At 41.4% G+C, this 71,609-nt stretch overlaps 5 protein-coding genes across 6 annotated transcripts; 3 read left to right on the top strand and 2 right to left on the bottom strand.

The window, feature by feature from the left end:
• The first annotated feature begins 3,423 nt into the window (after positions 1 to 3,423).
• On the top strand, positions 3,424 to 5,456 carry LOC103722923 (3-ketoacyl-CoA synthase 1). The gene has a single exon (XM_008813657.4). The coding sequence runs from the start codon at positions 3,631 to 3,633 to the stop codon at positions 5,206 to 5,208; it is 1,578 nt and encodes a 525-aa protein (XP_008811879.1). The 5' UTR covers positions 3,424 to 3,630; the 3' UTR covers positions 5,209 to 5,456.
• A 22,001-nt stretch (positions 5,457 to 27,457) lies between these two features.
• Positions 27,458 to 28,402, top strand: LOC120110018 (protein BRANCHLESS TRICHOME-like). The gene has a single exon (XM_039123979.1). The coding sequence runs from the start codon at positions 27,458 to 27,460 to the stop codon at positions 28,400 to 28,402; it is 945 nt and encodes a 314-aa protein (XP_038979907.1).
• Positions 28,403 to 42,678: 14,276 nt separating this feature from the next.
• On the top strand, positions 42,679 to 45,454 carry LOC120109938 (growth-regulating factor 7-like). Of its 2 annotated transcripts, none has more exons than XM_039123770.1 (4): positions 42,679 to 43,303; positions 43,511 to 43,693; positions 43,782 to 44,202; positions 44,300 to 45,454. In XM_039123770.1, exons 1-4 carry the CDS (start codon positions 43,024 to 43,026, stop codon positions 45,039 to 45,041), a joined length of 1,626 nt encoding a protein of 541 aa, XP_038979698.1. In that variant the 5' UTR covers positions 42,679 to 43,023; the 3' UTR covers positions 45,042 to 45,454. The 2 variants fall into 2 exon arrangements, with proteins under 2 accessions (XP_038979698.1, XP_038979699.1); XM_039123771.1 differs by having other exon boundaries at positions 42,686 to 43,303; positions 43,788 to 44,202.
• Positions 45,455 to 53,655: 8,201 nt separating this feature from the next.
• LOC120109937 (protein IQ-DOMAIN 1-like) lies at positions 53,656 to 56,096 on the bottom strand. Its single transcript, XM_039123769.1, has 5 exons — positions 55,742 to 56,096; positions 55,349 to 55,636; positions 54,980 to 55,240; positions 54,760 to 54,900; positions 53,656 to 54,654 (listed from the first exon to the last, which is right to left on the bottom strand). The coding sequence occupies exons 1-5, from the start codon at positions 55,862 to 55,864 to the stop codon at positions 53,878 to 53,880; spliced, it is 1,590 nt and encodes a 529-aa protein (XP_038979697.1). The 5' UTR covers positions 55,865 to 56,096; the 3' UTR covers positions 53,656 to 53,877.
• A 6,268-nt stretch (positions 56,097 to 62,364) lies between these two features.
• LOC120104490 (uncharacterized protein At5g39865-like) lies at positions 62,365 to 63,951 on the bottom strand. The gene has a single exon (XM_039115692.1). The coding sequence runs from the start codon at positions 63,439 to 63,441 to the stop codon at positions 62,470 to 62,472; it is 972 nt and encodes a 323-aa protein (XP_038971620.1). The 5' UTR covers positions 63,442 to 63,951; the 3' UTR covers positions 62,365 to 62,469.
• Positions 63,952 to 71,609: the final 7,658 nt, after the last annotated feature.

The following is a 71,609-nucleotide window of genomic DNA, read 5'->3' as shown; positions in this document are numbered from 1 at the left end:
CCTAGTAAACAAATGAAAGTTAAATATAACAATTGAGGCAAATTAAAATTAAATGAGTCTTTATTTGTGATACCTATTTGTCGTCACATTTCCGTAGTGCCTGCATGTATCCGTCCACGCCGCAACAAATCTTTCCTTGTATTTGCTCAGCCAAGTATCTGACACATACTGTAGTGCATCTGGATAGGTACCGAACTCTCTCTGCAGTGCACTCCAGCGATCATTATACTCGTTTTCCGTGGAGGACAGCACTAGTACATTCCAACTCATAATAAATTTATCCCATTTCTCCTTCAATTCGAAAAATTTTTTGCACTTGGCCAAAACATTCCTACTAATATGCCATCTACATAATAAATGTCTAGCAGTAGGAAATACTCTATGAATTGCATTCATCAAAGCCAAGTCTCTATCTGTAACAATCAACTCAGGCAAAACATCATCAGCTATGACACTGCGCAATCTCTCTAATGCCCAAGTATAGCTTTCTTCCCGCTCAGAATTTAAGTATATAAAAGCAATTGAAAATGTCATGTCAGTAGATGTCACCCCCACAATCTCTAAGAGCGGAAGACGATACCTCGTCTTGTACGTGCAATCCATTATCAACACACGGAGAAATGCACGGAACAAATCAATGCTGCCAGGGTGTGCCCAAAATAAGTCATGCACAACATCCGTATTAGTACAATTCCTATGCCACTCAATATATTTAGCCTCTGATAATTTACCTAATAGATGTTGCATTTCAGACCTCCCGGCTTTCTCTACAACCTTAAACCGTTGACGTACATTGTAGATAGTCTTGATAGTCGTAACATTGAGGGCATCTCTTTCCTTCAATGTGGATAATATGTCCTTTGGACGAACCAAACTCTTCGACATATCCACTAACAATTCCGTCTCCTGCTCAGATAATCTCCCTGCATATGAGTGCCCCTCCAGATTCTCTGCAGCGGGATGATTGTGCACTCCACATACGACCAGTAATATCCAATCATCCGCAGTATCCAATTTCTTTCCTCTTAATGCAAAAGGGCATCCACACTTCTTTGTCCCACAGGCAGTCTTTATTCGCTTTTCTTTTTTGGTTCGGTACGTCCCACCCCTCTCACAACCTAACGTAATTCTGGGTTTCTTAGAAATGGTACCTGCATCGGATGATTTGATTACAACAACAAAACCATTTCGCCTCCCAGCTTCACGACACCAATTACACAAGTCCTCTCTACTCTTGAAGATCTATACATTAAACAATTTATGTAAGTACACAGTTGTAAAAATAGCTCGCTAAACTAATACAAAATTGCACAATACATTATAATACCTCGTAAGTTGTAAATTCGCTTGTATAATCCAGTACAAATTCTGATCCAATTATACTCGATTCGGTTGTAGCATAGCCCTACATATAAAATAATTTATCACCAAGAATTAATGAATCAGAGGATCTGTTCGGCACAAAATTCAGCACGGCACGCGATTTGGCACCAGAAGCCTTCTGTTCGGCTGCACAGTGCCGAACAGAAGGCTTCTGTTCGGTTGCACAGAGCCGGACAGAACCCTTCTGTTCGGCTGCACAGTGCCGGACAGAAGCCTTCTGTTCGGCACTGTGCAGCCGAACAGAAGGCTTCTGTTCGGTTGAGGGTTGCCGAACAGAAGGCTTCTGTTCGGCACTGTTCAGCCGAACAGAAGCCTTTTGTTCGGCGATCCAGTGCCGAACGGAGCACGAACCGTGAAAAAAAAAAATTTCGAAACAAGGTGGAACACGTACCTTTGCGGCCGATTCTTCATCCCAAATCACTAGTTGCTTGTCCATGCTTCGAATGGGGCTTAAATCTCCTTCAAAGATCGCCTAAACGATGTAAATGGATCGAGGGGTTTAAGGGGGGTTTGAGGGGTGTTTTTTTTTTTTCTTTTCAAAACGAAACGGAGGAGGAGGAAGGGGGGGTGTACTGAGAAAATTTCAAGGGCAATATGGTAATTACACTAAAAGTTAGTTTGGGTATTTTTTTTTTGGTTTTTGGGGGTGTCCTTAGCAATAGGGGGGGTGTATATAGAACCCCCCTCTATTTTTCTGGAAAAGTTATGTATAAATTCCAATTATACCCTTAATAAAAATTAGGTTTTTAATGCCTCTTTAATGCTTCTTGAATGCTGAAGGGCTTTTTTGGAAAAAAAATAAAAATAGAGTGATTTCCGCCTCATGGGAAAGTAATTTTTTCATGTTTCTCATGGGAAACACTTTCCCATAAAATGTGAGAATCATATTCCAATGGAAATACAATTTTCCCATCTCTCTCCTTTTAAAACTTCAACCAAACAAAAGGCATCTCACTACTTTTCCGTTGACCACACTTTCCTCCTTTTCCCGCGAACCAAACGAGCCATAAATGTGGGAATCATATTTCCATGGGAATACAACTTTTCCGTCTCTCTCCTGTAAAAACTCCAACCAAATAAGAGGCATCTCATTACTTTTCCGTTGACCACACTTTCCCCCCTTCTTTTCCCGCGAACCAAACGAGCCCTTAGTGTTGTTTACGGTCTTCCCCATTCTCTCCTAATTGTTTTTTTTTTTTTGGCTGAAAGCGGAAGTCTTATACATAACGTGTACGGATATAGATAGTAAAATCAACAAACAATACATCATGGAGAGCAGTAGGCAACTCTGGCTTTTCCTCTCATAGGTGGTCCTCTAAGTGGTTAGCAATAAAAGAAGCTGCTCAATTTGCCGTCCCATTAATCTCTTTAAACACATGTTTTGCCTGAAGCACCAGTCCATCAGAAATCATGGTCCAGAAATCTCTCACCAGCAGATGGTGATTGGTTTCTCTTCAAAAAAGAAATCAAGAGTATTGATTGCTCCTTGTAATCTGGCTGAAGCATCACAATGACGCTAAAATTTTCTCCAAATGATATGTTTCTAGTGTTATCGAAGATGAAAAGATGCTAGGAGCAACCAACTTGCACTACACGCGTTATAAATTGAAAAAGTGGGAAGCAGCTGAGAGTTCCGATCGCCTTTAATAAGTTAGGAAGCGACTGGATACAACAACTAACACGTGTATCCTAACTTAAAATCATTCAATACCTACGGTTGGCTGATGGACATGGACCCAATGCATGCAGTCCGCGAGAGACGTAATTAAACCATCGCCCGAAAATTCAAGCAGCCAGAGTGGCTTTTTTTTGACCTTTGGGTGTTTCTCCAGGTGTCAACAGTTCAAGCTGATGACCCACCCATCAGCCCGAATTTAATTGCACCAACACCAACAGCAAACCATCAACCAAGAAGCGAGACAGAGAGACGGATACTTGTACGCATCTAAGACCGTTGGGATTTTAATTTCCTCTCTTTCCCGGTAGTTGAGCGCTCCCCCGCCCCCTTCGCAAAGTACTCTCATTAATAGGCGACCAGCCCCACCTATCCATCCATCCAGCCCTCTTGTAGCCCAGCTGCCTCTTGACCTCGCGGCCACGCCTTCTTTCCTCTCTCTTTGTCATTCATAAACGCACCCTGCAGCTTCGTTTTGAACAAACTAAGGCGTTTCGCTTCCTATAGATATATCCTCTGATGTTCTCCCCTTCTCAACTTCTCTATATTCGATACTCTCTCCATTGGCGAGGATGGAGGTGACTGAGCCTTCTGTGATGGACCGAGAACAGCTGACCGCCGAGATGGACTTCAATGACTCGTCGATCGTCATCAAAATCCGCCGCCGCCTTCCCGACTTCCTCCAGTCGGTGAAGCTCAAGTATGTGAAGCTCGGCATTCGCTACACCAACCCCTATGCCTTCCTCTCGGTTCCTCTCCTGGCCCTGGCGGCCACCTCCTTGCTCCGGCTCGACCGCATGCTGACCATGCCGGCGCAGCTCTCTGTCGACCTCGCGACCTGCCTCGTTTCATCTGCCGTCATGGCAGTCCTCCTCGCCGCCTACTACTTCCAGCGGCCGCGCCCTGTCTACCTCATCGACTTCGCGTGCTACAAGCCGGATGACAAGCACAAGATCTCCAAGGAGGGGTTCCTCGAGATGACGGAGAGCACGGGGAGCTTCACGGCGGAGTCCCTCGACTTCCAGACCAAGATCGCCAAGCGGTCCGGGCTCGGGGACGAGACGTACCTCCCGCCGGGCATTCAGGCGCGGCCCCCCAGGCTGTGCCTGGCCGAGGCCCGCCTCGAGGCGGAGGCCGTCATGTTCGGCTGCCTCGACGCACTCTTCAAGACAACCGGCATCGACCCGCGGCGCGACGTCCGAATTCTCATCGTGAACTGCAGCCTCTTCAACCCGACCCCATCACTAACGGCCATGATCGTCAACCACTACAGGATGAGGGAGGATATCAAGAGCTTCAACCTCGGCGGAATGGGGTGCAGCGCCGGACTGATATCTATCGACCTAGCGAAAGACCTGCTGCAGGCCAACCCGGATTCGTACGCCATCGTGGTGAGCACGGAGAATATTACACTGAACTGGTACTTCGGCAACGACCGGTCGATGCTGCTGTCCAACTGTATCTTCCGCATGGGTGGCGCGGCGGTGCTGCTCTCGAACCGGAGAAGCGACGCGGGGCAGGCCAAGTACCGGCTGGTGCACACGGTGCGGACGCACAAGGGGGCCAACGACGGGTGCTATGGCTGCGTGTACCAGCGTGAGGACGGGAACGGGGCGGTCGGGGTGTCGCTGGCGAGGGAGCTGATGGCGGTGGCCGGCGACGCGTTGAAGACGAACATCACGACGCTGGGGCCCTTGGTGCTGCCGCTGTCGGAGCAGCTCAAGTTTCTGACGACGCTGGTGGCGCGGAGAGTGTTTCGGCTCAGGGGGGTCCGGCCATACATCCCAGACTTCCGGCGAGCGTTCGAGCATTTCTGCGTGCATGCCGGGGGAAGGGCGGTGCTTGAGGAGGTGCAGAAGAACTTGGGACTGGGGGAGCGGGACATGGAGCCGTCGAGGAGCGTGCTGCACCGGTTCGGGAACACGAGCAGCAGCTCCCTATGGTACGAGCTCGCGTACGCGGAGGCCAAGGGGAGGGTGGCGAGCGGCGACAGGGTGTGGCAGATTGGGTTCGGGTCAGGGTTCAAGTGCAACAGCGCGGTTTGGCTGGCGATCCGGGACGTGCCGCCGGTGGGAAGCGCCGTCGGCGGCCGCCGTGGAGGCGGGTGCAACCCTTGGGCCGACTGCATTGATGGCTACCCGGTTAAATGACACGATGGCTGCGACCTACCATCTACTGCTGTAATGTTGGGAAAGGCAAGAACATAAGTTAATTGCCTTTTACTTGTTTATTTTTTATTTTCCTTTTTTCAGCTTTCACATAATAGCTGTGCTAGGCTGTAAACGTGTGGCTCATTCAATACGATGTTTAGTGAAAGGAAGCTTGAAGTTATAATATAGATGAGATTGTTTGATTTATGGCATGTTTAATGAAATTAAAGCAAGCTTGAAGTTAGCTAGAGATGGCATTGCTCTACTCATATTATTGCTTGTTAGTTCCAATTCCATCCAGAGCTAACCAGAGTGAAAGGAATAAGGAACTCAGAAGACTCGTTTGGCCCGCAAAAAAAGAAGGAGAAAAGTATGGTCAACAAAAAATTAAAAAAATTATTTTTTGTTTGGTTGGAGTTTTTTCTTTTAAAAAAAGATAAAAAAATAGCATTTCCGTTGGAATAAGATTTCCATATTTTATAAAAAAAAAACTTATGAGGAACATGAAAAAGCTACTTTCCCACGTTGGGAATTGAGGTCTTTTTTTTTTAAAAGTACTTTTTTTTTTGATAGCAGCAGTACGCCCCCGAGAGTTGTGGCAGTCAGAGCTTTATTGCATGCTTCAGAGTTCACCACTGCTGCTGAGATTTCACCGTCTGGCCTGGCCAGGGACATCTGGGCCCCCCTCCTGCTCTTGTAGTGCCCGGGTTTGTGTGCGTATCTTGGGTGCCCTCACCCCCTAGCTTCCTGAAGGTGAATTTTGATGGAAGTGTGGCGGACGATGAGAGATGTGGAGGTGCAGCTTTTGTCATCAGAGATCATGAGTCCAGACTAGTGGCGGCACGAGGTCAGCGGATCTTCGATACCTCGGTGGTGTGTGTTGAGCTCAGAGCGGCCTGGGAGGGGATCTTCTTTGCCTATCGGACCTTGGGTGTAGATCGGCTTATTCTTGAGGGTGACTCAGCTACGGTGATCGACTGGATCTAGGGCCGGGGGCGTGCGGGGAAGGGTAGGCCATTGCTTCTCGATATTTGCAGACTGCTGTAGGTGTGTGTTGCCCATCAGGCCACACATACCTACAGAGAAGCGAATGTAGCAGCTGATTGGGTTGCCTCCTATGCAACCCACCACTCTGGTGATTTTGTGTGGTTGGGGGGTGATAGATTGCCGGTTTCTTTTTCTACCTTGTTGTTTTCTGATTTTCTTGATCGTGTCGACACCCGTAGGGTGTAAACTGCCGTTGTACCAAAAAAAAAAAGTACTCTTAAGCCATCAAAATCTATAGGTAAAATCTTTCTCTTAGGTAAAATCTTTCTCTTTATCAAGAGCATAATAGGTATTTCATATAAGTTTTCTAGAAAAGTAGATGCTCAACCAAATATAAGCCATTTTAGAATGTGCTATTATTTCATGATAAACTAAATATGCCAAAACTATTTTTTCAGGCTTCATATTTTTAGGAATCATCTTCACAGAAAAAACATTCCAATGAAAAAAAATTCTTCTGGTGAACCAAAAAAGTCTAGAAAATTTATTTCAAAATTTACCCAAGCTTGATGTGGCTCCCTATGAATGGTTTAGATATAGGTTCATATACAAGTTTAGAGCCATGCCGGTTTAAAGACAAGTTTGATAGCAACACACTAGAAGGTATATATGGGTGTAACCTTTTTATTGGTGTGTAACTAAATAGTATGCTATGCTGCTTGCATCCAATAGCCCATATATGTGGTGCTTGTTGAAAGGGCGCCGATGGTGATCACATTCATATTTTGTTCAAGGTTGCTACAAAACTTCACCTTTTTAGTACCAACTTTTTTGTGATCTAGATTCATTACTAATGTTGTGTTTTTTGTGATGACTGTTCAAAGTTGTTCCTTTCTTGTGACAAGAATTCTTATTGCCACAAAATATCAAGTAATAGCGGCAACTGCACATATAGTCACAAAAAGACCACCACTAATATCTCATTCTTGTTAGTGGGTAAAAGAATTTTGGTGTTGATGTGCATCGAAACTGACCACAGTTCATACAAAGAGCCGTCCAACCAAAGGTTGCCATAAAGCCAGCATACCACTAGTTAGGCCAATCACTTGGCACGCCCAAAAATGCGCTGCTAGATTCGAATTTTAAAAGCCCCTTAAAGCTAGCGACACTATAGCTAAGATCTTAGGCGATCTTCGAAAACACACCAACCTAACAGGCGGAGCGCGATGCTCGTAAGAAATGCCTGTGCTCGATATTCGGAACATGCAAAGGCCTGCCAATCTTGGGCGATCCACATGCCCATATTTCATGGCGACAGGCTCTCGCCTTTGCTTATACAACCAACTCTTCGGAGGACTTTCCAAGTAATTGCTTGTGTACCTTGATAGGCTACTAAGAACCTCCTCCTATTTTTTGAGTATTGATCTGACTTAGGTATCGGAGGGTCCCCCACCAGATACACCCCGATAAGATCGAGGACTTTCTTGTTTTTGCTATTTTAAGTCGGAGTATGGTTGCAGACCAGCATCCTAGCAGCTGCTGCTCACATCAAGTCTCAACCCAGTATGATCTAAGCAGCCGATCGTCGAGTCTTGTAGCACCAACCCCTCACTCGCTCAATGCCTAGGATAGGATGATTTTCAACAGTAATAGATTGGCGCTAGAAGAAGGGCTTATCCTACTACAGGAGGTCTCATTCACCAATCATCATGAAATCTTGAAGGGCACAACTAGTACTCTCCAATGCCCAAAGAAACACACCAGAGGAATCCTATGGCTCTTTACAGAGCCCATGGATGGCAAGCACCACCTTAGAGTGGGGGGAAAGCACTGCCTGATCAGCCTGCTCGCCATCGAAGCTCTAGCAAGGGTCTGCACAGTCACCACGCTTAGCCGCAGAGTCTGGCAAAAAAGGGCCAACCCTGATCCTCTGACTCCCCATCCTGGGAGGAGTCAACATCCATCCATTCTTCTTCTCACCGACTTGAGTGGACTTTTAGGAGGGAAGCCAACCTCGATCATAAACTCGAGGAGATATACCGACACCTCGAAGATCTGAGGCAACACTAGGCCGATCAAGGAAGGGATGTGGAGTTCACCACTGAACCCCCATTCTCGCCAAAAATAATAGAGAATCTCATTCCTCCCCGCCTTAAAATGCCGCAGCTAGATGTACGATGGCACTACAGACCCACTAGACCACCTAGAGAGCTTCAAGGCTCTCATGATGCTCCATGGGGCCACTAATGCGGTACTATGCAGTGCCTTCCTGGCCACCCTTTGCAACATGGCTCGATTTTGGTATATCAGGCTGTAATTGGGCTCAGTCCATTTGTTTATGGAACTACTTCAGCGGCTTTAATGTGCCACTATGAAAGTACATAACCTAAACTATTCGGTTGTGATGTCCACCATGAGGAGCGGACTAAAGACCTCTCGGTTCTTTTTCTCTTAAGAAGAGATTCCTGAGGGATTATGCTGAGCTCCTTGGCAGGGCGATCAAGTTCATCAAAGTCGAAGAGGCCATGACGATGCAGCGAGAGTCGGCTAGGGGTAGGCTCGGCACAAAGGGAAGTAATAAGCGGACCCACGATGATTTAGTAACCCCCACCAAGAAGCTGAGGAGAAATGATGAAGGTCTTTAGCAGGCAAAAACCTTCTTGGAAGGTTCGAGAGATACACACCTCTAAGTGCCTCATGGTGGTAGATTCTCATGGAGATTCACAACCATAATTATGTGAAGTGGTCTTGAAAAATGAAGGTGGCTGCTTGCAAGGACATGACACAATACTGCCAGTTCCACCGCGACTGCAGACATGACACTGAGGACTACTTTTAGCTGAAAAATGAGATCGAGGCCCTGATTCAAGGGGTTACCTCAGTGCCTACATCCGAGGCCTGTGTGACGAAGCTGAACCCGGTCGGGAGTAGCCCCCTCCTGAGGCACAGGTTGACAATCGACCAACAGCTAGAGTCATCAACAATGTAGCCGGAGGAATAGCTGTTGGCAGAACCAGTTCATTTACTTGAAGTGCCTACGCACTAGCCGCCCATATAGAAAGCTTGTTGTCAAAGAGACCGAGGACAAATGAGGTCATCTTCTTCTCAAATTTTGATGTGAAAGGGGTACAAACCTTCCATGATGATGCCGTTGTAGTTTCTCTTACTGTTGCAAATTATAATATAAAAAAATTTACTTCATAATGGAAGCTTGACGGATATCTTATTTTATGAGATTTTTTCTTGAATGAACTTGCGAGTTGATAGGCTCAGAAAGATCAGCTCCCCTCTGATCATTTTCTCTAGAGATCTGATCCTAGTGGAAGGCGTCATCACCCTTTCTATTACAACAGAGCAGACCCCATTAACAAACCACCATTATGCTAGATTTTTTGGTCGTCAAGGTCCCATCAGCTTATAATGCTATCGTAGAGCGGCTAGGCTTGAATGCTTTGTGCGTCGTGGTTTCCACCTAATACCCGCTGATGAAGTTTTCAACTACAAATGGCGTGGGAGAAATCCAAGGTGAGCAAGCGCTTTCTCAACAATGCTATATAGCTATGCTCAAGGGAAAGAAGCCGAGGAAGATTCTGCCCATCGAAAGCTTCGGCACCCGCGATGACCAGAGCCAACAACATGGAGAACCAGCCGAGGAATTGAGTTAAGCGATCCAGATCAGAGCTCGTCTTGATGACGCTGTTAGAACCCAACTCATGGAATTCCTTCGCAAATGCTGATGTCTTCACCTAGTCATCCTCTGACATGCTAGGCATAGACCCGGGGGTCATCATCTACAAGTTAAGTGTAGATCCTACCTACCAGCCTTTCTGGCAAAAGAAGAGGAGTTTTGCCTTGAAAAGGCAAAAGGCAATCGAAGAGGAGGTGGAGAAGCTTCTCTAAGCATGTTTCATCCGAGAGGTGGACTACCCTGACTAGTTGACCAAAGTCGTGTTGGTCAAGAAGCTGAACAAAAAGTGGTAGATGTGCATGAACTTCATCAATCTTAATAAAGCTTGCCCGAAGGAGAGATTTCTCCTATCGACAATCGATCAATTAGTCGACTCCACCTCAGGCCACCAGCTTCTTAGTTTTATGGATGCCTTCTCGGGTTACAATCAAATTCAGAAGGCACCAAAAGATGAGGAAAAAATCTCGTTCATCACTAATAAAGGGCTTTATTGCTATAAAGTCATGACCTTTGGATTGAAGACCACCGGAGCCACTTACTAGCATCTGGTCAACAACATGTTCAAGGAGCAGATCGATCATAACATGGTAGTTTATGTTGATGACATCCTAGTGAAGAGCCAATAAGTCGAGCACCGTGTTGCTAATCTAGATGAAACCTTCCGGACCCTAAGGAGATACCACATGAAGCTTAACCTGAGTAAGTGTGTGTTTGGGATTTCTTCTAGAAAATTTTTTGGGTTCATGGTGACTCAGCACAGGATAGAAGCAAATTCTGAGAAGATCCGAGCTGTATTGTAGATGGCACCCTCAAAGAACAAGAGAGCGGTGCAATGCCTTGCCGAGCGCGTAGCGGTTTTAAGTAGGTTTGTTGCAAGGTTTACTAAGAAGAGCCGGTCTTTCTTCTAAGTTCTGAGGCAACCATAGGGTTTCTGTTGGATAGAGGAGCGCCAAGTTGCATTCGGGCAATTGCGAGGCTATTTTAGTGCCCCGTTGCTCGTCTCAGTGCGAGGTTATCTTAGTGCCAAGTTCATGGATGCTTCACGTCGGTGGATCCTTTAACATAAATAAAAGTGAGCCTGGGCTGATCTTAATGAGCCTGGAGGGAGTTGTAGTTGGGCATGTGCTACACTTTAGCTTTAAGGCCTCAAATGATGAGACAGAGTATGAGGCCCTCCCGATCGGATTGAAACTCGCTAACGCAGTTAAGGTGGGTTGCTATAAATTTTTTTTTCTTTGATGATGATGATGATGGTGGCTGAACCTTTCTCCTTTTCTTTCTTGGTAATGGCAATGGAGGCTAGGGCTTCACGTGGATGGAAGGGAGAAGAAAGGTGGATTGACGATAATCTTGATTTGGGCTCAATTGGATTAGACCAAGTCAAAGGAATTGGTGCCAATTGAAGGGTGGCGGATGAATTTGGATTTGGCCTTTGGATTTAATTTGGTTCTTGATCTGAATTGAATGAGGACATGGTCGATTAGGATGAGTCCCAATAAGATTAGGACTCTATGGAATTGGTCAATGTGGTGGTAATTGGGTGGGTTAATTATGAAAAATTGAGAATGAGTCTCACCTTCGCATAAATCTCAAGGGGTTGGCGTGAAGAAGGGAAGGAGTCACACCCTCTCAACTTCAGCCTATCTTGGCGTCTCACCAAGGAAGAGTTTTAGAGCGTCACACCCCAAGGAAAGGCGTCTCACCTCTCTCAAGCTTCATATGATTTCTGAAAATTAACTCTCTAATTCATTGCTTTATTCTTCATACCTCCTCTATTTATAGAGTAAGATGTTAGAGTAAACATAGACTCTTATCAATGCAGAATTTAAAACGAAACAAATCCTACCAAAATAAGAACTCCTAATTTTCTTAGACTCTTCCAAGCATTCACCAATTCAACGACAAGACTCCTACTTTTATTGGACCCTTTTATGCCACATGGACTAGAGTCCAAGTCGGCTAGACCTCCTTCCCACACGCCATGGAATACAAATAAAAGACTCCAAACTCATAAGGACTTCTCCAACACGCCACATCATAAAATAGACTAGACTCAAACCAATCTAGGACTCCTAGGACAACTCAACTTTGACCAAGTCAAAGTCTCCACATCATGTTTTAATCTTCACGCCATCTAATTGTCACTTGGCACTCAATTACATAAACCCAATCATTAAACACAAATTAGCAAATTACAAACTCAAATTAAGGACCCAATGTAACTAGGTACTGAAAATATTTGATCCATTATATTTCGGGCACACCCAAACGACGATCCAAATACGACGCACATTTAGGATGACTCGGGCTCCTGCTCCTCCATCAATTCTCTCCGGCTAGGGATGCAAATGAGACGGGTCAGGTCAGGTCTTGAGTGACCTCGACCCGACCCACTTTTTTGTTCGGGTCTTAATTTGGACTCAGACCCGACCCGATTGAAGATCTGGTCCGATCAGGTCGGGTCCACGGCGATAATTTTTGACCCAACGGGTCATTCAGGTTGGGTTGGGTCCATATACAAAGTGTGAGCTTGACCAACTCAAGTGTCACTTAGTTACTATATTAGAAGTGTCTAAAGCAGACAAACCCCATTGAAAAAGTTATTGACCATTATAAAAATTATAATGGCTATTATTTATCACAAAAAAGTAGCTTTCCAGAATTTTAATATTAAAATAGTTATTAAAATAAAAGCTATTATAATGATGTTAACTTAAAAAATAATAGGCTATAATGAAAAAAAATGGTCCTACTTTTTCTTCACTTCTCAGACTAAATTATATTACTTTTCGAAACATACACAACTTTTGGAAAGAATTTTTAAATAAAAAATTAATTTAATAATATTAGTAGCCATATATTATGCCATTATATCTTTTTGATATTATTTATTTTAATAATACAATTGAGAGTGTTTTAAGCAGTCATTACAATGGTTATAACATTATTATTTAAATACATGTGCAGGGCATACGTCCTGATAGCGGAATCTGTACAATGACGGGAATGTAAGGCCCGGCTACTGCAGTGCCGACTATAGGGTATAGGCCGTGTTAAACGAGAAGCAGGAACGTTGTACTTGTCCATGATGGCATGTTGCCAAGTGATGCTAAGCGGCCCAACAAACTTCTTAATTATTGCCGACGCTGCATGCGCACCAGCGCAACAAGCCGTTCATTTACATAAACACGTGTTACCATAAATATTTGATAATTAAAGCTCATAAAATGAGCGGTTGTAATTAGATGCGTGAATGGCTATACATTCTTCTTCTTCTTTCTTTTTCTTCTTCTTGCACTCTGTAACAACGCAGGACCTCATCCAAAATGACTAGCCGAAAGGTATTATTTGGCTTTCTTAATCCTGTATAAATACCCAAGATCTACCTAACAAATAACCAATGTGGGACTAAACACACGCCCACATGGATCCTCACGTACTGTTCCGTTCAAGCCCTAACGTTCTCGTTAGGCTAAAAGTTCAAATCTATTCACAAACACCATGATCGGCCCATGATCAGCCTCAATGAATCCGTGCTGTAGTGTTCTCTAGTCCACATAAGTTATAAGCATGATCCACTATGATACTATTTGTAACAACTCAAGACTTCACCTAAAATGGCTAGCCGGAAGATATTATTTGGCTTCCTTGATTTTGTATAAATACCCAAGATCTATCATACAAATAATCAATGTAGGACTAAACATATGTTCGTACGGGTCCTCGCATAGCCAGATTGTTTACAAAACTAAGAAAATGATTGGCTTCAGCTCATAATTGTTAGGTTTATTTCTTCCTCCTCTTATTTCCAAATGTCCGTACACCTGGCAGCTCATCACTTCTCCTTGACAAAACTAAGAAAATGATTAGCTTTCGCTAATTGTTACTTTTTCTTCTTCTTCACCTGGCCAGCCAGATTGATGACAAAACTAAGAAAATGATTGGCTTTAGCTCATTATAATTCTTCTTCTGCTAATTGTTACTTCTTTCCCAATGTCCTTACACCTGGCTTGCCAGATTGATGACAAAACTAAGAAAATGATTGGCTTTAGCTCATAATTCCCAAGCCAGCCAGATTAATGACAAAACTAAGAAAATGATTGGTTCTAGCTCATAATTCTTCTTTCTTTATTTATTTAAGAAGGAAATAGCCCAGTATATGTATTCTAGACAAATTTGAGCTTCTTCTTATCCCCAATAGGTTTTTTTGGGCTTTTTTTTTTCAAATCTTTTTCTTTGAGGATGATAGTGATAGAGATTGATGGGTGATCACCTACCTAGTTTTTAATATATATGTCGCAGTTTGGAACAATGTCCTTACACCTGACCAGCCAGATTGATGACAAAACTAAGAAAATGGTTGGCTTTAGCTCATAATTGTTAAATCTGATCCCTTTGTAGGGCTGTCAAACAAAAACAGTTAGAATGATACTTAGAAAACCTAGATTTCTATTTATTTTTTTATTTTTTTTAAAGTAGGGAATAGCCCAGTATATCTATTCTAGACAAATTTGAGCTCATCCTACACCTAAGAATAAATAAGAAAATCTTGTAATTACTATTTTGAGCTCCTAATGGATATGCTTTACTACAATAATATAGTGGAAGCCTCTTATTATTCCATGAGCCATAAGTTATATGAGTGGAATTTTGTGCATGCCCCTAACAAGCCTCTTGCATGCCCTTAATTTTTCACTAATTTCTAATACTTAACTATTTAGGCCCAAGTGCATGCTTCTGCTCTCACATCCTCATAATCTCACTATTTTTAGCCAGTTAAAGCCTTCAGAAGTCTTAACTTTGACTAGCTTTGATTTCTAGTCAAACGAAATCAAACTTGATCCATATTTGTTACTCACTGTCATATACATCTATTCCATCCTCTTAAAATTTTGGCTCAATTAGATGTGTCTTCTCTATCCATTTGGCACCTTAAAATTGGCTAGATGATAAGTTTTCTTGCATTTGGGGGCAATCTCAAATCTCGTGCTAGAGATATAGTGCAGCTGAAGCTGTAAATTTGTTTATTTCTATGAAAAACTCCATTTTATCTAAAACTAGTTTATTCCATGTCACATGCACTTGGTTTATCCTAAAGAAGAGGACACTTAATCTCTGTCTATAAAATTAAGTTTGGAAAGGTGGCTCTAGCCACAAAAGACCTCCTATTGGAATTTTTACTATTGTAAGCTTTAGCCTTTAAATAGTAGAAGATGGACATTTCTCTTCGAGAGAAGAGGTATCCACTGTCTTGAGTCCAAAATCAACAATAGAATATCCAAATCAAAGATCCATATTAGTGATCATGACATATTCCGACTAAAATATATTAAGAAACTAATAATTATATATTTTGATAGTCTCTAATTTATACAACAAGTGTAGAAAAAAATAGTTAAAAATAATATAAAACCATGTTTTGCTATGATCTAAGAATTGAAATTTATCAATTATCAAGTTATATATGTTGCAGCATGTGGAGATTAAGATCAATAGGTAGACTTTCAATTTAAATATTTTTATTTATTTATTTTAGCATATTAGCACAATGGAAATGACTTATTTTTGCACCTATATGATGTGTAAATTAGAGATCACTACCATGATAAGTGATATTTAATTTCTAAGTATTCTATTTGTAAAGATCATGATCACTGAAGAGAATATTTTATTTAGATATGGCATTATTCACTTTGATCGACTCAAGAAAAGTAGATATCCTCATCTCTCCATTAAAACAAAATAGGATCCGTACCTAAAAAACAATCATGGTCTCTATCAAAATATAAGATCAGGAGCTACCCGCACTTTTTGTGTCTTTCTTAATGCCCTTGAGTCACTCATGAATGACCCAAAGTTGTCGCTTTGGATGTTCCTTTTTTTTTTTTTGCTTTGGTGTGGATGTTCTTCTCCCGACAAAAGTCATGGCTCTGGCTGTGGACACGTCTCTTCTCGACGCATAGTGATGCCACTTGGACGGCTGACTAATAGGCCATCACGGACAAATAGATAGGATAATATTAACCATCTCCCAAACTTATCAGAATACCATCTGACTTGCAGAACCTGGCCTGCTGCTGCTTCCTTTTATCATTCTTAGCAGAAATTTTTATGTTTTTGGGTGGGGGCCGGGAAGGGTTGGTTGGAGATACCATAGGAATATAACTAAACTTGTGCTAGTGATTGCTTTCATATTATAGTTTTATATTTTCTTCTTAAATCATGAACAAGAATGAGAATGATGTATCCAGAGGATCAGATTCCAGCAATTGATTTCATAGAAGTTCATAGGTTCGGAATCCAGGTTCTACTTTCTTGGGAAGGTAAAAAAACTGTTGGTAGTTGCATGTAATTTAAAAATCAACACTAACATGGATACTATGTTGCGCATCAGAGTGAAATCCTCTTGCAGAGAGTAATAACACAAGAAGATGGGAACCAACCTTCTATGAATTCTTTGCATGGAAGAGTATTTCAAACTTCAGAAAAACAGTAGTAACGCAAGAAGATGGGAACCAACTTTCTGTGAATTTTTTGCATGGAAGAGTATTCAAACTTCAGAAAAACAATAAAATAACCAGTGATTTACCAGAACGTTAGTCTGCTAAAAGATTTGCAGAACCCCATGGGCATTCTTATATGTACTGTACGAGTTGCGAGTCAGCAATGAGAAAAGGAATTTTCTGTCTTTAATTTTTCCTGTCCGTGGAGATAGTTGCACGCGAGAAAGATCAGTATTATCTAATTTCATTTAAAAAGTTCAGTTCTTATGCGAAAGCTTATAGCCAAATAAAATCCTGCTACTATATAAATTCAATTCTTTGAGAAGATTATTCAGTTGGAGCATGCTATTTTGCACCATCATATCCAGAGAGAAGTAATTTGCACATAGATGCCTTCACATTAGCTCCCTTAGATATACAGTGCAAATTGAAAGTATGCAGTAGCAAAGATGACTAAAAGAGGGAATGATATCATTAGTAACTTCGGATGACTACATTACTGCAGACTGATTTACATGAACCAGTTACAGTTAGGTAGCAAATTATTGCCTTTAAGCAAACCCAGACCCCATCATCATGCTCCTGAAAACACCAATTCTAACAGAAGTACCAAATAAGCACACTAAGCATTATTCCTTCCTGATAAAAGAACTAGCTAGTAGTGGAAACTGAGGGAGATCCTTGCTGGAGTTTCCCATCGCCGTTTTGTGACTTGCCGGTTCGCCATGCTTTGAGCCAGAAGCCCCACTGGACACGGCCAGAATTTGCAGTCATGCACCTATGAGACAAGCTGGTTGCCAAAACATGGACAAAACTGGTGGATTTGGAGAGGAGACGGAGGCAAGGCCTCCCCTCCCTCCAAGGTCCATGCTCTTATTCAAGACCCATGCAGAGATTCCTGCCAGAGAATTTCCATTGCTTAATGAAGGCAAAAAGGAGTAATTTATGGAGATAGGTGTTCTGCAAGAGGAAAGAAGTGGAGAAATTTGAATCTGAAGTTCTGAACTTAGCCTTTTTATAGCTGTAAAGCGGGAAGTAGAGAATAAACCCATGAATAAACTAAGCTACGTCCCTGAGCATGCCCTTACTTTTCAAGTGGATTGTTTTAATTGCTCTGATGCAAAGGAGTGCAAAATCTCACCTTCTATTCTAAGGAATTGGCATCTCTAGCCCTCACCTACAACTCTACTATTCATCTTTCTGTTTTTTTAATGAAAAGAATTTCTCTGCCATTGATCTACATGTGAGCTTTATGCCTAACACGGTTCATGCATTATTGCATCACACCAATCATGGAAGAGGTGAGGTGAGCCTTTCCTTTGGCATCACCAAAATAGTCATTCAGGTAGTTTTCAAATCAACAATGGAAATTTTAGTTGATTCTGCAACAAAATAATTCTACAGAAAACAGAAGAACCTCATTCTCTAGGAGCACTACTTTTGAATATTGGATTGTGTCTACTTTTTGGTCTAACAGTGCATCCACTAACTCCTGCTTATCTTGAACTTCTGCTGGCTAGAAAACTCTAGTAGTCTCCCACTTTGTCCTCATTTCCTGACCCCACTTAATCAGGCCTAATCCATGTTTCAAGAGCTCTCATCTCTATAGATTCTTGGCTGCATTATTTTAAAAAAAGGCAAAGTTGAGACCAGATGGCATATCCTTGGAGGCACTACTAGAGATCTTGAGCTTGGACCTTCCAGTGCAAAATGATATATCTGTGATATCTATTGTTGGTGGAGGGGGCTTTACTTGGTGCAAACTGAGTCCAAGAAGCGGACCCAGGATGCCAAAAAACCTACTGTTTTTCTCAACAGAGATGACTTCCAATGTGGGGAGTGCACGGTTTCCACCATCAATCATCAAAAGTGTGCTGATACGTGGATACCTCCTTAAAGATGGAGAGTAGGATTTATCACCAGAGAATGGCATCCAACTCCTCTCCTCCTCTCCTTGCGCTTACGAATACTTTGTAGGTGGCAGTGGCCTCCTCCTCAGACATGCACCCAATCATAGCAATACGCACAATCCACCTGTCGGCTCCCCTTTCGTTTGACGCAAGCAAACAACTAGCCACCACCACTCTATGCACAACGAAGGAATCTGTCAGCCTTTTTCTGCAGTTCACCCATCGAAATATTATCTGATGTTCTTGAATGAATTACAACAACATATGGTGTTAGAACTTTAGGACATTAATTCCTAAGAGATTACTGTTTATCTTTTTCTCATTGTTAGTCTAAACGCTAGCCTCTTCTTTCCTTGAGATATAGTTTAGAGGGCAGTAAGTGCAATTCATTGTTAGTAAGCAAGATTTGAACTATTGGTATATGAAATGAACTGGTTGAGTATATATACCAATATGAGGTACAGTACCTATTTCAATACCATTTGTTTCATATAGAGAGCATATAGAGTCTTGGTATCCTACTGGTATGGTACGGCTTGCAAAGTGATATATTTTGGTATAACGGATCATTATAGTAATTTTCATGAAAATTGTGGTTATGTTATATATGCCCAATGCTTTACAAGAATGATAAAAAAGAGAGGTGGCAAGGAAAATAACAATAAGATACATGACTATACTGATCGAATATTTTTGAAAAAAATATAAATATTAATTCTCACTCTATATATTTCTTTTTACGCATACAATCTTGTGTATAAGCCAGGAAGGAAAATCCATGTGGCCTTGACGCATACCCTGTCCCTCCAACTTAAAAATATAGGTAATGACTGCTTTATCTCTCATCATCTTTTTCACAAGATGCCTTAGTTTCTTTATCACATACTAAAAAGAAAATGTAAATTAATTATAATAGGAAAGATAATTGCTGTAATAACCACTAGAAGGTGTTACTTGGATTTTTTGACCTTATATAAATGTCTAAGATCTACTTAGCCGATGTGGGACTAAATATATGCTAGCATGGATCTTCACACACTCTCTTCGTTTAAATCTTGAAATCCTTTCTAGGCTAAGGCTAAGGGTCTAAATTCATTCACAAATATTAGAGATTTAATCACAAATATTATGATATCCATCATGAACGTCTCCAAAAGTGCTCGTATCCCCTAACCTACATGGGAATGGGCTAAGCTCATATATATATATATATATATATATATAAGGACTTGTACGAGCATGTGTTTAGTCTCATATCAACTATAAACTAGGTATATCATGGATATTTGTACAGGGCTAAGAAATTCAAATAATATCTTCCAGCTAACCTTTTCGAATGAAACTCGGAGTTGTTGCAAATAGAATTAGCGTGGACCTGGCCAATGACCTATGTGGACTAGAGAACACTACATCAGAAGCCCATTTGGGTTAACCATAGGTTGATCATAATATTTGTAATTAAATTTACAGTACTTATGATTGGATTTGAATGAATGTGGATCCTTAGCTTGGCGAGGATATCATAATTTAAACTTGGGGAGTGAGGACCTATGCAGGCATATATTAAGTCCCACATCAGTTTATATACTAGGTAGATCTTAAGTGCTTATACATAACCAAAGAACTTAAATAATACATTTCAGATTGCCATTTTGGATGAGATTTTAAATTATTACAAATACATATATGAGGACCTGTGCGGATGTGTGATTAATAATCCCACATTGCCTATATGCTGGGTAGATATTAGATATTTATACAAAGACAAAGAACCTAGGTAACATCTTTCAGTTAATCTTTTAAGATTAGGTCCTATGTTGCTACAATTAATTAGACTAATCATTATCTTATGGTTATATTATATTATTATTTTTCTTTCCCAAAGCATGATCAAAGTCAAAAGTATGCTATATTCTCTCATTCCTTTTTTCCAAATACGGGGGAGCTGATATTCTTCAAAACTAGTATATCTGACATAACCTCTTTCATGTTTTGAGATCCTGAAAGTTCCTCATTCATACATTAAAAATGGTAGTCAAGGTTCAAGATTTGTGAATGATCACCAAGATTTTCCTGGATGAAAGCTCTAATATCTCTTCCAACGCAGAACTAATTGCATCTTTCATCATGGATACATGTCAAAGAAGAATGATTTATGTGTGAATAATTTTCCGCATTTTTTTTAAAATTGGTAAATGAATATGAAGTTACTGCTTCTAAAACATAGAAAAGTTTTTGGTGGTATCCCCACCGTTCCTTAATAAAATAGAAAAAAGGAGTGACATGCTTGCAATAAATGAACAGGGATTTGGACTCATAATCAAGCAAGGAACAAGACCTTCAAAAATTCACCAACCTAACAACTTATAAAAATGGATCAGTCATCAACTGACAAATATTTGGTCACCAAAATTTAAACATAAAGTTTTCTGCCCAGAAACTTTCCAAAATTTCTGTATGTTTTCAGGTTAGGAGATATATAACAGAGTACTACTACTAACAATCCCAAAGTGCGGCCACAGCCTTCGGCTGGTGCTTATGTCTGCATCATATCTCTGTTGTTCCACTGTCAATGGATGCAAAGATTTCCATTAAACATGTACGCCAAGAGCCTGTAGGTGACAAGAACCTCATGGCTGTGCCACTAGCACATCTACCACTACCATTAATGACAGCCATCGGTGATTTTTTTTTTTTTTTTGCTTCCCCTGTCCTGCCTTATCCAGCTCAAATATCTTCTGCAAGCACTTTGGCATCCCAAGAACGCCACATTGGGCAAACTGAGACCTAAGGCACAACATTAATTGTGGCAGGGAATTTACCAAACAGGAAGCATAAGTGACACATTTGAACAGGGACGCAGCTTTGAAGTCATGCGCAGGATTCATTCTTTAGGTACCATACTTTTGGAGGTTTTCTGTTTTCTTTTTATATATCTTTATATGATAAAGGTGTTCATATTCACATCAGTCAAAGAAATATGAAGCTGGAAATCCCAAGAAGGTGAAACGCATCAATTTGTTCTGTAAGATGTAAAAGAAATTAAAAAAATGCTGTTCAATTTATTATGAAATACTTTCTCCTTTTATAAAATTATTATTATTATTATTATTATTACTGAAAACGGGTTATCATACACTACGTGTATGAATACATCCAATAAAGCCAAAAAAAACTAGCTCACGGAGTGCCAATGGCATCTACGCCTCCTCCACCCAAAGAATGTACCCTGAATGATGAGCCGCAAAGGCAGCCACCCAATCGGCCGCCCCATTGGCTTCTCTGAATACATGTTTGGCCTCGACGGCCACCCCAACCCCATACATCATCCCAATGTCCCGAACCAAGGGGTGATCTGTGCCCACACCCCTCAGCCCTTCTTGGATCCACCGGATGACTGTGGCCGAGCCATCCTCCAGGACAACCGAGCCAGCCCGCAATACCTGTCTCGCATATCGAAGACCGGCCCAAGTAGCTCGTAGCTCTGCCTCAGGGACCGAAATTATTATTTTGACTGTAGAAAGAAGTGCAGCTTTTTTTCACAAAGAGGAGGAGAGCAAATAAGGAATTGTTTGTGCATGCTCCCAAGTTGACATCCAGCATAAGACCACTACAATGCCGGACATGCCTTAGTATTTTGAGTGTTGCCACTTGCAAACCGTCCGGGAAACTATCACAGCGGACAGAGAGCTGTTTGGGAGGCTGGCCATGGAACTAAAAGAAAATTGATTTCCTGAAATCGTCTTTTTTTTTTTTTAAGTAGTAAAAACGGCATTTCATATAGCTCTTATGTGCGTATAGCTTGCCAAGTCAAAAAAAAATAAAATGATACAAGAAAGAAGAAAGCTCATCGGCACAAGTCTGGATAACTTCTTCGAAGTGCTGAGCAACATAGGAGGCAATCCAGTCTACTGCTCTATTCGCCTTTCGATACACATATGCTGCTTGAAAAAATAACATCCCCCTGACCAGTTTGCGAGTCTCGCGAATCGGTGGGTGGCCATTCCCATATCGATCCACTCTCCGTATCCAATCGATTACTATAGATGAATCCTTCTCGAGGAGTATCCTATCTGCACCAAGTACCCTCCTCGCATAGGAGAGATCCTTCTATGCTGCTCGAAGCTCCGCCTTAATGATAGTCGAGCTAGGAGTACGCCGACTGCCCGCCGCCATCAGTCTGCCACGATGATCTTTGATCACAAATTTCACTCCAAAATCGCTTTTAATTCCAAGGTAGGTTCATTGGTGGAAGGCGGTCTGGTGGGAGTGGGGAGTTGCTCATCCACTCTCGACAGCGTCTGCAGTGCTTGAGCAATAAATGGCCATAAGGGAGGAACTTCTTGGGTGCATAGAAGCCCAACAAGCCCCACTCTCAATATCTCTTCCTCCATAGCAGCATCTTCATGTTCATACATTACTAGATTTGGGTCCGTGAGTTCCTCCATTCTTCCCCTTCGGAAAGGCTTCCACACCTACCCGCGAACAATAGAATGAAGGGAAAGAAACTTTCCATGAAATCACGCAGTTAGCAGCTTAAATAATTAAGAGGAGTATTTATAGCAAAATCTTTTGAATCGGAATTATGTGAAAGTAGTTCTACAGGCCCTTCAATGTAGAATATTTATGAAATGTACGTGAGTGTGTGTGTGTGTGTGTGTGTGTGTGTGTTTTCTCATGTTTGTTGCCACCAAAATTTGGTCGGATGATGGTGAAGAACTGGAGAGCACCAATCAACTTGGTTACACGGAAAGAAGGGCAAAGGAGGTTGCCGGATCTGACCTAAGAGTAAGATAGAATAATCTCATGATGAGTACATGGTATCCTGACCTTCCTTTTATAGATGGGGAGTCCTTGTCCTATTGAAGTTAAGACTCTTTAGAATTTTGAAACAAGTGAAAAGCTATCTCTTGGCTTTTTTTATCTAGTTTAGCTTAGAAATATAAGTCCAATTGAAACAGATCTTTGCTATACTATGTGTCAACTTGTGATAGGCTGCTTTTGGCCACATCACATGCCTCTCACTTCCATGCCGAGCCATTCCTTTAGCTCGGGTTAAGAAAGTAGACAGGTACACCGATAGGTCAAGTATGATCTGCCTTATTCCGCTTATTTTTCAAGTCGTAGCTCACATGTTTAGGTTATGATAACTTTAGGTAGTAACCGTAAATTTTTAGCGGGTTGTTTTGGGTGAATTTATTTGAAATGCAGAAAGGCTGGTAGTTTGTATGATGAGACATGTGGTATCTTATCAGGTCGGGAATGTGATTAGCCATCTAGATCTTTGGTTGATCTTAGCCATTGAGATCTTCTTGTTTTGGGAGCTATTGGGCTTAGCTTTTTGTATTGAGAGTCGTTGAGGTCACCTTTTCGACGTGAGAGCCGCTGAGGTCGGTTCTTTAACCAAAAAGTCGTTGAGGTCGGCTCTTTGACCCTTGCCCCTCGGTCTAGCCTTTGGAAGTCTAAAGCTGGGAGGCTAGGTCGGCATTCTGCAAGCTATTATTGCTTGAGGTCAGCTTGTAAAGGTCGCAATCTCTGCTCGTCCTTTAGATGTCGTGACATCTTGAAGTTTGGTATATTAGGTTTTTCTTCTTTAGGTCGCCTTTAAGAGCTATTGTTGTGCAAGGTCGACCTATCTTTGACTTTGCTCTCTAGGTCGGCCAGAGCTATAATCGAGTGAGGTTGGTTTCCAACAGTTGATATCAGGCCGGTCTCTAGAAGCTGTTGTTAGCTTACTTTCTCCTTTGCCCTCTCAGTTGGCCGAAGACGTCTTCATGCCTGGAGAGATCCTGATCTTTTCTTTATATGAGAATTCAATCAATAGGAAGAACTAAATCTTCTTTAATACTTACAATTGAGTAAAGAACTTGTCTAAGTTTTGAAGTTGTATCGCTAAGGTCACGGTCCTCTATGGTCGACTTGGGAGATGTTATGGCCTAAAGATCAATTGTTAGACCCTTGCCCCCATTTTCTCAATCTTAGGTGGATGGGTCCTCCTTTAGTCATCATTGCCTGAGGTCATCTTTAGGAGCATTATGTTGGCCTCGAAGAGCCATTATTAGCTTGGTCTCAGAGAGCCGTTAAGAGAACGATCTTTAGAAGCCATTATTAGTCAATCTCAAGGGGCCATTGGGAGGTCGATCTTCAGGAGCCGTTATAGGTTGATCTTAAGGGGCTATTAGGAGGTCAGTGTCCAAGAGCCACAATAGATTGGTCTCAAGAAGACATTAGGAAGTCAATCTCTAAGAGCCATTATAGGTCAGTTTCAAGGAGGCGTGGTTAGTCTCCATGAGCTGTTATAGGTCGATCTTAAGGAGCCGTTAAAGGTTGGTCTTAAGGAGTTGTTAAGAGGTAAGTCTCTACATACCATTATAAGTTGGTCTCAAGGAGCTATTAGAGGTCGGTCTTTATGAGCCATTAAAAGTCGGTCCCAAGGAGTTGTTAGGAGGTCGGTCTTCATGAGTCATTTATAGATCAGTCTCAAGAAGTCATTAGAGATGGGTCTTCCGGAGTCCTTAGAGGTCGATCTCAAGGAGTTATTAAGAGGTTGGTCTCCAAGAACCATTACTGAGCCTTGATGGATCTAGGGCTTTGCTACTCGGCTAAAGCTGCCTTCATGCTTGGATAGATCTAGTTCTCAAATTCTAGAGAAGTCGTAAGCTGTGAAAGCTAGATCTCATGCATTTGAAATCATCCACAAGTGGTTAGTTTAATAAATATTCAATTCAAATGAGGTACATGTGTGCATACCTATTTGCAGCTTATAAGTTATACTATGGTTTGATCCAATTGCCATCATCTTGTTGTCCCCATTTGGTTTCCAAACTTGAGTCATTAAGCTTGGAAAAATTGGTTGTTTTGTATGCCAATAGAGCTAGTTGATCTCTGGATCCATTGAAAGCGATAAAAATAGACAAAGGGGCATCAAATTTATTCATAGTTGCCGGTATGCGATGATGAATTGGAAAAATAGAAGGAAAAAAGCAATTATAGAGGCAGGATCAGGGCAAATGAAGAACAAAAATGAAAAGAAGACACTTGAAAATGTAGAGAATCGACCTGAATCGGTTCAAAAATAATGTGTGAACTGAGTGGTCAAAAGAATCAAACTAGTTCGGACGGGTCTGGTCAATGCAATCAAGCCATACCAGTCAACTCCAGATGCTGACATGGCTTGCTGACAAGGTTCTAGCACTGAGGTGGATCACCGATGTGGCGGGCTAATGTGGCAACCGACTGAGTGTGATAGCTTATCTCTGCTGATGTGACATTTTATATGGTACTCGTAGCTAGCCAGGCGTGATGACTCTATTGATGTGGCGGATGACATGGTAGGTTACATGGCTTGATGACGTGACAAGCTATCTTAACCCAAATGGATCGGGTTTGTGTCTGCAGGTTTGATTGGGTTCGGTTGAAACCCGAATCCATGGCAGCTTCATTAAGGCAGATTGGATCTAGATCTACGAGGCGGACTTTCTTTTGAATCCGCTTAAGGTGAGTCCACTCTGCTCTCCTTCTCCATCCTTGTGAGTGTTTGGATTCAAGTCCTAGCCGTGGCGATGGTGGCGACGCTGGTGATGATAGCCTCCAGGCGATGGAGATGGGTCTTGTCGGAACAAAAACCCCACGGAAGAGACGTCGCAGTGGTCGAGCGTGGCACAGATGGCGTCGGCCTTGGCCTCCTTCGTGGAGCATGGCACGGGAATCTGCATGAGACTGATCAGTTTTTTTCTGCCTGAAGTTATCCCGGGATAAACGGGATAAACTCAATTTATCCTTGTCCAGGTGGTCCCTTAGCCTTTTTATCTTTGTTCTCCCTCGTGAGCAAATAAAAGCAACTTAAACACAAGGATAAATAAAAAAAGCAAATAGATAGCTTGAAGATTCCTGCATGTGATAGTCCCTGTGATGGCAACATCTTTCCTAACATCGGTTCCTTATCCTTAGCCTGCAATTCCCTGATTGGACTCATCCAATTCCACGCCCCGGCTGCCGACCAGTTGACCTGGTGCACTTGGCAAGCCTCCTAGTGGACTTCAGATCTTGACCCGCTTTGTGGGACTAGTCCGTGAATCTTTGTTAGAATCAGACATTTAGACATGCCTTAAAGTAGGTATAAACCTGGTTTATTTTCACATTGGTTCAAGCTACAGCTTAATTTATAGCTCAGCCGATGAAGATGGGTTCATGCGAAGAAAGAAGACTATCCTTCTTTGGCATGAAAGATACAACTCCCATCCTCCTAAGAAATGCTGTTGTGTTTCTTAAAAAATCCTACTTGCCATATTCTATGGGCTCCAGAACATTCATTTTTAGGGCCGCAAGGGTCCAGTGCCAGCTGCCAACTTAGATCTGACCTGAATCGTATCTTAGATCTATTCCCACAAGCACATTTATCCATTCTAAAATTCTACTACTTTTTTGTGCTAAACGTTGAATCACATGAATTTGTTAAAGGAAAACCAAGGTGGTAGCATTATGATGTTACCACTTACCCCTAGGCTCGCATGCATGGAGCTGCAAAATATAAAGGGAATATTAAAGAGTCAGCCACCCAGAAATGCGTGATATATTGTAAGCATATCAAATGTACATGATATGATTCATTTGGATTGACAGCATGATGCCGTAGTAGTCCCAATTGCAAGTAACCCTTTCCTAAAAGAAAAAGAAAGAAAGTGCACGTAATCCCCATCCAAAATAAAAAAATATTTCGATCATGTGCAAGGCTATAAAAGATCATATCGAGACTGTGAAGGCTTCAAGGTAGCACGTACTCGATAACCACAATAACCTATAAATCAACACAAGCTCCAAAGAGCTATGCCTTGGATAACATATGACCCAGCCTGCAGCCAGCTTCGCCATGACCGGCAGCCAGAGATTAAAGGTCAATATCTCTAAAAGAGATGCAGCCATGCTTAGAAATAAAGAAAGCAATGACAGCCATGATGATATGAAAGGGTGGAAGGTGCATGTGATGGCCCTTCCCCTCCCTTTTGCCACCAACCCACCTTATTGTTGGGTGGAATGACCTTGCTCTTTTCCTCCTTGCTCCAAAAGAAGTGATCTAAAAAAAATAATAATCTCAAAGCCGAAAAGAAGCGAAGCAATCATCCCCCAGGGGAAAAGAAGCTAAGCAAACAGTTGCGGAGAAGATGGAAGGATCCTTAATAAACCTCAGAAATTCTCCGGTCGCCGGACCCATCATCAGCACCTTACCAACCTGGAAGCTTTACGACAATCCACACTACGCCGAGTGCTGCAATGATTCCACTCTCCACCTCCACTCCTCCAGCTGCATCTCTCCTTATCTTCGACTGATCCTGGCCTCCGAACTCGATCTCGCCGCTTTGCTCAGGCCAATGGACTGCGACCGGACTCCTTCCGAGCTCGAACTCGCGCAAGCTCAGATTGAGGAGCTGAAGGCTGAGCTGGAGTTCGAGCGGCGGATGCGGCGGAAGGTGGAGTCGCTCAACAAGGCGATGGCGAGAGAGCTGACGGAGGAGAGGAAGGCAAGGGAGGCGGCGCATGGCCTGTGCAGGAGGCTCGAGGGGGAGCTTGCGAGGAAGAAGGAGGAGGTGGACCGGGTGCTGAGGGATATCGACGAGGAGAGGAGGATGCTGAGGATTGCCGAGGTGTGGCGGGAGGAGAGGGTGCAGATGAAGCTCTCAGAGGCCAGGTTGCTGATGGAGGAGAAGCTTCAGGAGATGGCAGCGATCCAGGGCAAGAGAGAGATGCCAAAGAAAGGGGATCAGGAGGAAGGTGAGTTAAAGCTTAATACTGTTCCATCAATCCAGAGAGGTCCATGTGAGAATGCTGAGAGCTTCAGTGAGAACAATGGTGGCACGGTGGGATCAACTGGACGAGCCAGCCAGCCAAGTCAGCAGCGTAGGGAACCGGAGAATCCTCACATCAAGAGAGGGATCAAGGGGTTTGTGGAGTTCCCTAGGGTTGTTCGGGTTCATGGCTCTTCTAAGGAGGGGAGGGTGCACTTGGGGTCTAATCTAGAGTGTCAAAGGGCTCAGCTGCGGATCCTTCTGAGGCACAGGAATCCGGTGGGTTTGGGCCTCTTGGGAAATTCAGAGAATCTGGTTATGTGACCGACCTCGTTAATTCTATGGAGTGTTGCTTTGGTTGCCTTCTTTTTTTTTCTTTTTTCCTTGTTTTCTTTTTTGCCTTCTTTTTGCTCCCAATCACGCATAAAGACTGTACACCTTGTATCAGACACTATTCATTTGCAATGTAGTTTGTTTTTATTATTTCTTGCTTGGGATTTTCTCGCTATGATTCGTTAATTGTTCCATTAATTATTCCATATTATAGTTTACAAAAGTTGAGCAAGTTCACTGCACCTGCACCTAGTTGCTGCACGGGGATGAACGTGATTACTTAAAAAAAAAAAAAAGGGACTCTTGAGGCAATTAATATTTCTTGTTAATTAATAATATATATATGTCGTTATTTTTATTCATGGGCCTTTTAAATATAGTGGATAAGTTCTAACTAAAAGGAGTATTAGACTGTGGTGAGAACTCTAATCAAAGAAATGTTAAAATTACAGCTGCAATTACTGTCTTGTATCATGATATTTATTTTTGTAATGAACGTATAGCTACAAGGCTTGTCATTGGGTAATTGTGTTCATGTGGAGGCATTATGGAGTAACATGTAATTTTGTTTTTATCTTATCAGTGAAAGAATTCTGATTTGGAAACCCTCTTTCCTTGATATCTAAATGACTTGTGTTGGTTAATATTTATACTGAGTTCAGTTACCTATATATCGAGTTTATCTTTACATTCATTAATTACAACAGAAAATATTAAAATTTTAACTTTCTCCAAATAACAAAATCAACCAGCCACTTGTTTATCCTGATCTTTAACGCCCTCTCCTTAAGCTTTTTGGCAGCGAGAGGATGGTTTGCTTGCTTCTCAACAACCTGAATCTAGTTGGTAGAAGACCCTTTGTCATGACATCTGCAATCTGAGCATCATTAGAGATGAATGGAACACACCGATCCCTTCTTCACCAATTAGTGAACAAAATAGACATAAACCTCGACATGTTAATTTCGACTGTGAAATCCAAAATTTGCAGTGAGATACATGGCACCAATTTTATCACAGAATAAGAGAGGATAAAGAATGCATGAAATTACCAAATCACAGACGATATCCAAAGCCATTGTGGTTCAGCAACAATGGAAGCAACCATAGGATACTCCACCTCTGTGCCATATTCCCACCGAACGAAGATATACATGTGCCCACATAGATTGTTGAGCCTAAAAGCATAGAGATGCTTTCTCTTCTCAAAAGACATGCGAAAGGATGCTTTGCAAACGGACTCTGGAGAAGACTTCCGTAAATAAAGAGATACGTTTTCATAAAAAAGATGCATCTGATCTAATGGTGATCCCAAGGGACATAACCCTTGATGAATGGATGGATTATGTGAAGAGATACAAGCTTTTTTTTTTTTTTTTGCGCTAAAACGGAAGTATCATACCAAGCTTGTACGGATACAGCTAAAAAAGTCAAAAAACAATATATTTCGGAGAGCAATAGGCAACTCCACCTCGCCCACCCAAAGGTGTACACCCGAGTGATGGGCAACAAAAGAAGCCACCTAGTCAGTGGCCCCATTGGCCTCCCGAAAGACATGCTTGGCTTGAATAACCAGCCTATCTCGGGTCATAGCCTGAATAGAAGAGATACATTCAACGAAAAGATATTTAAGCATTTAAGCAAAAAAAAAAAGAAGATACTTAAGCATCTAATCATACTCACCCTTTGACATCTATAACTAGAAAAGAAACTGTACTTTCCATCCATCAGAACAACATCTCCTTTCATCTGAATAATACCAAAAATAGAGAAAAAAATTGAGAGTACTAAGTGAATGAACTCTAGTACACCCATTAAATATTTGAGAAGAAGATTGTGTCCACATATAAGAGGATTGAGAAAGATTGCTTCAATTAATTTTGTTGATTTTCAACACATCTGAATTTGGCTAGTTCCAGTTCGACCCTGATTCTTCTTCGTTAGAGTCCACTTCAAGGAGAACATGAAGCAGTTCCTAGTATTTTGGAAGTAGAACGCTATCAACTATTTGCACTTAGGCAGAATAAATTCTACTCTAAAGTAAGTGCCTTTTGTAGCGTACCTCAAACTGAATAACATCAAAACTTAATTTATTTATTCAGTATGTATAGAAAGACATTAATTAAATATTAAAGATAAAACAAAAAAGTCATATAAAAGAGATTTATAATGTTTTAGTAGATAGATTTTCCAACAATTTTAGAGTAGAATTCTGTTTTTTTTACTACTTTGCTTATGTCATCCTTAGATGATTATACCTCTGCAAATTTAGAAAAATTCTCTGGACAAAAATTTAGCTGCTGGCAATGCCAGATGTGCTATTGGCTGGCCTTTTCAGGATTATATTTAGTTATTGAAAACTTTAATCTTAATAAGAGCACCATCACCTCTATCACTGGAGATTCAACAACTGCTACTACCACCCACACATAATCAGATATAAAAAAGAATTTATTTTGTTATGGTAGAATTTTATCTGCTCTTTCTGATATACTTTATGATATAAATTGTACTACTTCCACTGCACATGAGTTACGGGTTGCACAAGAACAAAAATATGGTAGAGAAGATGAAGGTTTAGAAAAATACATTGTAGGAGAGTTAATATACTATAAAATGATAGATGAAAAATTAGTTGTGCAACAAACTCATGAACTGAAAGCTTTGGTTCATGATATGACTCAAAAAGGAATTAATCTTGATTAGAAATTTCTAGGTTGAAGTTGCTGACAAACTACCCCTTAAGTGAAAATCTTTTGCCTTTTCATTAAAACATAAAAGAGATTTGTTGGCTATGAGTGATTTAATTGTTCGCTTCAAAAAGAAGAAAAGTATAGAGAAAAGGATAAATTGTCCAATGATTTTCAATATAAGGTAAATTTGGTAGAGAGAAACAAAAATAAGATATTTATAAAGGATAAATATAATCAATTTAAGCCTCAAACAAAAATAAATAAAATAAAAATACAAATAAAATATGTTATGTTTGTGGTAAGAGGGACATTCTTTTGTTACCAAAAAAAAAGAAGAAGGAAGACATTCTTTAAGTCTAACTACTTAATTGGACATTGTTTTGACATAGTTAGACTAAGTACCAATCTAATGATTTATGTTCACAACCAGATGGAATGTTTCATCAAAGTCAATATCCGCGTATTGTTGGTACCCTTTGGCCACCAAGAGAACTTTGAAACCATTCAAAACTTCCATCAGATTTCTACTTCACTTTACAAACCCATTTACATCCAACTATCTTGCCATGGAAAGGTGGAGAAGGACAACATTTGAATTTTAATACGATGTCATGCACCTTGATAGATGGCTACACATCCTATTGGGTTTAGCTTATAAGATGCAAGGCCTATATAAATTAATTAATTTACAAAAAAATATACATCAAAGCAAGGAGTAGAGAATGATAAATCATCTAAAAGTTTCAATTAAATAAATTTTCCTCCAAAATCATACAATAAATTTTTGATATAAATTTACTCGTCGAGGGACAACTAGCTAAACCATAATCCTTCGATGCTCAGCCCGTAATCCTGTTTGAGCTACTCATCAATATCCGGTAAAAATATAAGGCAAAGGCAAGTGAGCTAACAACCCAGTAAATAATAACTGCACTTCTGGTTGGATCAAGCATATATATTTATAAAAATGTTCAAACAAGTGCCATATATCATGATTAAGTGTAATAGAAACTAACATGGTAAAATTTCAGAAAAAAAATCCACAATCAATATGCAAATATTTGACAACTTAAAAATTCACCTTTCAAAGTACTATCATAAAAATTAATTTTAAATGCTTGCTTTGAAAAAAAATTAAACCCTCTTTTTATTAAATTTTCAAAGCAATTACAACTTTTTTTCTCTTCCAATCTTAGTGACCATGGCCGCGATCAATCCCATGACAAACCTGAAAGAGACTAGCTCTTGAGTACAAAACATGCTATCGATCAGCATGTGCCAACGATCAATCTCAATTGGCTAGGCTCAAAAGGAATTAACTCTAATTCACACAACCACAATTAGTCCCATAACAAGGCCAAAGAGATTAGCTCCTAACAATATGATATACCTATGATTAGCATATGTTATCAATCAATCTCAGCTGGCTAGGCTTGAAAGGTATTAGCTCTAATAGCAAGAAGCCCTGTCCACCTAGATCTAAAAGAAACTAGTTTTTGAATGTATGCCCAATAATTAGTATAGTTGGCTAGACCTGGATCATAATAAGATTAGAAAGTAATCATTTAATCCATTTCAATACTAGTTTAATCAGACATACAGTGACCATAATTCTTTTAATGCTCATGATTATGCTCAAGTAAAATACTTCATGCTTGATCCACAATTTTAAAATTTATTTTTTAATATAGAGCATGCATAATATTTAATTTAAATATAAATATAAGTATGCATAAATAATTTTCATAAATTTTAGTTCCAAATATTTTGGTTATATTTCAAAAAGCAAGCATGAAACCAAGTAATATAAATTTAAAATCAGACTATTCGGGGTGCTAATCCCGGATATACTTCTCCTTACCACTTTTTATCTCCATCTCCCATTAGAATTCTGCTCACGTATCTTTACAAAGAGAATCTTATCTCTTTCTCTTATCCCTCTTTTGGATTACCGAATATTTGCAGAGTCTTGCATGCCTGCGCAGTTTTGTGAAGGCTGTACACTAAATAATGGCATTTTGCTCTTCCTCCACGTTGATGGTGGCAGGTGACAGTGAAGAAGCTTAGATATAAGATATACAATACCTAACAGTTTGGTACCGGTATGGAGTTTAGAGGCTTATGTACTGGACGTACCGATACAGTAATAGAATGGCTCGATACTGAGATGGCGTATCTTTCTTAAATTCTTTCTAATTCTTGAACTTAGAATCTAATCGATTTTGATTGGCCAAATAGCAATAGTGATTGGAATTTGTTTCTTGTAAAATGTCCCTTGTTCTCCTATTATTAAACTGCAACATAACATGATGATTCTAGAAGATGTAAGAACTATGATAACATGATAATATCTATCAAACAACAGATGCATCACTAAATTATGATTTAGCTAAATGAATACGAACCCTCTCATCCTTATGCCCTATACCAGGCCTGCAGAAGTATCCCTTGTCTGGGGCACAAATATTAACAAATTGGCGAACTTTGACATGATTTATTACTGAAGGTATGTCTGAAAGGTGGTTTTGTGTGCATTTTGAAAGCACAAGTTATGTTAAAATCGAACTGTCGAGGCTCTGTACGTACAACCATAAAACTTATGATTTATGTAATTATTTGTGCAATTGGAGCAAGACACCCTGAAACAGATCGCAAGACCATCTTACAATGACTGTAGCTTTTTAAGTGCTAGATATGAGCTATTGACACCAAGAAAATAAATTATTTAAGCTGAGATGTGTGATACTTTCCCCCTGTAATGTGGAATTTGTAGTTTAATTTATGCATGTGTATTTAGATGGTGAAGCATAGTCAGTGTCTATGCCAGCTTCATTAGGCTTTGGAGTTTTCCAAATTGTTGAATTATTGTGTGATTATATGTAAACACGCCTTCTAGGAGAGTCCGCCCCCATCTTCAGGTATGTAGAAAATAATGACTGTTTGCTGGATTTAGTTATCTATATATTAGGCTTACAATTTTAAAAAAGATTTGTAATATGTGCAAAAAAGTACAAGACTGAAAAGGAGTTCTGAATCTTTGTGAACCAATGCCCATGAATTATGCTTGAAGCTATGTTGCCTGGCTGAAATTTTGATTTATTTCAAGCTTATTTTCAGTTATACCTTCTGGTGGCATAATATCCATGGCCAGAAACCAGTATGGACCATTATTTGGCTAAAATTTTCTTTCTTCTGAGCAAGTTTTGTAACAACCCAGGACCTCACCCAAAATGGCTAGCCGGAAGGTATTGTTTGGGTTCCTTGATCCTGTATAAGTACCCAAGATCTACCCAGCGAATAACCGATGTGGGACTAAACACACGTCCGCACGGATCCTCACATACTCCCCCCGTTCAAGCCCTGACGTCCTCGTCAGGCTAAGGGTTCATATCTATTCAAATCAAATCACAAACACCACGATTGACCCGTGGTCAGCCCCAATGGATCTGTGCTGCAGTGTTCCCTAGTCCACATAGGTTATGGGCTGGATCCGCTCTGATACCATTTGCAACAACTCAGGATCTCACCCAAAATAGCTAGCCGGAAGGTATTGTTTGAGTTCCTTGATCCTGTATAAGTACGCAAGATCTATCCAGCGAATAACCGATGTGGGACTAAACATACGCCCGCACGGATCCTCACAAGTTTGGCTAATGAATTCTTTCCAAGACAACCAGACACTCCCTTGAGAAATTTAATCACCTTCTAGATAAGATTGCAGGTTTTCTGAGCTCAAATTTCTAAAGCTCTTGTGCATGAAGTGTCCTACTATCTTTCATAGATTTCTACTGTCGTGTGAAGCATTTGTCTCTCTCACTCATGTCCCTTGGTATAATAAACTTTGACAATAAAATCAAATTTATGTCTATGACAGAGTAAAACTTTTGTTATTATATATGATTCATTCATCAAATCTTGTTGTGGTTTAGGTAGTCTCTTAGTCATCTTTTAAATTATTTTGCATTGTTACTTCACAGCAATTAGCATTATATTCATGCACAACAAACAAATATAAATTTGTGAACATTCAGATGTGGTAAAGAATTAAGGGCTCGTTTGGTTCGCAGGTGTTGGGGATGGGGGGACACCTTTAGTCCCATACTGTTTGTGTGACGAAGAGTGTTGTGCCTTAAATGGGAAAGCTTCCCTCTTTCTCTTTAGAGGGTCCTTTTGTGGGACAAAACCGTGAGGAGGGCTCCGGGTACGTGCGCCATTCAACGCCGCGTCTCTCGACCCCCAAAGCGGACAATACCTCTGGAAAGAAAAACGGACAATACCTCTGGAGAGAAACGCAGCTACTTTTAGTCCACAACAGTTGGTGCGGTGAGCTTGGACCTCCCCTTGCACCCTGTAAAACCGCGAGGTGGAATCACAGCACTCTCCGTCAGGGGGGGCTGTGTTGGGGATGGAGGGGACACCTTTAGTTCCATACTGCTTGTGTGACGAAGAGTACTGTGCCTTAAATGGGGAGGGTTCCCCTCTTTCTCTTTAGAGGGCCCTTTTGTGGGACAAAATCGTGAGGAGGGCTCCGAGTACGTGCGCCGTTCAACGCCGCGTCTCTCGACCCCCAAAGCGGACAATACATCTGGAGAGAAACACAGCTACTTTTAGTCCACAACAGCGAGAAAAGAAGGGAGGAAAGTGCGGTCAACGGAAAAGTAATGAGATGCCTCTTATTTGATTGGAGTTTTCAAAGGAGAGAGATGAGAAAGTTGTATTCCCATGGGAATATGATTCCCACATTTGATGGAAAAGTTTTTCCAATGAGAAACATAGAAAAGTTACTTTCCCATAAGACGGAAATCACTTCATTTTTATTTTTTCCCAAAAAGGCCCTTCAGCATTAAAGAGGCATTAAAGACCTAATTTTTATTAAGGGTATAATAGGAATTACACATAACTTTTTTAGAAAAATGGATGGTCAACCAAACAGAAGCACTCTGAAAATCTGTCACTTTCTCATGGTTAACCAAATATGCCAAAAGTACTTTCCCAGGCATTTTCTTCCTGGGAATCTATTTTCCAGGAATCATATTCCCAAGAGGGAAAATGCTTCCCGCGAACCAAACGAGCCCTAAGTTCAATGTGGCAGATGAGATTTAGCTTGTGCTGCTATTACTTGGTTGTAACTCATTGATCTCCAACATTTATTGTCACTTTCCCTGGGTGTTGGCTGTTTTACTGACAATGAGGCATCAGCTTCAAAATCCTTTTCGTAACCAAGATTGGTTTATATTTTTATAGATCACTTCCTGAGTTAGATTTGGTATAGATTTTTATTTGGTTTTTACGTAACTTAGAGATGGCAGATTCACCAGTCCAATTCGTAAACTTAAATAAACCTTTACCTTAGAATGTGTCTATGCGTTATCCATGAAAGCTTTCAAGGGTACCAAATACAGAATTAAGATTACTCATTGGGCCAAGGTGAAATAATATATTTACTCTAAGCTAAGACTTTGTTTCGATTGGGTTTATGGAAAGGGTCCAAGCATCACAGGTGGTAAAATTGTCCCAAAGATGCCCTAGTTCTGTTTTTAATTTGTTTTTCTTTCACATATTTACCTTTTTTTATATCATTTACAATTTCTATTAGGGCCTTTTTGGATACCTGAATAATAAAAAAAAAATCCATTGATCAAACACCTCAAATGCTGAAGTTAAGACGATGAGAATGGAGGGAAGAACATAGTTTTGATGCAATTGCCGAAGCTCTCAGATCTATCCTGAAAATATAGGACATTAGATTCCTATTGGAAGGTGATTTTCCTTATCCCATTCTTTTTTGAGATTTTATGATTAAATTCTTCTCAACCCACCATTAAAATCTTCTATTCTCTGCCAGCCATATGGGGAAGTAACATATATTTCTTTTACCTGATTCCACATGTGGCTGTTCATAATGTGCTGAATCCATGTAACATTTTATTGACATGCAATTTACTTCTCTCTGTTGTTAATAAGCGATGCCTGTAGGTGTTCTAAACCTTAATATGTTTCTAGGGTATAGCATAGTGTTGCTCAGCAACATTAATGACTGGGAAATAGTATGTAACTTTGGAACTTCAGCATTTTATTTTGGTAGATCAGATGCAATGTGATATGAGCTCCATAGCGGTACGTTTTGCATAGTAATTTAAAGGCCAAATTCATGTTCCATTTACTACTTGTATCTGTTTACATAAACAGGTAGATGGATGTAAAATGCTTCAGTTTACTGCTTCTGTTAAGAAGAAAAACAAACAAACTCCTATATATCCCACCAGCTATTAACCCCCTGAGTGCTACACCCGCATCTTAAAAAAAATTCAAATCGAGAATCATTGTTGAGAAATCAGGTGCAGTCCACGAGGAAACTCGAGATCTCGACGACTGTGTCCTCAAAGATCTAACATGCATAAAAAAAACCATTTGGGGATTATTAGGGCATCATGCAAATATACCACTAGATGGAAAATCAACATAGCCGAGAGGCAGTTACCTGAGATCTACGGGGCGACGATAGTATCGTCGATAGAGGAGGACAGTCAGTCGGAGTTTCGAAGAACATCGCGGACTGGCGGTGGCTACGGGCAGGAAGGAGGAGCAGGAGGATGAGGAGAAACTTGCGAAGGAGGAGAATGAGGATGGTAGAGAGGCGATGGTGGGTCAGCCAATGGTGGAGAGGCTCTCTGGAGGAGCAGCTTGGCTAGCAATTCTGTGGAACAAAAGAGGTTGATGGTGGGTCGGATAGAGATTTAGAGGGATATACGGCTTCCGGCGATGCTTATAAGCATCGTCTTGTTATTGGCTTCCAGCGATGCTTATTCGTGTCATATTATCTCTCCAATCCACCGCGAACATTGGTAAAGTATCTCTGATGCTTATATACGTCAGCTAATTCTTGGCCTCTGACAATGCTTGCCAAAAAGCACCGATAAAACCTTGTAATCTATTTCCGACGCTTTTAAGCATCGTATATACCGACGTTACTAAAAAGCATTGGCAAATTTTAGCATAGTAACCATATTATCGATGCTTCTTTCTAGCATCGACAAATTACAGTCGGAATTTTCCATTTTTTCTGTAGTGGTTGATCGTCCGACTACAAGACCATGCTTTATCATCAGAGTGACCATAACAACCACAATCAATTGCATGAAATTATAGAATGGTAGTATATTTTAACATTGCTTGCCTAGACTCCTTGGTCATACAATGCCAGCTTGACCCAAGTGATCTCTAAGGCATCGCTCTAGGGCTTTTGTGGCCGTGTCACATGGTCGACCCAAGTGACACATACAGGGCGTTATAGAAGTGGTATTAGAGCATGGATTTAAAATCACTGGGAACTATGGGGTTTGACAAATTTTGGAAATTAATTAGCAAACTCATATTATTTCGGTGGGATTTTATCAAAGTTGCGTAGCGAATGTATGGTAGGTTAGGTCATTTTGAATCTGATCAAAAATATTAATTTTAAGGGTTTTACAATGGAAGACTTGATTTGATTTCCTATTTAAGGAGATTTGATTTGAGTATCCTTAAAGCCTTAAGTATGTTAATTTCGAGAACGAAATTATTTTAAGAGAGGGAGAATGTAATGGCCCGTAGGAGTGGGCTTGTGGGTCGGCCCAAAGAGGCCGGGCCCAACTCAACACGTGCGCGGCACGTCAGGGAAACAGGTAGGAATCCTCCCGTTGGGAGTCTTCTTCCTCTCCGAGCACGATCGCATTTCTGACTAGGGTTTCAGGGCGATCCAAACATCGAAATTCAGGAAATTTTGCTTATTAAGACCACCCATCCTCCTCCTTTGAGATCTATCGAAGAATAGGCTAGATTTCATTGTCGATCCCAAGCACTTCCCTAGTTTTTTCCTTCGAATTTTGCCAGAAAGAGTCACCGAATCATGGCAAGATTGAGGTACACGAGCCACCGGATTATATGAAATAGAGCAGTCCCTATTTTACCTTCTTCTTGCGACCGTGTCATGTGGTCGTCCCAAGTGACAGGTTTGGAGCGTGACAACCCTCTATAGGCGGGTCGAACGAAAGCCTGTGCTGCGGGCGCAGGTATCACATATACATGCTCATTTGACTTGCACTCCAATAATACCAAAGTCTTGGACAAAAGTTGCATAGCTGGATTGTAACTTTCTTAATTAGTGCTCTATCCTATAAGAATTTAACAAAAATATTATATATTGGCCATCTAACTCTTTTCTGCTAGATTTTCCATGTTACCCTAGAAGTGCACTAGCTTTTGCGGAGGGATGAGACCTAGCTGGCAAATAGCTAGCTTTGTCGCATGAAGTGGTCCTTGCATGGAGTGGCCCGCGGTTATGGAAGAGCAATGGAGACCGAACAAAGGCCACATGCAAGTTGATGTGACCCATGCCCATACCTATCTTGACATAGGAAAAATAGCACCATAAAGGATAGTGTCCTCGAATATTTTATTCCATCACAACCATTAATTGTACCAATTCTTCATCTATCTTAGCCCATTGAACCCACTTTCAGTGCCATCCAAATCCATCGAATTGGGATCCTCTTCCATCCTGATTTGGATTACAGAGAGCATATTACCACGGCTATCTGTGGTTCGATATGAATATACGATCCATCGGCATGCTGCTAATGTGCTACGGTGAATTGTCAATCATAGATGGCCATGATTAAAAGATAGGGCCTCTCCTGATGTAATCGAAATCAGGGAGCATCCGAATCGAACCCTATCCGACCGACAGTGTCGGCAGTGCAATAAAGGGGCGGTCCAGATTGGCCCACTGGATTTACCTCCTTACTTTGTGTAGATAATATCATCGTTTCATGCTGTTTCCTTGGTGGTGGTAGCTCCCTTCCACAAATCCACCAGCTAATTTGGCCATGTTCTATCGTCCTCTCAGATTCCCTTTTTTTGGCCAAGTGGAGACACCTTTGGCTCCCCCATCCAGTGGTTGCGATGCCAATTGCCATCCCCGTGACGGGAGTCAAGTCATTCAAGTGGACGGACGCATGCACGCCATCTGTGGATGAAGGTGACAAGCATCACACAGCATATATATATAGAAACGTTATGGTCAATTGGTTATGCATCTCTTTTTTTCACTTTAATTTTTCTGAGAGTCCTACCTGAGAATATAAGTATAATAATAAAAACATGAAGGGACATATCTTACCGGTGAAAAAAAAAAAAAAATAGGCCCAATATATATATATATATATATATATATATATATATATATATATTAAAAATGGCAATTCATGTAGCTTTAACTTGAATACATCCTACCAAATTAAAAAAAAAAAGCAAAAAATACAGAGATTGGAGAATATTTTAGTTCATTAAATTTTACTTTATGATTCCAACTAAACCAAAGACCATACTTTTTTTTTTTTTTGTTTTTTATGCAAACCAAACAGTCCTAAATGATGGAGTTGGCCATTAGTTTTCTAGGCTGAAGTAGTTGGAGCCTTAGAATCAACTTCATCAAAAAAGCAGATTGCATGGAATTTAAACAGCCTTAGCTAGATGCTTGTATTCTCATGCAAGTATGGCCAATTTAGCATGCTAGGTTAACTATGAAGAAATAGCTAAAAATTAAAAACAATATATATAGATGCATGTGCCAAAATCTTGCTTCCACCATGATTATGTGAACCGTTTGAGCATCAATTCATATAAAATAAATAATTCTGCAAATAAATTACTTTCAAAATAGTAGAAGGAGAGGAACACTGATTTTTAAATTTTTTGAATCATCATTATTTAAAAATTTGTGCATTACAACATTCTTACAAGACGTTGCTTACTAATTAACTGAGCTCCTATTCGATTATTCATGTCTACAGAATGGCCAACAGTGGATTGGATGACATTCTTTGCGGCTCAGTATTTTAATAATTTTATCTAAAATAATCAATTTTTATTTTTTTATTTATTTTTTTAATTTTATGGACTGCATTCATATATCCAAGATTTATATATTAAGGATTGATTTATTGTTATGGCAGAAAGGGAAAAGCAGGTTTGACCATCATTTTCAGGAAAATATTTTATAACATGCTAATACTATTGTGAGGGGGAAAAAAAAAACTCTCTATTTCGCATTAAAAATATCAGGCTGAAGAACAATGCTTAAAAAGAAGGAATAATAATAATAATAATAATAAAACCCTTCCCCAGGGCTAACCATAGTTAACGACGGGTACTAAGAATCACGGGAAATTGGTTGCTTTGGGTTGGAGCACGTACAAATGTACGTAGAGGAGGACGATTCGCCGTTCGAGGTGAACGAATGGACGGACGTGCGAGAGCGGCAACGTTAAAGCAAAAAGAATCTTGCTTCCTTTATCGCAACAACAACAACAACAACAACAACAAAAAAAAAAAAAAAAAATTCTCTTCTTTAAAACAAGTGTAACGCAATACTACTACCTAGTCCAAGCACCATCCTGCACACCATCCCATTTGACACGCTAAGAAGTTGACGTCCGGAAAGGCTGAAACCCGTCTATCACTGAGAGGGTGCCAAAACGAGTTCCAGTGATCGAGGTGCGTTTAAAAGTTTGAGCAAGAAGAAGAGAGTAAAAAGAGCGGTGGAGTACAAACCAAGGTTCTGTGAACCAAATTTAAAAGAAGAGAGATGAGAGAGAGAGTGTGATAGGGACTTGGCCTTTGGGAGACAGCTGGCTCACAGCAGGCCTTCATCAATGCTATACCAACTGCGCCCACGTCATTCTCCCCTCTCTAGTCCTTTCTCGGGAAATAGCTATCCCTCCAAACCCCACCTCCTTATTACGCCATTCCCATTTTTTTGTTTTCTTTTGGGAGGTTGGCCCTTTCTCTTTTATCGTTGATATTATCCGGAATAAGAACATAAAAAGACGAGCCATCCGAGCTCCAATTTATCTAGAATAATTATTGATGGCAGCCGCCTTTAGGCTTTTAGCTGTCCGGAATAGCGGTGATTTGATGTGATAAACCGAGCTTTGCGACGTTAATAACCGGCAACTTGCGTAGGGATAGTAACTTAGGTCTTAGTATCATCATATTGCCTAGTTTGACCTTGGTCGGAGGGCCGTACAAGATTGGCTTGAATCAAAGCCGTCTATTTTAAAAATTTCTCCGAAGTATTAGACTACGTTGTTGGTCGGTGTATTGGGATAGGCAATTAGTTATCCCATCACTTCAAAGAACCCCCCGCCGCAGCTACTGAGGACCCTAGACCTTTCTAGGGCGCAGTCCCCAAAGGAGGAGATAAACGTTGCGTCATTAAGGAAACCTTTCCATTGAAACATAATCACTGGTTACAAGCCTATATATGGTAACTACAAAAAATATTTTTTAATTTTTTTTTAATATTTTAATTTTATGAGAACAAATAGATGCTCAAGAATATATTAATTAATTAATATATAAAAAACAGAAAAAATATTTTACATAAATATTATTATAATAAAAAATGGTTATCTGTGATTAAAGGGGAGAGGATTGGGTGTCGAGGATGGGGGTGAGTCTGAGTACGGATTAGAGGGTGAAGAGGGACGGCACGGAGGAAACGATAGGGGCTACAATAATAGCGGAATAGCGTGTGAGGGTTGGCGAGTTGGTGGTTAGTAGTACTACGCTGGTATAGTGGGGGAAGGAGGGAGCGTAGCTTTTTAGCCAGCTTTAACCAAGTTGTGCAGTGTTGCGAATGTTGGGGGCATAGGAAGCAGGAGAGCAGCGCAGACCAAAACCAAGGGGACGAGAGCCATCTCAGCCTCTTCTCGGAGACAAGAGCTTAGGTGAAGATACGTCGACAGGTGGGTTGGTAGAGAAGGAAAACGCGATCTAGAACTGCAGACACAACGGCTACGGTAGAAAGAAGAAGAAGAAGAAGTTAACAAAAGAAGAGAGGTAGAGAGAGATAAGGATCAGAGTGGGATCATCGTGATGGAAACTGGAGTTGGTTTGGGGGACAAAAGGGAAAGAAAGGAGGATGAAGAGAGTCTGGGGCTTGGCTTTGGCTGTGGTTCGGATTCCATCACATTTGCTCCTCATCAGAAGCTGATACGCACGGCTGGGTTTCCCTTCCTTTCTTGTACCACCAGGGATGGAGGCAGCGTTCCAACTTCGACTCCGTTCCTCGGCAGCGGCCCCACCTTATTTTTGAACGATGCATACGATGGTGGAAGAGCTCTGCAGCCTTTTCCCATCCCCTTCAGATCCCCAGGTTTTCTTTTCTTTTCGTGTTTTTTTTTCCTTTTATACTTTGACCCCTCTTCCTCTCCTCCATTATATATCTCTTTTGCGTTCAATTTTATCTTCTTTTCTGTGGGAGGGGGAGGTGGCCTCCATTAAATAATTCAGTGGCTACAGGAATGGAGGCAGGAGGAAAGACTGATAAGTTTTTTGGTGGTGTGTGTGGGGTGTGATGCAGGTGTGGCGATGGGCGTCGGTGGCAGTGCCTCTGCAGCGGCTCTGAGAGCGATTCCTTTTACTTCGGCGCAGTGGCAGGAGCTCCAGCGCCAGGCTCTGATCTACAAACACATCATAGCCTCTGTTCCTGTCCCACCCGACCTCCTCTTCCCGAGCTCTCCTCCTCATCACCTTCTCCCAAATCGTCTGTCCTCTCTCTAACTCTTTTTTTTTTTGTCTCCTTTGAAAGATTGTTCGTAAATAGTCTCTCTTACTCTATGCTTTGTTATAAGAAACAGTGGTGGTCGGTAGAGGTTCTGCTGGGGCCTTTAACTTGAGGTTTTCGGGCAACACCGATCCGGAGCCAGGGAGGTGCCGGAGGACGGACGGGAAGAAGTGGAGGTGCTCGAGGGACGCGGCTCCGGACCAGAAGTACTGCGAGCGCCACTTGCACAGGGGTCGTCCTCGTTCAAGAAAGCCTGTGGAAGTTGGCAAGACCAAACCCATCACCTCCAATGCTCCTCCACCCACCGCTGTCTCCACCAACTCACCCACCATCGTCACCGCCGCGGCCGCCACCACCGCCACCGCCACCGCCGCCGCCACCACCAGCAGCAGCCTTTCCAAGCCATTTCCATCCCAGTCCTCTGTCTTTTTCCCCAAGGATGAGTTGAAGTTTCCATTCCAACCGTTGGAACCAAACAAGGAACCCAGGTTAGTTTAGACTTTAGAGCAAGCCGTTTTTTTATTGTAGGACTCGTTCATTTGCTCCAGTGTAACATCTTGGCGTTTATGTTTACTGCCTGTCCAGGTGCCTGGATTGGATTAAAGGGAATAATGAGGAGATGGAGTCAAGCTTGCAGTGGGAGCTGATGCATTCGAAGATTGGATTGAGTAGCAGCAGTACTCCGATTCTCCAGAGCTATGATGACCATCTGAACTCGAGCTACACTGCCTTTCTTAATCCAGATTTCTGCTCACTGGAAGAAGACACCATCGGCGACCATAGGGAAATCCCCAGGAGCTTCATTGATGCCTGGTCCACCGAGAACCCCGCCGCTGCCACCACCAAGAATGGCAACTTAACCTCCGTTCCCGCTGGCGGGGAGCTTCCACTCTCGACCCTCACGCTCTCCATGTCCGGCGTTGAGGAAGGTGGTGATCATCAAATCCAGATGGGCCTCGGCGTGGGCGATACGCTTGTTAAGACTCGCCCCTCGGGCTGGATAGCCCCTGCTTCGCCGCTCGGCGGTCCGCTCGGTGAGGTCCTACAGACGAGCAATGCGACATCTCCCCGGCAGGGGTTCGTCGCCGATGATTGCAGGGATTCTGGCAGCGGCGGGCTTATCAACTGTATGAGCATTGGCTTTCATGGCAGTCAAGCGGCGAGCCCCCAAGAGAGTCCGACGAGGTTGGCTTCGTCTCCCTCCGGCGTTCTTCAGAAGGCAATGGTCTCGCTTTCTGATAGCAGCAGCAGCAGCAGTCCCACTTTTGCCGCTGCCTCCCGATCCGAGATTGCTCTGCAGTGGATGAACCAGGCGAAGCAGCAGTAGAATTCTCTATCGAGACTGGGACTGTTGGGTTTCTTCTTTGTTTCTTGCAGTTTTGCTTGTTTCTTGTTTTATCTTGTTCTTATCGTCGTCGGGTTAACATGTTCTTGCTCTCTTGTGCTGTGTCGGAGTGGAAACAATGGCGGAAGACTGGTCTTCTGTTTGCTTACTGACTTGGGTCTCCATGGAGCTCGTGGGAAACCAAATCGGAAAACAGCTGATGCTCGGTTTTAATCTATGCATGGTGTTTGAAATTTAAATCCCGAGAAGTTAAAGGAAAAAACGTAAGTGTGATTTGATTCCCTCGAGAACAATATTTGTAGAATTATAAAAGAAAACAAATTGATCGGAAATACTATTATGGTTTGTAATTTCTGGCTGCAGGGTTTATGGATTACCATCTTTTTTTGACGCAAGCCTTTTTTTTTTGAGGCCTTCCTTGTTTCCTGCGTAATTGTCTTTGGTTTATTTATTTGAAATAAGTTGTTTTGTCTAGCTGAATAGACTTAAATAACGCTTGGAGTAAGTTGATTTTTTCTAAGATTTATAGAAATCTATCTTGTGTCAATAAATTCTTAGGAAAGATCAAGGGTGATGACGTGTGTAAAATGCTCCGCGTCTTGTCTCTATTGTTCTTATATTTTGCCACTATCTGTATTTACTTTGTACATAAACTCTATCATTAAAAAATTATTGAGGAAGTGCATCTTCGCTTCTCCAGCTACTCCAAAGAAATTGTAACCAATGGTTCATTCAAGTATAATTTCCTGTGATACGGGAAACACGCTATGCAAGCTTTGGATTGAGGGTCCTAACAATATTTGAAATAGCCATGAAATGAGAAATTCTTATCAATTTGATAAATGTTTTACGTTGTGGGGATGGGTTGAGTGTGGGTTTGGGAGCTTAGAAAGCTTAGAAACCAGATGAAACATGAGGAAGCAGAGACGTGGCATGCGTGTTGCATACTTCAAAACAAAAGAGATGGAAGGAAACTTTTTTCTGTATAAATCTTCTTCTTCCACTTGGTGGAACTCTCGAAAAACTTGGAGAAAAGCATGCCTTTTCATATGTAGAGCTCAATATGGCTCAAGAGAGAACCAATATTATTATTGTTTCAGTAAAATTGGAGGAGCATCTTCCATTAGGATGTGGTCTTGTGAGCACTAGATTTTTATGGCCCAACTCGGTACCCAAAAAAAAATACAAACTTCAAATAAGAGTATCTTGTGAGGAGATATTTCATAGAAATTTCACCAATACAATCCTGCATTCAACTAAATCCAAAAACTAAGAGAACTAATGATTGGTTTCTCCCCATCTTTGGTAATTAATCTCTATATTTTGAAAGGGGCAAGCTTATCTTGATTGGTTGGGCGGTTGGTTATTTATTAGAAATCCCAAAATTTTAGGGTGCAATTGTCCCCCAACCCCCAAACTTTTTTTTTTTGTGTGTGTGGATTGGGTGTGTCACTTGATCACAAAGATGTAAGTCTATCAAATAGGGTGCGATGTTGCATAGCATATACAACATGTCGCGTGCAATACACGAAGCAACACCTTTGAATGTTTGATAGCGATTCATCTTGGTGATTGATTATGTGGCACCAACTATGGTTTGGCTTCCCTAGTGATTCCATTTAAATAAATTAATTTCAGGTATGTATTCAGCTTTGAAGCTTGTTCGACCAACCAATAGGGTCTACATTCTACATAAGCTGCAGCCTAACAAATATTATCTATCTATTGCTTCTATATTTGAGCTATTAATCAAAATTCATTGCATGTTAAATATGAGAGAATATACATTTGCAGATGCATGTCACTTTTTTATCCTTATTCTCTCTAATCCAGGCTTGAAACTGGTGAGATATAGTCTTTGAATTACAGCTATTGGCATCTTGCACAACAATTATGATTAAATAAGCCCTACATGGTAATTATGTATTATCATGGCCATCGTGTTGTACCCGAATAAGTACTCCAAACTACTAGTGAGAAGTTTAAAAGCCAATGAGTACTGTTAGAGAGAAACGCCAATGAGATTTGTGACGCCCAGACCGCAAATCGTAATTCGCGAGCATAACGACCATCACATATTCAAAGAGATTATCCTTATAAGCATGCAAGGCATTACTCCTAAGTGGGACAATGTTGAAATCACCATTTGTCCTAAAAACTTAAGCTGATAGAATGAGGTAAATTTATTTATATATTTTATATTTTCTTACACTTTTTCTCACATGTGGGCCGGATTTTTCTTTAATGGGTAAGCCTAACATATGAAATTTTTTAATCATGAGGTTAAAGAGTACGGAGACAGGGTTCGAACTCAAGACCTCTGCACTGATACTATGTTGAAATCACCATTTGTCCTATCAGCTTAAGCTTTCAGGATAAGTGGTGATTTCAACAGGCAAGTAGGATAGAGGTGGTGGAGTGGGGCGAGAGAAATAGGGGATCCATGCCCTGTTTCCTTATTACTCGGACTCGAACCGAGATGCTCTACCTCTCACCAAGACTTTTATAGTGCGGGTCCTGTTCAGGAGAGTTTCGGGGGGGTGCGCGGGGGCCATTGTAGTTGGGCCAGGCCCTGGTTTTGGGCGAATTATCAGTGGAGCAAACTTTGCGAGCCTTTGATCGTTTCTCTCCTACAAATTGAGAGTTAAAGGCAGCCACTGAACAGAGACAACAAAGTGCAACACCATTGGTGAGAGGCAGGGGAATGGCGAAGGAACCTAGTATGGTTCTCTCCTCATGGAATAAAAACAACACACATAGTTTAGTATTCTCTTCTTTTCTATCCTCTTGTTTACTTTCTTTCCTTGTCCCTTACTACAGTATTTATTATCCTACTCTAATACGCTACTCCTGTCATTGTTTTGGAGTAGCTTTCTTGTCATGTTATTTTTAACTATATCTACCTATAGAGAATGCACACTGCTATAGTTTTGAATTTTGAACTCACAAAATGATTTCTATTCATACTCTGTATATTTATACAATCAGAGAAGCATAATTTTAGACGTACAAAATATGTAATTGAAAAGGAAATTTATAATACAATAAATGGTAATATTTACAAAAATAAAAAACTGATCCTAGAATCATGGGAGGCAAAAAAAATCTGGCAGTATTTATTGCGGTAGCTGGATTTGAGTTGTCACTTGCTTGTTTTCTTCATTTTTCTTGATACTATATCTGTCTATGCTTCATAAAGGACCTCCTGTTACTGACTAGTAATTAAGATGAGAGACTATATAGCTTAAGATGTTAGGGTGGATGTTATAGCACAAATTCCTCAACATGCTTGTTGTATCTTGAAAGTTATATAACCCTTGTTGATCTCTATACCACTTGCACCTAATCAAAATTAGTTTCTGCATCTAAGGTGCGAGATTGGTGCGATCACCATGCTTTTTAATTGTGCAGCGGAACCTGATGCATTGCTGCATTGGTTGAGGCACGATGATCATGTGTCTCCATGGATATAATTCCAATGTAGATTTGACGATAACAGTAACTTCCGATAGGCTTTTTTTTTTTTTGTGCTGGTCTGAATGAGGATTTTGTATAGCTCTTGAAAGAGGAGCCATTATAACTTCTTAGATTACAGTGGTTTGCCGTATCCAATGGCAGATCTGAAAGCAGAGATCCTCAGAATTCAGATAAGTTATTAAATCTGACCTCTGAATTTGTGAAATTCTTACACTCCTTCCTCTCAGTTGATCCTAGTAGAGGGTATTGAACCGATCTAGCGACCACCCATCATTAGACCTTCACCTAGGCCTTCGTCTGGCATCATTGGACCTTATCATCAACAACCCTTGTTGTGCTACCTTTGCCCTAATCGGACTCTTGTATCACGATCCGCCCCATCATCACCCAAGATCAGATTGATGTGAGCTGCATGGGTACATCATCTGGACAAGTGTATATTTAGAGTGGGGTTTTATACTTTAGTCCATTAATTAAAGCCGTGTGCCATATAATTTGACTTGAAAAATTTATATTATTTAGTTTTATCCTCATGTTTGAAAAGTCCTAAATATTTGTAATTAAAATTTATAATGCACGTGTATATATCTATATCTAAATCTATATATTAAATATTATGTCTGCTCTAAAAAATAATAAATTTTAAAATTTTTAATCAAGCATGAACTGTTTAATTGAGCATGATCACGAGCATGTTATTTGATTTGTACGTGGGAAGCATTTGAAATGGATTTTAAATCTTGCTTTGAATCTATATGTATGGATATTTGATAGAATTATGGTTACCATATGCCGTGGAAACTAATTTCGAAATGGATTTGATGAGTATTTTCTACTCTACTTATTATTCAAGTCCACCAAAGGGATTGATCATTGGCTACATATCCAGAAACTAGTTTCTTTTAGGCCTAGCCGTTAATAAAGCTAGTTTCTTTTAAACCTAGCCAGTGGAGCTGATTGTGGCCATATGAATAACTACTAGCTCTTTTGAAGCTTTGCGAGTCAAGACTAATTCGCTGGAATATGCTGATGGATGACATATCCTACACTCAAGGGCAGGTCTCTTTCAGGTCTTGTCATGGTGCTAATTGTAGATATAGTCGATAAGATTGTTAGAGGGAAAAGGTTGTAAATGCTTTTAAAATTTCATAAAAAAAGAGTTGAAACTATTATGGCTTACTGGACTTAAAATTTGATAGTTGAAACTATTATGGCTTACTGGACTTAAAATTTGATAGTTGAAACTATTTGAACATTGTAATAAATATATATGTTTGATCCAACTAGCTATGCAAATGTTACTTACTGGACTATTAGCTCATGTTATCTTTTTACTAGATACCTAAGAGAAGCTCCGATGGGTTATGGGTTGAGGGTTAAAGTATTATGGCTTAGCCAGTTGTCCCTCAATGAGTAAATTTGTATCAATTTTTTTTGTGTTATTACGGAGGAAAAGAGTCCTTTTGGAGTGGCCTTATTCAAGTCTCTGAAATCAATTAATACTCGGAGCTTTTCATTCTTCTTAATTACTAGCCCTATATTTGCCAACAATTCCACATACCAGGCTAGTTTTATAAACTTAACCTTGAACAATCTTTTGACGTTCTCTTTTACCTTTAGGGTCACGTTAGACAGGGAGGCAGGGAGCCTACGGAGACTGGCACGGCCGGATGAAACGGAAGGCCGCTGTGGGACTCCCACCAAGGGTGCTCGAGGACCGCACTAGGGCCGCCTCTTGCCACAGCAAAGGTGAGGGGTTTGGAATAGGCACATGAAATGTTGACCTGTCCCCCACGATGGGTAGGCCGCACATGCAACTAACGGATCGCAGCGGGACCCAATAGGGGTTCTCCAAACAAGAGTGAAGGTGTAACAAATCAGGATCTCATCCAAAATGGCTCGTCGGAAGGTATTATTTGGGTTTACCCAAGATCTACCCAGCAAATAACCGATGTGGAACTAAACACACGCCTGCACGGGTCCTCACATACTTCCCCGGTTCAAGCCCTGACGTCTTCGTCAGGCTAAGAGTTCAAATCCATTCAAATCTAATCACAAACACCACGATCGGTCCGTGGTCAACCCCAATGAATCTGTGCTGCAGTATCTCCTAGTCCACATAAGTTATGGGCCGGATCCACTCTGATACCATTTGTAACAACTCAGGATCTCATCCAAAATGGCTAGCCGGAAGGTATTATTTGGGTTCCTTGATACTGTATAAGTACCCAAGATCTACCCAGCAAATAACCGATGTGGGACTAAACACACGCCCGCACGGGTCCTCACAGAAGGGATGCACCTCGCGATGGTTGGCTGCAGCAAGTCAAGGAGCCCGCCGCTGGCTGCGTATCCGAGACTGCTCACGCGTCGGTACGATCACAGTCTTTGGCAACTTGAAAGGTTTGAGCCTTTCCTTGATTGGTAATATGTGTTCCATCAAATTTTGGTCATGTTCAGGCATCTTCGTGCATTTCCAAGCAGGGTTACTATCTTCCTGGTCTTCTGGGCTCAATGGTTCGCTTACAATTGTTGGCCTTTGTTGAGACGTAGTTCCCAGATTAACTTCAAACACAGGATCCTGTACCTTAGCTTTGGTATCTTCCTTGCTCGGTTTATTCCTTTAGCCACTACTCAGCTTATCCTACCTGATGTTCCATATATCCAATCTATCAGGCATTTAGGAGTACATGTGTCAGGTTGTCCCTTAGATTATTTGCTCTATTCCTCTGATGGAACTCAAAGATATCGAAGCTTCGGCTTCTAAGTTATTAGCTTTTTCTGTCCGTCAATTCTAGGTACTTGGTTCTTGCACGAATATTTCCTTGTTTCAATCTAGCTGGGACTAGAACATGTCAATCCTCAGCCGATGTTATTGGCTAGGATGTGGTGTAAATAATATCCCTCATATCCTATCGGTCATTGATAAGAGAGATAATGTGATGTATCGAACACCACATCTGTATTTTATTGGATGCCAATGGCAAAGGTATCTCAAATAAATACATCATTTGGAATTCTTGCAGTCTCTAGAGGTTTGTTTATCTCTAATTACAACAACAACCAAAACATCCCTTTTTTCAAAAAGTGGCCAAATTTCTCTACTAGACAATTCACTCCCTTGATTAGATCACTTCCCGAAACATTGCAATAAACTAGAATTCTTCTATGATCGGCTTAGTACAGTATAGAAGTCTTTATAAAGCCTTCTACTTTTATTGGCTCCAATAGCTTCCGTCCACCGAAGTCTCCTCTGTTTCTAGTAGACAACCTTGCCTCCTTTTGTGCCAAGATGAGTTAGGATCTCATTGCACTTCAAGCTATTGCTTGTCAGAGATAAAAGAACTTGAGCATTTTGGGTTTTTACGATCTGAGGACCCTCAGGTATTGATTCGAGATTCTTTCGGTCTCCATATGCTTCATCTTATTTTTAAATATAATGTATCCGAACCTTTTTCCTATATTTTTCCTTGTCATCCCAAGGATACTTTTCTATATGGGAAGCCCAATAATAAGGTTCACTCTGGAAGCACCCAACTATCATCGGCCCAGGCTAACCTAATGTGACCTTAGAAACCATTGGTCGGACCATATTTTCCAGCAAAAATCATCTATCTAGGAAAGAATGGTCTCTTGGACAATTGGAACTTTTTCAAGTTTCGTCCTATAGCTAAGCAATCCCTTATCAATGTCACTCTATGTTTTTGGTCTCCCTCGACCGACACTATTTATTAAAACCATGAGATGACAGATTCTAGTTTGTTAGACTTAGTGATTCTTCTCAATCTCAAATTCACTAGCGAAATATTCAATCCCAATGCTCAAGTCGAAGTTCCCAACAACGATTTTGGCCCAAACCCGAGTAAGAAGGCCAGTCACAAGGCTTATGTGAAAGCCTTCTGCCAATAGACTAGATCGGTTTCGCATCAAGAATACATTGCCTTTTTCTTGGTTTGAATATGCACAGGAGCGGCCCAATGTATTTGGGGGCCTAAGGCCGTTTTGTCTTTGAGGCCTTTCCTACAATGAGCCGGCCTAAGACGAACTCATAGAAGGGCCTTTTTCTTTTCCATTTTGTCTTTGAGGCCTTTTCTGCGGTGGGCTTTTTTGGGCCGGGGCTTAGGAGACCGCCTAAGTCGCCTAAGGATTGGGCCGGCCCTGGATATGCAAGTTCCTGTGCTCTCCATTAGTCAAGATTGTAAAGACATACCTTAGATTGGCCACTGTCCTGATCGATCACTCTAGCTGTCCTCATGTGTGCCTACTTTTATTAGTATTTAGGGAGTTTAATTTGGAAAGTTGGAGATTTGGAGGTCCTTTGTGGAGCTTCTAGCTCTAGCTTTACTCCTATTTTTCAGAGATCTGACCACCTCTGACTGGAATCTCCAAGGTTACTCCCATCAGTCTGCAGTACGCTCGCTTAGAAGGCCTTTTCCCTACTTTTGCAGAGTATTTCAAAAGATTTTATGAAGATCAAGCCCTTTGGGGGCATATCTCTCTACTTCGAATGGCCGAACTACTACCCTGGCCTTAACACTAGCCAAATATTGGAAGATCGAATGATCGTCAACGCCCTGTAGATAAAGATTATGAGTTAGGATGACAAGATGTGATTGGTTATTGGCAAGATAATGACTAATACCTCATGGCCAGCAGCCTAAATGCTGAGAAGCTATGCTTCTGTACATGGTGTGGAATATGAATTGACAAACGTCTTCGATCCTTTGGGATATGAATTACACACATAATTTAATGCAAACAATAATGGATTAAACTAAATAGAAATTAATATCCTGCAAGAAGAAATAGATAGGAAATAACCAAAATGCATGTCCTTGGACATGAATAATGATTTAGAAGTATAATAGCAATGAAATATGATAGGAACGCTTTTGGTAGCAGTCATGTTTCATAAGTTATATATTTTAACTTAATAAAAACATATGAAAAATGCTTATCTCCCAAAAATATTTCCTGAGTTCCGAAACGCATTCGTCAACTCATGATTTATTTTCTTAGAGGCAAAGTTAGTATTTTGGCCTCTAATAAACTACCGATTCGTGGGGTTTGGGCACTAAAGGCCGGGTTTATACCCATTCCGGAGAGACAGAGACGCATCAAACAGTTAGCCTACTGAGCTTTTGAAACAGGGCAACTACTTAGTTATTAAAGATTACAGATAGCTTCTCTTCTGTTTCCCACTTCACCCTCTTAATCCAATCTCACAGTTACAGTCGCAGGACAACCGTGTAAAGCTACTGACATCGAGAAACGGCGAACACCAAACCAAACGACGAACGAGAATGGGATGCCATTCAGAAGACGGAGACGCCACGCCCGATCACCGGAGCCATCTCCGGAGATCAGTGGTCGACGAGGGCGAGACCTCGCCGGCGATACTCTCCGTGCAGCTCGACGACTGCTCCACCCCGAACTGTCCGTTCGCGCTCTTAAAGCTCGGGCTCCTAAGGCTCTGAGAATATCCGCCACCGCCGCCACCAATGTACGTCTCCGGCACCGGAAACGAGAGCCGCTTCTTCGCCGAGCCACTCCGCTGTTCCCTCTCCGGCGTCGACGGCCTCTGCCTCGGCGCGCTCTGCGACCTCGACCTGGCCTTCGCCGACTCCGTCGCTGCCATGTAGTTCGGCACCGCCGCCTGCTGCTGGTGGCGCTGCCCCCCGCCTCCACTGTAGTAATAGTAACCGGATCCGGTCGGGGTGTGAACGGAGGCCGAGCTCCTCTCTTCCCTGCCACAGCGAGGGCTCGCCGAGCGGACCTGAAGACTCCTAGCAGCACTCGAGGGGGAGGGCGTCGCAGGGGAGTGGAGGTGGTTGGACGACCGGTGGTGAGGAGACGCCGGTGGTTGATGCCTCCTAACATTTGTAGGCGTGGAATAGGAGAATGGCCGAGCAGTGTCGATCTCTAGAGTCTTGATGGGGTCTCTGTCCACGGAGGCTCGTCCTCTTCTGCTATTTCTATTATCACATGAAGTCCTCGAAGCCATCCAGCGGTCAAGCCACCTTGGCGGCCGCTGCTCTCCGTCCGATATCGCCGTATCCTCTTGCAGTTCTTCTCCACAGGGGAGGGATGAGGCGGTCTTACCATCAGACCTCCAAAGCTTTTCCAACAGTAAAAGTGTAAAACACGAGTAACTTTCTTTCAGAAAAGCTAGAGAAAAGAACAAAGGGAAGTAAAATAAAGAAAAAAAAAAGAAGAAACATACCTGCTGAGAAAAAGCATACGAGAGAGCTCTCTCTCTTTTCATAGCAGCCTCCTTCCTGCTCCGCAACATGGACTGGATCTCTTCAATAGTACGTGGATGGTCGTCCCAATCGTCTGCATAGCTACTCCCATCCCTCGATTGCTGAAGAGATATATAACAAACAAGAAACTTAGTTTGGCCAAGGATTTTGCTTGGTTTGGAGTTGGCTTTAAGGTACTACCACGGATCGCCGGTCGGAGAGGTCGTGGAGGTAGCGAGAGTCCCAGATGGAGGTGTCGCAGCTGAAGGTGGCGGACTTGTTGCTGCTGCGGCTGGTGCCCTCCCGGGCGAGCCTGGCCCGCTGGTCCCGCACCCTCTCCTGCACGCGCACCAGCGCCTGCATGCACCGCAGCGTCATGTTCGCCTGCCTCCTCACGTTGTGCCCTCTCACCAGCGCCTGCAACTTCACCAGCCCCCTCAACGCCTTCAAAGCCCTCCTCGCCTTCACAGAATCCAACCATTTAACCACACCCATTCATCTCTGCTCTCTACTATACCTCAAAGAGAAAAAGAAGAAAGAATGAACACATATAGCTAGAATATCATGCACCAAGTATCCTCGGAAAGCCGTTTGGATGACGATGGCGGCGTAGCGCTCTTTGACAAAGCTGGCAGAAGGCCTAGTTAGCCGGACCACCTCTGCTGCAGCCTGTGCCGTCGCGACGGCCGCCTCCGCGGTAGCTGCAGTCGCCACCGCCACCGCTATTGCATGCCTCTGCTCCGCGCTGGCGTTTGCCGCTGATGATGCCGTCACCGACCTCACCTCCGCTTCCTGCTGCGTCTGCTGCTGTTCCTGGCTTGAAGCCTTCAGAAATATCCATCTCCTCTTCTCCCTCTTCTGCCGCCACCCAAATAGATTCATAGTATAGCAAGTGGTAAAAAGAAGAAAGACTAGTTTGGAGAAGAAAAGGGGGAAGAAGAGGAAATGCGTTGTGGGAGCGACCTTATCCTCGTCGTGGTCTGGGTCCTCGCGAGGTCTGGAGGGCTTCTTTGGGGAGTCTTTGGAGGGGGATCTGAAGGCTCTTTTGACCGCCGTCAACCACGAGCTCCCACCTTTCTTTCCCATGAAGTAGCCGGCATTTACACCGTTACCCAACGGTGAAGCCCAAAAGGTAAAGAGTAACCCGGCGGAAGGGAAGCGGCGCAAAGCTTAGTGCGAGCTTCGTTCCGATAAAGAGAGCCGGGGTGGAGGGAGCGCGTACGGCAACCGCATGCCTGCGCCTTACTGGCGTTTAGTAGGATAGTAGTAGTAGGACTTTTTCTAGCTTGACCCCAATCGAACTATCCTCAACCGCACCAAGTTTATCCATGCAGGGGCCCACGAGGGTGAAAGTTTGGGTGAGAGAGTAGGATTCTTAAGGGGACGAAGTCTGCAATTTTATCTATCTTCAGTACCAACCGGTCAGGAGCACCGGAGTGCGTTTTTCACAAGAATTAATTTAAAAATAATGTTCGTGTCCGGGAAAGGCTGCGAAAGTTAAAGGTCGCGCGAAAAGCAAAGCAGGAAGTATGATTAAATGTGGAGAGAGAGAGAGAGAGACAGAGAGAGGTGGAGAGATAGAGATCTCGAGGCCGACGAAGGGAGAGTTGGCAACCATCCGTGAGTTGGCCGCACGTGCCGACCCAGAAACCCTAAGTCTTTTCCAAGGTGAATGTACCGCACACCTCATAATTCATGGTTGCATGGACCTACCCACGTATAAGGTGCGGCAGATGGGACTGTCGGCGGCCAATGTGCTAAGACTCTGGTTAGACCAACATTTTGAACACTGTGGTTTGTCAATCGCTCAACCTAATATTCTTGTTTTACATGCAATCGTACATTTAATTTAATTTGTACATAGTTATACAAATCTTTTCATTCAACTGTGGTCGCTTCATTAAAGGAAGTTTGGAGAACTGAAAAAATAAAAAAATGATGCAATATATGACTTGCTATTATTGATGGGCATGTGATGGGGCCACACCTAGCTACTTACCACATCTTGGTGCATTTCTTTTACATGTAAAAGATGTAGTGCGGCTTTCTGCCACCCACTTGAAAATAAAGAAGAAGAACATGCAAGCGTATGGACCAATCTGTTTGGCTTCTGCCACTGCGCAGGAGGGGACACCAGCTCTCTGTTTGTAAGGATTTGGCTGCATGCGCGCCTCCGAGCTCGAGAGAAGGCCGCAAACGGACGGGTTGCATTCAAAGGCGCGAGGCGACCGTTTTCTGCCTTCCGTTCTCGGAAGGAGGAAAGCGGACATGGGCTTCCCGGTTCCCCAGAGGCATTGGGTTGGGGGTCAAGATGTCAGGGTCAAATCAAATCTTGTGACCGTTGTGGGACGCCGTAAGCGTTGGCGCCGTGCGCCCAGCACCAGCAGGGACTGGCGTCGTCCGCCATCCTTTGCGCTGCGCGCGGTCTGCGCCCCCCACCCCCCCTGCTGAGGTGATCCATGGCCGTCCTGGTGCTGCCATGGAACTGCTTGTGGGCTCGACGGATGACGGAGCCTGCAAGTTATTGGCTCAACTAATTCGTCTGGAACAGCTCGTTCCACATGAAGAAGGGCCCTCGGAAGACTTATCTTATTGGCTGACCTACAAGTTATGCTGTTGTTGGGGTCAATATAAGTCTTATTTTATGATATCCAGGAATAATGGATAGCTCAGGAACTGCCACTGCATTGCTGCTGATGATCGTTATTTATATTTTTAGTGTTTCCAAACGAAAGTTATTATGTTGAGGCTATTTAAATGCATCATTTTATGCCGCGATATCATTATAGAGTCACTATAAAAATTTATTATTTTAATAAGAAATAGTTTCAAATCGCATAAAAAGGAGCAAATGATGATGATACTAATTGTTATTATTGTTTCTCTTTTGACAGCGGTGGGATGGGGGCGTTGGGTTGTTTATGGCGAAATAAGGGTATTATTGGAACCTTACTTTGAGTCCCTGTCTGCTGACGTCCAACTGTCCAAGATACCAACCTGCCTGGCCGATAGAAAAATGTAGATACTTCCCTTCCATCACGTAACCTCTTCCAAATCATAAATTTTAATTCATCTAAACAGGATGGGAAGTCTGCAACTATCATTTTATGCCGCTATTGGCAGGAAGGATAACAAAATAAGAAGGGCAAAATGAAAAAAAAAAAATAAAAATACATAATATTTATATAGTTTGGTCTATTGTTCTATACTTATGGACAAAGATGATGCAAAGGATTCACTATAAAATATTGTAATTACGAAGTATAAGATTTTCTTTTTTAAACCCCAGCCCTCGATGCACTCAGTCTATAAGTCAATTTAGACTCAAACCGGCATTCTAAATTATTTTGGACTCGAACAGGTGTCCTAAGTCAAATTATACTTCATGAAAAAAATAGTAGGCAACTCGACCTAGGTTCACACCGACCTTTTTAACCTCGGAAATGAAAATAAACCAACGAGAATGATTTCGGCCCCGATTGAAGAGTCGATCAGCTGAGGAACCACCAGTTGAGGAGCCATCAGCCGAGGAGCCAATCAGCAGAGAAAAATAATCAGCAGGTGTCGACAAGGATTGACAGTTCTAACAACCGATAGTCCTAGCCGTTTGCAGTCGTGGCAGCAACACATCCCCCACCCGATCAGCATTGCACGCCACCCATGTGGACTGACTCCCATGCCGCGATTGTATTGCTGGCCGTTACTTAGCCATCAATAGGAGTTCCACATCAATAGTCTAAGTTATTGAATGTAATCTACTATCTCTAAAGTGGCTTTGCATAAAAAATCATACGATTTATAGACCCTTGGCTTACGTATCGAGTACTCAAAAAATATATACTACTTGTGTGGTTTAAATTGTCAAAATTTTGACCACCTGATGCAAAGCTAAGTATAAGGCCCGGCCCGAGAACCTTGCTTTTGATCTCGACTGATAGTTCATTACATCCAAACCGCTCGAATCATCAATGTGAAACCTCCATAGTCCAATCTAAACTTAACAAATTCTACGTGAAGATTCATTCGAGTGTTGCTAAGTCCAACTCTCTCTCTTTCTTTATATATATGTATGTACATAGGTATTGTTGTGGCTCAAATCTGGCATGAGGGTGACCACGTCGGAGGAGTCGGAAGAGCCGTCAGTGTGTGGAGAAAAAGGATAAGAGCCACCTTCTATGGTCGGCAGTGTATCTACACAAAGCCTCACCGGTATTTCCGGTGAGGACCCTCCGACGATCAAGTTAGTGTGGAACTCAGTTGGTCTAGCCAAAAGTCCCTTAAGTATTATCTAATGAGGCTATTTATAGTCTCTGTAGAAAGGCCCAGGTGGCGAAGGTATTGCCTGTCCTCATTATGAAATGGAATGGCTCTAAGTTGGATGGCGTGCAGCTCGAGCTTGCTGGTGGCGCCATCCATTCTTGGGAATGGTAAAGTGTTGACAGTCGTAGCAGGGTATGGTCGGAGTAGCACGGTGTTGTCCTTGGCTGTTGTAGGCCTGTAAGCAAAAGCATGGCGTGGGGGCGTCGTTACGTAGGGCCACGTAAGAGGGCGTAGGCATGTATGTGGGTACGGCCGTTAGCAGGGCCGAGCTCGTTGAGAAGTCGCATCATACATTTGGTAAGGATGACCTGACGGGTGCTGAGGTTAGCCTAGCATCTCGAGCTCCGAAGTGTGCTCGGCAGAGTGCCCCGAGCTCAAGGGTCGGGGCATATCATTGGAGAGGGCGCCCCGAGCTCGATCAGGGCGAGTCGGCGAATACAGGAGACGCCCCGAACTTGGTCAGGCGAGTCGAAGAATATCCGAGGTCGAAAGAGCTTTCGAATGAGTCCAAGGTCGGACTGGTTCTGGGCCGGACCGTAGTTCTGTCCAGCTGACGTTGGAATCTATTGGGCCGAAATTGGGTGGCCCTTTTGTTGTGGGCATGACAGTATATTTCGCCCCCCATTAGGTATGTACATAAAAATGTACATATATATTTATGTAGATATATATGTATATATGCATGCATGCATGTATATCTTATATTCTATAGTGAAAAGGGTTGGTGGGTTAGGAAGGAGGGGGGGTTGGAGTATTTACAATGTCAAGAGATTTGAGGTTAAAATGTGAGGAGTGAAATGATTGGAAGGCATAGGGTTGTCATGGATAAGAATGGATAAATGGTTGAGATTTGTCTTTCTAAAGGGTTATCTCGGCTAAATAGTGGGAAATATAGGACAGGGTGTAAAGAATATGATGGGTAGTATTATGGGGGAGAGAATAGCGGGAATGACAAAAGTTTAGTTAATAGAACTACATTGATGGTAAAGAATAAACTGTCACTAGGAGAGGATATAAGAGACCTTAAAAAGCCAATATATATTGATTCAAATGGTCCGAAGGTATAGCCAGTACTTGAGTATAGAACCCTTTTGCTTCCTTGAAGCAAGAGAGGCTAATTTAAGTGTAGATTTTTAGTGTAGAGGGAACAGTTATAGAATGATTGGGATAGATTTGACCATGGTTAAAGGTAATTAATACTTGTCAATATGATCTAAGATATGAAATTGTCGAGAGTTTCAAAGCCTCATAAAACTCAACTAGCATTAGGATAATCAAATATATCTTTTACATTCACCCTACAAGTTATTGGAAAGCTCTGTCAATTTCAACACCAGAGGTAAGATCACATAGATGAACCTTCATAGTGGCAAGCCTTAAAGTCATTGCAAAGCTCTCTTTTCTTCTTCCTTTTTTTTCCCCCCTTCTCTCTGAGATCGGGAGGGACTCTAAGCACCAGCCACCCTCCAAGGAAATTTTCTACCTTGTACCCCAACTACCTTATATAAGCTAGCGCCCGAAATTCCAAGTAGATTTATGCCACTTTTTATCAGGGAAATCTAGGGCATTTTTTTTATTAGTACAAAGTGAGGGTATGTACCACTTGAAATCAAACTATAACATCTTTCTCAAATGGCAAGAGGAAATATATCCAAGCAAGCATTTGATGATAGGTTATTGAAAAATTGATAAAATTTTTGAGTTAGGTTTTGGTGGTTTAAATATTAGTTTGATTTTGTCTTTATTAGAATTTAACTAGGTTACCCTGCAACTACTATTTCTATTGAGACTAGGACTAGATTTAACTTTTAAGAGAAGACCTTCCTTTCTTACTCTAAAGTTATCTTAGTTAGTTGAGAAGGTAATCGAAGATGCAACATGACTCTACAAATAGCATTAACCATAATGAAATTTTGAGGCAAGTTTATTAGGATTTCTTACAGTACTAATGGCACATAAAGTTTCATCAAAAAACAGAAAAAAAAAAAAAAACATGTATAGATATGGCTTAATTTGAAAATTAAAGTATCCATGTTAATAATTATCTAATTGGTTATGGGTGCCTTACTTAATTTATCATTAATAGCTTCTAAATTTTTTATTTAAACTTCATGATTGGCTAGAAAAGAAGAAATGCCTACCAAAATCGTCTTCCGCAAAGTTCAGTCTAATGATAGTCAAAGGGCCATATGAAAAACAAACGCATAATTGTTAATTGACCCAACCTGATTATCCACTCCAAATGATATATAATTAGGCAATCAGGTCGTCTTGTTAAGTCAAAGGGCCACACATGAAAAAGTTACGAAGATTGTTTTGTGGAACACAACCATTTCAAATGCAGCAACACTTGTTCATGATGGATTTTTAGTACTGCTTCAGATTACGGACAACTAAAATGTAAAGGTGAACACAAGCTAAGCAAAGCCAAAGTACTAAGCAATTCAAGCTCACTCGCCAGTCGCCACATGAGATGGGCATCTGATCTCAACTTCTCGAGTTGAGTTTCAAAACAGATGCTCAACTTAAGTGAGCTGAGCTTAAATTTCTACTTGTCTTGACAAATCCGATATTAAGGTTTGCCTTGTTTGTGATCTGAGATTTAAATTACGTTTTCTTGTTTTCGAATGGAATATCCTCCACCAAACAGTCATGCTAAAGCTATTCATGAACAGCTTCGTTTTATTAGCAACTCTATTAAACGATGGTACAAGTCCTATATTTCTCGAGAACTTATAGAAAAATAATATTGTCTTAGTTTGCTAAGTAAATATCAATGGTAGTGCTCTTTGTGGTTGCAAAGTAAGAAGGAATAAAGATTCCTTCAAATCAGATAGCACCTTTTGTCAGCCACACACTCTTTTAAGCATTAAGTCTAATCACTTTTGCAGAAGGATACACAGTTGTTTCTGAACAATTACTTTCATCTTCCTAATCCATTTAGCCAGCTTGATTCAGAAATAAGTTATTTCTCTAAAATTATGAAACAGATTAATCCTCTTTTCTCTCCCTCCAACCTGTTCCATTTACTCCTATCAATCAGTGTTCTTATCCTCAAATAAATAAACCACAAGGAGCTGAGTTTACAAAGCCAATGGCTCCAAACTTCTTGTTTCTTTTGTCACTTCCCCTGCCGGAACTCATCCTGTTTTAATAGCGTTAAGCTTACCTACCTGGAACGTAACTATAAGAATTTGACCCCCTAAAGAGACATAGCAAGCAATTTTTTACATTAAGTAACAGAGAATACAAACCATCGCATGCTCTAAAAAAGAGAGTCATCGGCTCATTCACATTCTCCATTATTATATTCCTTTCCCAAAACCTGACAAAATTCAAAAAAAAAAGGTATAAAAAAAAGAAGGAAAAAATCAGTAGCAGATGGGGCAGAGCACCAAACCGTTCTCATTACACTCAGTACATCTCACAACCTTCCCCTTCCCAGGGTTCCCTCCACCACCCTGCACCCCTTCCTTCTCCTCCTCCTCCTTCTCCGCCGCCGCCACCGCCACCACCACCACCTTCCGGCTTCCGCGGCACTGGAAGCACGGTAGAAACCTCACCCCGCCGCATCCGTCGCAGACCCCGCCGCGAGGCGCCATCGGCAGCCCCGCCAGCAAACCCGCCAGCCCGCCTTCCTCATGGATTCTCAGCACCGCCTCCGCCCCGCCGATGTCCCTCCCCTTCACAAACAGCCTCGGCACCGCCGGCCCCTGAACTCCACACCCCTTCATCAGCTCCCGGAGCTCCTCCCGGAATCCCATGTCCATCGACACGTCCCGCTCCCGGACCCACACCCCGAGCTCCTCCACAGCCGCACGCACCGCGTTGCAGTCCTCAAACGTCTTCCGCACCCCGCGCAGCGTCGTCGTGTACAGCACCGCCACCTGCGCCCCGCCTGGCGGGCACCTCTTCTCGAACATCTCCAGCGAGTACCTCACCGGCCGCTGGCCGGCGTTGAGCGGCCGGAGGACGTTTCCCTTCCGCTGTGGATCGGAGAAAGGGAGGGACCGGTGGGAGTTCTCCTTGCACGGACTTGGGGAGGGGGGGAGGGGGGGCTTGGTGGGTGTGGTGGGGTCGAGGCCGGCCATGAGCTCCCAGGAGTTGATGACCTCAGGCTCGGAGCGGGGGATGGGGAGGAAGCGGCGGGTGAAGGAGGGGGGAGACGGCGGTGGAGGAGGTGGTGGTGGTGGTGGTGGTGGAGGGGTTTGGGGAGGAGGTTGGTCGAGGGTGGTGAGGTGGCCGTAGGTGGTGGAGGTGAGGGAGACGATGTGGTGGCCGATGGTAGGGCCGCCGACGATGCGGTCCTCGTCTTCGAGGAAGGTGGAGGAGACGCAACCCATGGCTGGCTAAGTGGCTAGCTTTCTATGTATCTTGCAATGGAGGCAGCATGGAGAGGAGGAGGTGGGAGGGAAGGGAGATTTCAAAGTTTCAAATAGGCTGGACCGCTGTGTATTTTGTCCGGTTGTTTTAAAGAAGGGAGCATACGGTAGTATTGGACGCTTCAAGGGGAGAAATTTAAGCGGCGCGTTTGGACGGGGGCGTGACTCACGAAGTAAGGGAAAGGTGGTCATTTGGCCACTTGGCGTACGGAGATGGTCTCTTCCTAGTTGGGTTCATTTGGTTTTATGCAGTGGAACAGTGTTCGCGGCAGGGAAATTCAAAATAATCTGGACAAGTTTGGAGTTTGAACTTTGTTTCAAGCTGATGAAGGGACTAGATTGCTGGCTCTTGAGTTTGTCTCGTTGGATTGAATAACTGGCGTTAGAAATACCGGCATAGGGAAATTTCTGTAGCTTTAAACTTAATAAATTATATGAGGGCTTACTGTTGTTGGAGAAAAGCTACGAGCTGCTTTAGAGGGTTTATCCTATGCAAGGAGGGTTCTCGTTGCCGATTGGGTTGGGTGCATCTTGAGGAGGACTCTTCTGTAGTGATTGACTGGATTCAGGATGTGGACATGTATGGTGACGGTCACTCCCTCATCCTAGAGACTCGGAGACTGACTTAGGAGATGGGTGATTTTCAGGCTGCACATGTATACCGGGAGATGAACAGAGGAGTTGATTGGGTCGTCTCCTAGATTGCCCAGCACTCCGAAGAGCTACATTGGACATCTGTAGTTGATAGTTGCACTTCTTTGTTCTATTTATTTTTTTTTGATTTGGCTAGATGTACTCAAGTTAGAGTTATATGAATTGACGTTTTAACCCAAAAAAAAAACCTTAATAACTAATTATTGTTATTTTTAGTAAATGGCACTCTAAAAGTTAGAAGATGATTGCTGCGGTGTTTCTTTTTTTTAAAAAAAATAGATTTATCATAGCCATCCATTTCAGATGGCTAAACGCCACCCTCGTGACTTGTTCCGCGTCCCATCTCCAATGACTCCTCACAACCCACCCTTCTGTCGACTCCTCCCATTCCGCACCACTCTACTATTGAGAATTATTGCTCGTCCTACTTGTGCTAAGATTTTATCCTTAGTTTTGTTTTACTTAATTATTTATTCTATAATAGTTATCTTTATTCTTTAGTGATTATCAAGACTTATCTTTTACGAGACGTTGGTTTGCAATTTGAGCAGGAATCAAATCTTATCTTTAACGGTCTTATCAAGTATGAAACTATATTTAAAGAGATCTTTGGTGTGCAGCGTGAGAAAAGAGAGAGAGTGAGAGTTGTCCTTCTCGATGATGATTGAAAAGAAGTCTTTTTGTATGGCTCATTTTTTAATAAAATATTTTTTTCTCTCTTCTAATTATTTTTCTTGTAGTGTCGCTTTTCTATTTTTTGTTTAATATTTGTTCTAAATCTTGGGCCAATATGGTCGACCTACTCTGTGTAGCATCCGTTCTATATGGTATTAGAGCCATAAGCTTAGAGATCGGTTGTTCGATGTTTGTAGTTTGGCATGGGTAAAGAGTTTTCAATAATTTGTTGTATGGTGGTGCAAGCATGTGAATTCTTGTTTGGTGATTGAATGGTGAATCATCATATGTGAAGCTACTATCATCTCTAGCATTGGGATCAAAAAATTGAATAACACGAATTATGCGTATTGGAAGGTCTGGATCAAATCTTATTTGATCGGGAAGGTTTATGGAAGATTGTGAATGAGGTAGCATATTGGTCGATTGACATTCGGCAAACGAGATTCCTACTATGGTTGCCATGATCTACTCTAAGACGGTTAAGCCTATAAACAGAGCCCTTGCTCTGATACCAATTTGTTGGCCCAACTAGGCAACCCAAGAGAAGGGGGTGAATTGGGTTTATAAAATTTTGCAGAAATAAAATCAAATCCCCTCAAATAAAATTAATTAGATGCAACAAGTATAGCAAGTAATAATCATAAATATACAACTAAGTATGAAAAAATAAAGAGTGAATAGAAGAAAAATAATACGTAACGATTTATAGTGGTTCAGTCTTCTTGTGAGCCTACATCCACCCCTCGAACTCCTACTTGAGATTAATCCACTAGGCTTATCCAAAGCTTTACAAACCGCTTGTCTACCAGGTGCAAGCAACCTTTATATATCTACTCTCTCAAATACTTTTTTCTTTATCTAAAGTACAATCCTCCTAAGCAATCACTCTCTATCACACAAGCTCACTCTCTATCACACAAGCTAGCAAGAGCTTCACACTATCTTACAATACTTAATCAAAATAATAAGAATGAAAGCACTATACTCAATTTTTCAACAAGAAAAGATTTTCACTTGTAAGCACAATACTCTCTTGATTTCTCTTCAATCCTCTTTGGAACTCTCTTCCTTGTTACAATAAGAGGTATGAACCTCCTTTATAGGCATGAGAAGCCATTTTCTTGTTTGAAACAATTTGAAGCTTTGGAAATCCTTTTTTAACACATTTAATGTAGGCATATTTGGGTCAGATTTGGTTTTTTGTATTGCAGTACTTTTTGACAAATTAAAAGGTTGAATTTGATTTAGTGGCTCCATACAAAGTTGCAACCCTTTAATTTATCTTTCCAATTTATAAGAATCATTTCAAAAGGACACTTGGTTAAAATGTTACAGCTAAAAAACTAAACATATGTTAGCCTGAATTACAGCTATAGATAAATAGATTGCAGACCCTATTACTCATAGTTAACATTCAAATTTAAAAATATATTTAATATAAAAGTTGTAGCCCTTTAAGTTTTATTCCCAACCTGATATTAATCATTTTAAATTGACATTTGGTTGAAAAGTTACAGCTAAAAGAGTAAACATATGTCAGATTGAAGTACAGCTATGGATGGATAAATTGCAGACCCTATTACTCATAGTTAACGTTTAAATTTAAAAATATATTGAATATAAAAGTTTTAGATAAATAAGTTTTCTTTCCAGATCATCAAGACTTGTATTAATATTATATTTGAATAAAAATTATACCAAAAATACTAACATATGTTCAGAATTCTAGCATTTGCCTTCAAAAGAAATCTCAATTCCTAATTTCATTCATTTGCTATAATCATAATAATGAACTAAATTCATTTGTTTGTTATCATCAAAATCAAATAGGAAATCATTAAAACCATGGGATTAACACATTCATCATCAAATAAGTGGTAAACAAAAAGAAAACACTTATTATATTTAATATTTTAAGAAATAGAGTAGCCAAATCTGAGGATGATAGTGTTATTTGATGATTAACAAGCAATTATCTAGAGTATATTATAAGTTAAATTGATACTTCATTTATAAGTTCATTACTCTCAGTATATTTGTATGAATTGATATAGATACATGTCTTTGTTCATTTGAATGAATCTAACCTTGAGATGCAGCAAAGTGTAGATTGAGTCGACCCAAAGGATGATTGGGTCGACCCCGGCACATCAAGAAGTCATTTGGCACACTTCTGCAAAATTGGCACAGATGAATAGTGAGTTGGGTCGACCCAAGGTAAGCATGAGTCGACCCAAACTTCAAGAACCTCAAAACATGAAAGAAATATGTTCTCTGGATTTACTGAGAGGGTCGACCCAAACAGTGGTTGAGTCGACCCAAGCTTGAGTCGACCCAAACCCTGAGAGGGTCGACCCAAAGGCAAGACAAAAAGGCAGACAGAAAATGGTTCTCTGGAATTACTGAGAGGGTCGACCCAAGAAGAAGTTGAGTCGACCCAAGTGAACTTTGAGTCGACCCAAAGAATGGTTGGGTCGACCCATGGAAGGAAGGCTAAAATTTCAAGTTTCTGTGTTTTCTGAGAGGGTCGACCCAAGGAATGTTTGAGTCGACCCAAGTGAAAGTTGGGTCGACCCAAGGACAGGTTGAGCCGACCCAAACACAGGCTGAAGCATAACGGCTAGTTCTGCAGATGTATTTTTTGTCCTTCCCAAGGTCAGTAACGGCTAGTTTTTCAAATCTAACCATTGGGGCTTGTCCAAAGGATGTGGGAAGCTATTTAAGGGGCACTATTCATCAGATAGAACAACTTTTGAAAGAGATATCAAAGAGTACACAAGAAAACAAAAGTGCCCTAATCTTCTTCATTCAAGTGCTTCATTCAAGAATCAAAGAAAGGGGTTGAGCAGATTCAAAGAGTCATCAAGAGCTCCATCCTCCCTTGAAGAGTGAAGCATCCTTGACAAAGAAGAGCAAAGCCACTTCGAAGCGATAAATACTTTCTAACTCTTCTTTGTAGTTAATATTGTTTCATTTGCTCATTTAGGAGTTTGAATCCTTCTTTTGTTTGTCGAACTATTTGTAAAGGTTCGTTGGTGAACCCGTAAAACCAACAAAGGTTTTTGGTGAACCCGGAAAACCAAAGTATAAAGGTTCGTTGGTGAGCCCGCAAAACCAACAAAGGTTTTTGGTGAACCCAGAAAACCAAAGTGTATAGGTTCGTTGGTGAGCCCGCAAAACCAACAAAGATTTTTGGTGAACCCGAAAAACCAAGGTGTATAGGTTCGTTGGTGAGCCCGTAAAACCAACAAAGGTTTTTGGATTGTGAGCCCGGAAAACAATCCAACTGTAATCCGCGAGATTATAGTGAATTCCCAAGGGGTCGCTTGGGGAGTGGACGTAGGTGCTAAGGAGAGCACCGAACCACTATATATTGTTGTGTTTGTGTTGTGCTTGTGTTTACATTTATTCTTGCATTATCTTTCATCTTTGTTCTAGTTTAATTCATTCAAATAATCTAAGAAAGCAACCACCGCACTTAATTAAGAAAGCCTCTAAAACACCAAAATTGAGAAGAAACCAATTCACCCCCCCCCCTCTTGGATTGTCACCTTGGGCAACAAGTGGTATCAGAGCTAGGTGCTCTAATAGTGCTCATTGATCTAACAATCAAGAGTTAAAGATCATGACAACCCAAGTGGGATGCTCTATGAGTGAGGGGCAATCCACAAATAGACCACCTCTATTTAATGGCACAAACTACACTTATTGGAAAGCTAGAATGAGGATATTCATTCAAGCTTCAGACTATGAACTGTGGCAAATCATCACTAGAGGACCTCACACACCCACACTTAACATAGAGGGCACTATCATACCCAAACCAGAAATGGATTGGAATGAAAGTGATAGAAGACTAGCACAGTTAAATGCAAAAGCTATAAATATGCTTACTGCTCATTAGATGTTAATGAATTTAATAGAATATCTACTTGCACTACTGCCAAAGAAATTTGGGACAGACTTGAGGTCACACATGAAGGGACCAATCAAGTTAAGGAATCAAAGATAAACATATTAGTACACAAGTATGAATTGTTTTAAAATGGAACCTACCGAGTCCATAACTGATATGTTTACTCGTTTTACTGACATTATAAATGGGCTTAAGAGTTTAGGAAAGTCTTATTCTAACTCTGATTTGGTGCGAAAAATTCTCAGGTCTCTACCAAGGAATTGGGAGGCCAAGGTAACCGCTATTCAGGAAGCAAAGGACCTCAACACACTGCAGTTAGAGGAGCTTCTAGGATCACTCATGACCCATGAGTTGACAATGAGACAAAATTCAGAAGATGAGGTCAAGAGAAGAAAGCCCATTGCCCTAAAGACTACCACCCCTAAACAACTAACTGAATCGGAAGATTCAGATGATGATGAAGAAATTGATGAAGAAGGGATGGCTGTGCTTGGGAGAAAATTCAGAAAATTCATGAGAGGTAAGAATAGATTCCATAAAAAGAAACCCTTCTTTAAAGGTAACTCAAGCAAAGAAAAGGGTAAGGACAAAGAAAAGAAAAAAGAAACTCCCATTTGCTATGAGTGTAACAAACCCGGGCATTATAAGATAGATTGCCCAGATTTGAAGTGGATGGCAAGAAAGTTGAAAAAGAAGAATTTCATGGCTGAATGGAGTGAAAGTGAGGAATCAAGTTCGGAGGAGGAAGATCATCAAGAGACGGCCCAAATGTGTCATAATGGCCAATGATGATTGAGGTGTGTCTTGCAGCTGATAAAGTGGAAAAACGATGGTATCTAGATAGCGGCTGTTCAAGACACATGACCGGTGACGAAGATCAATTTGTCACCTTGGAATCAAAGAAGGGTGGAGTAGTAACCTATGGAGACAATGGTAAAGGGCATATCATTGGAAAGGGTAAATTTTCATTGCACATCTATTTTTGTAGAAAATGTCTTATTAGTTAAGGGTTTGAAACATAACTTTCTTAGCATAAGTCAATTTTTGTGATAAAGGGTTTAAAGTTACATTTGAAGCATCTGTATGCATAATCACTAATCCTAAAGATAATAGCATTGTACTTGTAGGACAAAGGCAAAGAAATATTTACTTAGTAGATCTTCATGAGTTAGGCAAGAAAAATGGTTTATGCTTAATTTCTAATGAAGAAAAGAAAAATGAAACTAGTTGGCTTTGGCATCGAAGATTAGGACATGCTAGTATGGAATTAATATCAAAACTAGTTAAGAAGGAATTAATAAAAGATTGTGCCAAAACTGAATCTTTGAAAAGGACAAAATATGTGGACCATGTTCATTGGAAAAATAAACTAGATCATCTTTCAAATCGAAGAATGTAGTATCAACAACTAGACCATTTGAACTCATACACATGGATTTATTTGGACCTACTAGAACTACAAGTCTAGGAGGGAAGAAGTATGGACTAGTCATTGTTGATGATTTTTCAAGGTATACATGGGTTTCATTTTTTGGCACATAAGAATGAAGCATTTTCAGAATTTTTGAAACTATATAATAATATCATAAATGAAAAGAAACTCACCTTAGTAGCAATTCGAAGTGGATCATGGTACGGAATTTTGAAATCAACACTTTGAAGAATTTTGCACTAAAAATGGAATATCACATCAATTTTCAGCACCTAGAACGCCTCAACAAAATGGGGTTGTTGAAAGGAAAAAACAGGACATTGGCAGAAATGGCACGCACAATGTTGTGTGAGTCAATCTTCCAAAGTACTTTTGGGCTGAAGCTATAAACACTGCTTGCCATATTCTAAATCGAGTTTTAATACGACCAATAACCAAGAAAACCGCTTATGAACTTTGGAAAAATAAGAAACCTACTGCAAATATTTTAAAGTATTTGGATGTAGATGTTTCATCTTAAACAATGGCAAGGAGGATCTAAGCAAATTTGATGCCAAGTCAGATGAAGGTATCTTTTTAGGATACTCCACATCTAGCAGGTCATACAGAGTATTCAATTAAAAGAACCTTAGTGGTGGGAAGAGTCAGTCAATATTATATTTGATGAGTCTGATAGTGAGTCTGCTAGGAAAGAAAATACTGTTGATGATGATACAGGAATTATCGACTTTGAAAAGTTGAAAATTGATGACGTGCCAAATCCAAGATAAGGGAGATGATTGCGTGCCACTACAACCCCAAGACGTGCCAAAAAGAATGGAGGTATGCACATGGAATCCTAAAGACTAATCATTGGTGATCCATCTCAAGGGGTAAGAACTCGATCATCTTTTAGAAATTTAAAATGATTATCTTGCTTTCGTTTCACAATTAGAACCTAAAGACTTATGGAGAGGCTGAAAAGATACTAACTGGAATAAATGCCATGCGAAGAAGAATTAAATCAATTCAAAAGAAGTAATAGTATGGACATTAACTGAAAGACCAAAGCATAATTCAGTAATTGGAACAAAATGGGTATTTAGAAATAAATTAGATGAAAATGGATTAGTTATAAGAAATAAGGCTAGACTTGTAGCTAAGGATACAATCAAGAAGAAAGAATAGATTTTGATGAGACATTTGCTTCCTGTAGCTAGATTAGAGGCTATTAGATTACTTCTAGCATTTGCAGTTTTCATGGATTTTCAAATTATATCAAATGGATGTGAACAGTGCATTCTTAAATGGTATTATGAGGAGGAGGTATATGTAGAACAACCTCCAGGCATTTGAAAATCATGAATTGCCAAATCATGTGTTTAAAATTACATAAGGCATTATATGGATTAAAGCAACACCTAGGGCTTGGTATGATCGACTAAGCAAATTTCTGCTTAATAACGATTT

Source organism: Phoenix dactylifera, chromosome 2 (assembly GCF_009389715.1).
Source record: "Phoenix dactylifera cultivar Barhee BC4 chromosome 2, palm_55x_up_171113_PBpolish2nd_filt_p, whole genome shotgun sequence".
Lineage (NCBI taxonomy): Eukaryota > Viridiplantae > Streptophyta > Magnoliopsida > Arecales > Arecaceae > Phoenix > Phoenix dactylifera.
Note: the sequence above shows the minus strand (reverse complement) of the source record. Positions and strands in the feature narration are given on the sequence as shown.

Excerpts from the sequence above, each read along its gene's own strand:
- LOC103722923 (XM_008813657.4), top strand. The coding sequence starts at position 3,631 with ATGGAGGTGACTGAGCCTTCTGTGATGGACCGAGAACAGCTGACCGCC.
- LOC120110018 (XM_039123979.1), top strand. The coding sequence starts at position 27,458 with ATGGAAGGATCCTTAATAAACCTCAGAAATTCTCCGGTCGCCGGACCC.
- LOC120109938 (XM_039123770.1), top strand. The coding sequence starts at position 43,024 with ATGGAAACTGGAGTTGGTTTGGGGGACAAAAGGGAAAGAAAGGAGGAT. Across the intron at positions 43,304-43,510 it reads CATCCCCTTCAGATCCCCAG|GTGTGGCGATGGGCGTCGGT; the intron begins GTTTTCTTTTCT and ends GGTGTGATGCAG. Across the intron at positions 44,203-44,299 it reads GAACCAAACAAGGAACCCAG|GTGCCTGGATTGGATTAAAG; the intron begins GTTAGTTTAGAC and ends CTGCCTGTCCAG.
- LOC120109937 (XM_039123769.1), bottom strand. The coding sequence starts at position 55,864 with ATGGGAAAGAAAGGTGGGAGCTCGTGGTTGACGGCGGTCAAAAGAGCC. Across the intron at positions 55,637-55,741 it reads CAGACCACGACGAGGATAAG|AAGAGGGAGAAGAGGAGATG; the intron begins GTCGCTCCCACA and ends GGGTGGCGGCAG. Across the intron at positions 54,655-54,759 it reads CGTATGCTTTTTCTCAGCAG|CTTTGGAGGTCTGATGGTAA; the intron begins GTATGTTTCTTC and ends CTGTTGGAAAAG.
- LOC120104490 (XM_039115692.1), bottom strand. The coding sequence starts at position 63,441 with ATGGGTTGCGTCTCCTCCACCTTCCTCGAAGACGAGGACCGCATCGTC.